The following is a 72,089-nucleotide window of genomic DNA, read 5'->3' as shown; positions in this document are numbered from 1 at the left end:
TGGTTTGGATACAACCACGTACAGGCCCACGTCTGTTCTCTGTCATGTTATGTTTCTCACTGGTTTGGATACAACCACGTACAGGCCCACGTCTGTTCTCTGTCATGTTATGTTTCTCACTGGTTTGGATACAACCACGTACAGGCCCACGTCTGTTCTCTGTCATGTTATGTTTCTCACTGGTTTGGATACAACCACGTACAGGCCCACGTCTGTTCTCTGTCATGTTATGTTTCTCACTGGTTTGGATACAACCACGTACAGGCCCACGTCTGTTCTCTGTCATGTTATGTTTCTCACTGGTTTGGATACAACCACGTACAGGCCCACGTCTGTTCTCTGTCATGTTATGTTTCTCACTGGTTTGGATACAACCACGTACAGGCCCACGTCTGTTCTCTGTTCTCTGTCATGTTATGTTTCTCACTGGTTTGGATACAACCACGTACAGGCCCACGTCTGTTCTCTGTCATGTTATGTTTCTCACTGGTTTGGATACAACCACGTACAGGCCCACGTCTGTTCTCTGTTCTCTGTCATGTTATGTTTCTCACTGGTTTGGATACAACCACGTACAGGCCCACGTCTGTTCTCTGTCATGTTATGTTTCTCACTGGTTTGGATACAACCACGTACAGGCCCACGTCTGTTCTCTGTCATGTTATGTTTCTCACTGGTTTGGATACAACCACGTACAGGCCCACGTCTGTTCTCTGTTCTCTGTCATGTTATGTTTCTCACTGGTTTGGATACAACCACGTACAGGCCCGTCTGTTCTCTGTCATGTTATGTTTCTCACTGTTCTCTGTTCTCTGTCATGTTATGTTTCTCACTGGTTTGGATACAACCACGTACAGGCCCACGTCTGTTCTCTGTCATGTTATGTTTCTCACTGGTTTGGATACAACCACGTACAGGCCCACTGTTCTCTGTCATGTTATGTTTCTCATCTGTTCTCTGTTCTCTGTCATGTTATGTTTCTCACTGGTTTGGATACAACCACGTACAGGCCGTCTGTTCGTCTGTTCTCTGTCATGTTATGTTTCTCACTGGTTTGGATACAACCACGTACAGGCCCACGTCTGTTCTCTGTCATGTTATGTTTCTCACTGGTTTGGATACAACCACGTACAGGCCCACGTCTGTTCTCTGTCATGTTATGTTTCTCACTGGTTTGGATACAACCACGTACAGGCCCACGTCTGTTCTCTGTCATGTTATGTTTCTCACTGGTTTGGATACAACCACGTACAGGCCCACGTCTGTTCTCTGTTCTCTGTCATGTTATGTTTCTCACTGGTTTGGATACAACCACGTACAGGCCCACGTCTGTTCTCTGTTCTCTGTCATGTTATGTTTCTCACTGGTTTGGATACAACCACGTACAGGCCCACGTCTGTTCTCTGTCATGTTATGTTTCTCACTGGTTTGGATACAACCACGTACAGGCCCACGTCTGTTCTCTGTCATGTTATGTTTCTCACTGGTTTGGATACAACCACGTACAGGCCCACGTCTGTTCTCTGTCTGTTCTCTGTCATGTTATGTTTTCTCTGTTCTCTGTCATGTTATGTTTCTCACTGGTTTGGATACAACCACGTACAGGCCCACGTCTGTCTGTTCTCTGTCATGTTATGTTTCTCACTGGTTTGGATACAACCACGTACAGGCCCACGTCTGTTCTCTGTCATGTTATGTTTCTCACTGGTTTGGATACAACCACGTACAGGCCCACGTCTGTTCTCTGTCATGTTATGTTTCTCACTGGTTTGGATACAACCACGTACAGGCCCACGTCTGTTTCTCTGTCATGTTATGTTTCTCACTGGTTTGGATACAACCACGTACAGGCCCACGTCTGTTCTCTGTCATGTTATGTTTCTCACTGGTTTGGATACAACCACGTACAGGCCCACGTCTGTTCTCTGTCATGTTATGTTTCTCACTGGTTTGGATACAACCACGTACAGGCCCACGTCTGTTCTCTGTCATGTTATGTTTCTCACTGGTTTGGATACAACCACGTACAGGCCCACGTCTGTTCTCTGTCATGTTATGTTTCTCACTGGTTTGGATACAACCACGTACAGGCCCACTGTCTGTTCTCTGTCATGTTATGTTTCTCACTGGTTTGGATACAACCACGTACAGGCCCACGTCTGTTCTCTGTCATGTTATGTTTCTCACTGGTTTGGATACAACCACGTACAGGCCCACGTCTGTTCTCTGTCATGTTATGTTTCTCACTGGTTTGGATACAACCACGTACAGGCCCACGTCTGTTCTCTGTCATGTTATGTTTCTCACTGGTTTGGATACAACCACGTACAGGCCCACGTCTGTTCTCTGTCATGTTATGTTTCTCACTGGTTTGGATACAACCACGTACAGGCCCACGTCTGTTCTCTGTCATGTTATGTTTCTCACTGGTTTGGATACAACCACGTACAGGCCCACTGTCTGTTCTCTGTCATGTTATGTTTCTCACTGGTCTGGATACAACCACGTACAGGCCCACGTCTGTTCTCTGTCATGTTATGTTTCTCACTGGTCTGGATACAACCACGTACAGGCCCACGTCTGTTCTCTGTTCTCTGTCATGTTATGTTTCTCACTGGTCTGGATACAACCACGTACAGGCCCACGTCTGTTCTCTGTCATGTTATGTTTCTCACTGGTCTGGATACAACCACGTACAGGCCCACGTCTGTTCTCTGTCATGTTATGTTTCTCACTGGTCTGGATACAACCACGTACAGGCCCACGTCTGTTCTCTGTCATGTTATGTTTCTCACTGGTCTGGATACAACCACGTACAGGCCCTACACAACCTACCCGAACCGAGCGACGGACCGTCATATACGGCCCATTTCCAAACTTCAGCCGCACAAAAGCACGTCGAACTACGTAGAAAAAGACTCTCTGTTTGGGTAAAAGCATGTAGCGACCTTTACACTGTTGGCCATTCAGTGGCATGGAGGATGTTCAGCTTCATCCCTACCACCTCATTCTTTTACCACACACACGCCACCTCACACCTCTACACCCCCGCAAATCCCCCTCTCACTCACTCACAACTGGCATATTTTCTGAGCTGTCTACTCCAGACAACACAGACTATAATTATTCTTATATTGAAAACAAATATTACTCTAATTGTGTCACGCAAGTCTTTATGTTTCGGTCTTGCAACAATATTTCCCCCTGTCATTCACTAACTGAATTCCCCTTTAGAGTTCAAGCTTTTGTCGTTCCCCCCCCCAGCTACCTGTAGCAGGTATTAAGATGGATTATAGACCCCATGCCAGTCACACACTCGCCTCACCCCTCTGCAGGGTGAGGAACTGCTTTATAATGACAGGGGTTTCTCTGTATAATTCTACACAGATATTTATTCACCTCTGTCTGTGTTGTCTGTAGACAGATAAGACATTCAGAGTAGTCCTTTGAAGTAATCGTTGTCTTTAAGCATGAGATTGATTGTGCACACAACTGACCAAAAAAACAGAGCTCCTTCTGAAAAATATGGACTTTCATAAGTCTTTGTTTGTCGAAGGTGTCGAGAAGAACTAAGACTTGTCTTTTCCGCCTGTCGATTCTCCGCCGGATTGAACCCAGTGAATTAGCTAGAGCTGCAGAGAGCCCTTTTCTCCAGGTCTTTAGCAAACAAAAGGTCACATGTACAACTGGACACAGTGCAGCATCTGCCCCGCGGTTAAAAAAAAAATAGATGTGCGTTTCTGAACCTGGCCACTTGGAAGATGACAAGGAAAAGCACAGGGGAGCGTTTTAAGCGGCCGGGTGGTTTGAGAGGCCCAAGGTTCCATAATGATGCATGGCCTTGCTTCTTGACCATCTGACCACTGGTCCGGAAGAGCCTTCTCAGATAAATGAAGACTGATAAAGACTGTCTGTCTCCACGTTGAAACCGATCTATAACCATCTATACCGCTGTGGTGGATGATGAGCGGTAAGAGCCGAGATGCATGACGGAGCCAGGAATTAGTATCTGGGGGTGGTGGTAATACAGGGGACTAATTGTGTGGAACCAGAGTGGTGGAACCACCGTACTCATCTCCCCCTGACCGAACACAAGAGTCCTCTTCACACAACCTGTCTTCCTAAATGGCCCGAGGGACCAAATACACCCACGGACTGGAGTGTTGCTCATCTGTGGGGCCTCTCACACGCAGGCTGAGGTGGACGGGTACAACACACGACATAGAGAACCTTTTGTTTCATACGGACTCAAATGCTTTGCTTCAACTCGCGTGCGCTATGGGACGGGGCCGTGCTGTATTCCAGTAGACAAGGGTAGAGTTGAGCTCATTGTCCTGAATTGGTTGATCTCAATTTTAGAGCGCTGACCGCACCACAACCTCTCGTTGACGGACATCTGACCAGCAGTTTGTCAACCTTGTTTGAGTATTAAATGTTTCAATGTGTTTCCTGCTCTCTGGGTTTTGATGTCAGGTTGGAAAATGTAGTGAGTGATTGTGTCGATCACAGTTTCCAGACCCATTGCCCATGACTGGGTTTGGCAAAGCAGGATGTAATCACGAACTCATTCTAATGTCCCAACTCTTCACCATTGGGGAAACCGATTGTTTGGATTACGAAGCCATTGCAATGTACATGAGCAATTCTGAGCCTGAATTTTGTTTGGTCTCTAGTTTCTGTATACGAGTGTCTATTTGTGGTAGTGCTTTCATCCTTAGATTTAGCCAGTCCCATTTCTAAGTTTAGCTTTTGTTCCTGTTTCAAATGTAGACTCGGGTAATTGCTGATTTGCTCATTTGCATGTATAATTAGCATCTTCTCAACAAAGGACCAGCTCCCTAATTAGCGCTGATCAATTATGAATGAAATCTCCATCACAACCAATCCCCCACTGGCTATCTGGGATTCTGTGTCTACAGTTTTTCTCCCAGGATGTGATGTGAATCTTTATTGGGGATCTTACCAGCATGCAGTTTACAGAAATAAACACACTCCCTGAAGTACTGGAGCTTAGACTCCCAGCATGTTGAAATCCATCAATTATTGCTGCTTCTGAGTTATTAGGATTTAGGGAGAGACTCAGATTTTGCGATATCAGAAAGGATACAAGTGTGGACGGGAATATAGAAAAGATAGAGTCCTGGGTGGGAATACTGAAACCAAACAATCAGGCAATAGTTTGTAATGGCGGCGCATTTAATGTGACGAAATAGAAGCACCAAAACTCAGATGAAGAGTAGGGAATGAAACGGAGACTGATAGATAGACGCCAAGTCTGTTTGAGTGTAAACAGGGTTGTGGTCTGTGGTCAGAGAGTCTTTGTGTTCCTCTCCTTGAACCGCATCCTGAGTAGAGCGAAAGGGGGTGGGACAAACAACACAACTGCTGCGCCTGTGGTTACGGTGATGAATCAACAAATCTGCACTGACCATAACAACACCTTCTCTTACAGCTAAACATTTCCTAATTTCAGCCTAATTTCTTTCTTTCTCTCTCTACCTCTCTCTCTCTCTCTCTCTCTCTCTGACAGAAGATTTCATTTCACAGCCTCCTCCCTGTTCTCTCAGGATTACTCTGCCTTAAAGCAACAATAAGCCCAAGGCAACGGGGAGCCTGAGAATTGGTTCAATAAAAAAAACAAGCAGAAGCAGAGGAAGAGGAAGAGAGCATTATGGGTTTGACGTGGCTCGGTCACAAAAATACAGTTGTAGAAGCCACGCTTTCATGCATTCATGCATTCATGCTTTGCAAATACACAATTAGATGCAAATCCGATGAGAGCAGATCTCATTGGTTTCCTTTCCTCATCATCTCTGTGGACTTTGCTTCATGAACATAGTAGAAACATTCCTCAGCGGAATTCTGACTTACAGCTTTAGAGACTAGCAAAGAACCTGGGAGGCAAGATATGGTATGACCTGCCTGACCCAAGTTTACAGTGCCCTCTGGAGTTTTCTTCAGACCTACAGATAGCCGGACATGAACCCATATTACGCTATAGCTATTGGTTGCAGTCTCAGAGAGGTTTTTCAGTGCTACTGTGTGTGTGTGTGTGTCTCTTGTGGTTAGGGACTCTTCAGCCTGTTTCATTGTATTCATTTCTGCTATGTTGCAGGGTATAAATAATACCTGTGTGTTCATCCTGGCAGTGTAAATGGTAGGAAAGGGTGATAACTAGTCAACTGTACAACTGAATGCCTTCAACGGAAATGTTCTGCATTTAACCCAACCCCTCTGAATCAGAGTGGTGCAGGGGGCTGCCATTACAAAACATCCTCGTCTTAGGTGCCTGGGGAACAGTGGGTTAACTGCCTTTCTCAGGGGCAGAACGAAAGATTTTTACCCTGATTATTATTATTTGACCATGCGGTTAATTTATGAACATTTGAACATCTTGGCCATGTTCTGTTATAATCTCCACCCGGCACAGCCAGAAGAGGACTGACCACCCCTCATAGCCTGGTTCCTCTCTAGGTTTCTTTGTAGGTTTAGGCCTTTCTAGGGAGTTTTTCCGAGCCACCGTGCTTCTACACCTGCATTGCTTGCTGTTTGGGGATTTAGGCTGGGTTTCTGTACAGCAGTTTGAGATATCAGCTGTTGTAAGAAGGGCTATATAAATACGTTTAATTTGATTTGATTTTGATGAGAAAAGTGCAAATCAATCCCAGAACAACAGCAAAGGACCTTGTGAAGATGCTGGAGGAAACAGGTACAAAAGTATCTATATCCACAGTAAAACGAGTCCTATATTGACATAACCTGACAGGCCCCTCAGCAAGGAAGAAGCCACTGCTCCAAAACTGCCATAAAAAAATCCAGACTACGGTTTGCAACTGCACATGTGGACAAAGATCGCACTTTTTGGAGAAATATCCTCTGGTCTGATGAAACAAAAATAGAACTGTTTGGCCATAATGACCATCGTTATGTTTGGACGAAAAAGGGGGAGGCTTGCAAGCTGAAGAACACCATCCCAACCGTGAAGCACGGGGGTGGCAGCATCATGTTGCGGGGGTGCTTTGCTGCAGGAGGGACTGGACCACTTCACAAAAGAGATGGCATCATGAGGTCGGAAAATGATATGGATATATTGAAGCAACATCTCAAGACATCAGTCAGGAAGTTAAAGCTTGGTCGCAAATGGGTCTTCCAAATGAACAATGACCCCAAGCATACTTCCAAAGTTGTGGTAAAATGGTAAGATTGGTGGACAGAACTGAAAAAGCGTGTGCGAGCAAGGAGGCCTACAAACCTGACTCAGTTACACCAGCTCTGTCAGGGGGAATGGGCCAAAATTCACCCAACTTATTGTGGGAAGCTTGTGGAAGGCTACCTGACACGTTTGACCCAAGTTAAACAATTTAAAAGCAATGCCAATCAAATACTAATTGAGTGTATGTGAACTTCTGACCCACTGGGAATGTGATGAAAGAAATAAAAGCTGAATAAATTAATTCTCTCTACTATTATTCTGACATTTCACATTCTTAAAATAAAGTGGGGATCCTAACTGACCTTTAGTCAGGGCATTTGTACTAGGATTAAATGGCAGGAATTGTGAAAAACTGAGTTTAAATGTATTTGGTTACGGTAAACTTCCAACTTCAACTGTATCTACCTTTGAACACTATCTAGGTCAGGGTGATCGCTCCGCCTGGAAACCATGGAAATACAAGACCAACACGTTTTTGTCAGTGGGACCATCTCTCATTCACTCCATTCAATGCTCACCTTTCTAATCTATATCTCTACCACCTCTGCTACCCATTTCCTCCCCTACTGTACTTTTCCTGTAAGCAACTGGTTGCCTCTTGTAAACCCTCTCTTGGCAGGGCATCCTATTGGATACATTTGGAAAGTCATTAGTGTTGCCTTAAGTCATTAGTGTTGCCTTAATTCTTAAGATTCTAAGCCATTGGGGAGTGTGAGGGGGGGGGGGGTCTAAACTGACATGGAATTGTTTTAAGATTATATATATATATTTTTTTAAACATTTGATCAAATTTCACATTTACTACTGTAGCCCATAGAAATGCATTGAATAACATATTCATAAATGGCAAAAATAATAATGTTTTGAAGTGTCTGTCATATATCTAGGTTACATAAGAAAGCACAAGAAATATAAATGTTGTACACATATTTAACTCCTTTATTTGGGTAGGCACAAAACTACCTCCATACTTCCATTCACGTTTTTACTGGGTACCGGTTACCCTCAGACGGGTCCCAGTTACCCTCAGACAGGTCTCGTGGGGGTTGTAGAGCACAACCGAGATTCTTGAGAATCTCCCCTTTCTACAGTGGGGTCAGCTTAGTTTGTAGCCCGAACGCTACAAACGGAAGCTGGCACATCGACCGTACGGTTCAGACACGACAGATGTTTTTCGTGAGAAGACCGATTTTCACTAGATATCTCTAGCTTAAACTGAATGATTATGACGGGGATTTTTGCATGATGTTAATCAGGTCTGTTTATGGAAACTTGACGAGAGAGGGCGTGGTGCTGCTTCATCCTGGAGTGGATTGTTATTAAGTGTCCAAGCTGACCCTACCACACAATAAAGGTCACAGCGCTCTGATACGGCCAGGGGAGAGGAAGAGGAGACTTTCCATTTTCACTGGCTGATCCTTTTGGCCACACTTCCTCACCTACATGAAGTGACTAAACAGTGTATTTGTCAGACACATTACAGACATTATTACAGGCATTGTGACCGTAAACAACAACAGGATGCCCAACAGTAATGACGCTATGCTACTCCGACAGTCGATACCATGCCCTGTGCTAGGGGCTATAAACAGTGTGGTCTGTGGTATACCACTGAAATGCAGATTACATGGGCCAGGTTTCTGTCTTTCTGGAACTTTGTGTTGTACGCTATTTATTAACAGACCTTGATGGACTGACAACATGTACTTCTCATTTCAAAAATTAGATATCCCTTTTTCTGAATATTCCATCATACATGATAGTCTGAGCTGTGTTAATAGCCTACTACAACACAGTTGCCTGTACCAAATGAATTATTTGTGTGTATAATAGCCTAGCTCATTGATTCCTAACCCTTACCCTAAATTATGTGTGTATAATAGCCTAGCTAATTAATTCCTAACCCTAATCCTAACCCTAAATGATGTGTGTGTATAATAGCCTAGCTCATTGATTCCTAACCCTAACCCTAAATTGTGTGTATAATAGCCTAGCTCATTGATTCCTAACTCTAAATTATGTGTGTATAATAGCCTAGCTCATGAATTCCTAACCCTAACCCTAAATTATGTGTGTGTATAATAGCCTAGCTCATGAATTCCTAACCCTAACCCTAAATTATGTGTGTGTATAATAGCCTAGCTCATTAATTCCTACTGGATAGCCTTAAAACAAAACTATTGTATAACTATTGAACATTAACATGAGAAAGTCGTCAAAATGAAAAGCCCTCAAGCTTATTTAGAAGACTTTTGCCAATGAGTTTTGCAGTCCAAAAGCAATTTACAGACTAATGTGACATGTTTAACCTACTCAACTAATGTCTCCTGCCCAGTGGTGGAAAAAGTACCCAATTGTCATGCTTGAGTAAAAGTAAAGAAACCTTAATAGAAAATTACTCAAGTAAAAGTCACCCAGTAAAATACTATTAAAAGTTTAAAAGTATTTGATTTAAAATATACTTAAGTATCAAAAGTAAAAGTATAAATAATTTCAAATGACTTATATTAAGCAAACCAGGCGAGATGGCACAATGCTTTTTTTGATAGCCTGGGGGACACTCCAACACTCAGACATCATTCACAAACCAAGCATTTGTGTTTAGTGAGTCCGCCAGGTCAATAGGCAGTAGGGTTGACCAGGTTGGTTTTCTTGATAAGTGCAGTGGATTGGACCATTTTCCTATCCTGCTAAGCATTCAAAATACTTTTGGGTGCCAGGGAATATGTATGGAGTAAAAAGTACATTATTTTCTTTAGGGATGTAGTGAAGTAAAAGTAATCAAAAAAATATAAATAGGAAAGTAAAGTACAGATACCACAGAAAAACACTACTTAAGTAGTACTTTAAAGTATTTTTAAGTACTTTACACCACTGCTCCTGCTTCTACGCCTGGTCCTAGGCGGGTCGGGCTGAGGAGCTGCGTTTTCTGGGCATTTTGATGATCGGTTGTCCACGCTATGTTGATTAGGTGGTAGGTAGGTGATAGGTTAGGTAGGTAGGTAGGTAGGACTGGAGCCTGATTGGATATCTCAGAGCTTCTGCTCTTTTCTAACCATGCATGTCATCTCATGGGATGAGAGGAGGAGGCAATGCAGATAGGGGGAAGGAGGAGGGCGTGGTTAACTCCAGGCTTGTGATTGCGTGGCTAGCGCAGTTTTTATAGTTTCGCGCAAGTGACGTCATTAATCATTTACTTGACGAAATCATCCGTGCTTGACTTGGGCAGGAGCTCACCGGAGCTGAGTAGCGGCACCTCAAATGTTCCAGAACCATTGACCACAATGTACCCGAGTCACTAATGAATTAACCACAAGAGGTCCCTGTTGGCTCATATACCAGTCTTCCAAGGGTTACAAACTGAGAAAGTCGAATTGAACAGAGGGAAATGTACAATGATACTGTACACTGTAGTACTGTATAACATTTAGTTTGATTATTTCATATATATATATTTTCAATCATGGAATTCAAACATCACATCAGTGCACCTTTCAATATTGAAGTAGGCTTCTGGTCAATTTTGTGATATTTGGTAACATTTCTGTACCTTGGGATACGACCACATGAACTCTGAGAGGAAAATACTGTCTGCTTAATACTTGCACACATTTTACATTGATAAGAGTTCATGAAATACGAGTTAACACAACGCAGCATGCTGGGTAATAGATACTGAGGGTATGGATTGTAGGGTTCTGGAGGGAAATGGTTTTGTGTTAGATCATCACTCAGTGCCAAGGAAAGTGGTGTGAGGCTTGAGGACGAGTACAGCAGATTTCCTGGGAATGCAGAGTTCCAGAGTGGATCCTGGCTCCAGGTAATGGACACCTGTGGGAGAAACACCAGGAACATCGGCACTGGGTATAGTAGTGCAGTAATTGTGTTACGTATTATAAGTCATTCATTTGAATGTCGTTTGCAACACACACTGGCTGGGGTGGGGAAGACTCACCGGCTGTGTAGCAGGTGTTTTGGGCCACAGCGATGTTGCTGGGCATGCTCTGTATGCACGTCATCAAGCTGGTCTCGATACCATGTAGACGCTTCTTGATCACATGACCCATAGTTCATGTGGTGTCTATACAGCACCTGAACACAAACAAAGTGATGGTATAGAGGGGATCTTGATATTCTCTCAGGAGATGACAATATGTCTATGTTTCAATAGGCTACCTGACTGTAGATGAACTAAGTCCCTTCAGTTACCACGGTGACCATTTCTCCAAAGACCTGCAGACCCTCACCTAGACTCTGATGTCATAAGGTGAATGCACCAATTTGTAAGTCGCTCTGGATAAGAGCGTCTGCTAAATGACTTAAATGTAATGTAAATGTAGACTCTGTCCTAAAGCCCATCCCACCAGAGACCTGCAGCCCCTCCCCTAGACTCTGTCCTAAAGCCCATTTCACCAGAGACCTGCAGCCCCTCCCCTAGACTCTGTCCTAAAGCCCATTTCACCAGAGACCTGCAGCCCCTCCCCTAGACTCTGTCCTAAAGCCCATTTCACCAGAGACCTGCAGCCCCTCCCCTAGACTCTGTCCTAAAGCCCATTTCACCAGAGACCTGCAGCCCCTCCCCTAGACTCTGTCCTAAAGCCCATTTCACCAGAGACCTGCAGCCCCTCCCCTAGACTCTGTCCTAAAGCCCATTTCACCAGAGACCTGCAGCCCCTCCCCTAGACTCTGTCCTAAAGCCCATTTCACCAGAGTGTAATCATCTTCATCTGAGATAACAAACACAAACATGAAGTGTACGTGTGTGTTAGAGACAAAAGAATGTCGGAAAGTATTGTAGTCAGTGCCAACTTACTGAGTGTGTGTGTTACAAGAGACTGACCAGTGCACCCACTCCCTCCTTCCTCTAATTCCATCCCATATATCTGTACCAAATATCAGATGTGAACCTCAGAGGAATCAGATGGTTCAGATATGTGGTGAACAATCAACTAGCCTAATTGTCATCCTTTTTTCCCAGACTTCAACTCCATTGAAAAGAGTGGGGGATAATAGCCCTGTTTTTTTAAGCATTAGGCTAATAATAAGCATGTTGAATGATTTCTTAGTTCAAAATCAGAAATAGACTAGTGAGTAGAGCCTAAGAATATCGATTAATTGACTTCTCAAAAACCCCCTTTACAAACCAAGCAGAGTTTTACAGCTGCGTTTTCTTTTTCCCATAGCCGATAACCTATGGAGTAGGCCTAAATGTGTGCACTCACCTACCCCGCAGCGCGAGATATCATCCTCTAGGCCCCCGCCCACCAAACTGGTCCGCTGACGCAGCTCCCGCAGTTCGATCTGCATCTCCCTGATGCGGTTGGACTGCAGGACCATCATGCAGCCAAGAACACCGACGCCGCGTACAGGAGATATGTGCCATGAACATTTACTGTTCAACTGTTTGTCTTTATGTCACACAGGCGATCGCAACTGCTGCAGGGATGAGGGGTTGGCCGTCCCTTGTCAATGAAGGCTTTGTAAGGGCTGTAATGATCCTGTTATATGTTAGGCTACCTTCATTTTCTGAACGTCATCATGACAGAATGGGCTCGAGGAATTATTGATCCCATCATTTGGGAAACAATGACTCAGGGATTCTATAATTACAAAATAACTTACATGAAGACTTGGAGGACGTGTGAAAAAAAAGTGATAGACGACAGTGGGCCTATAAAATGCCCTTGGGACAATCCTCCATTGAAGTCTAAAGCAACGTTTCATGCTCATTTTTAAATTAAATGTGCATAATACAATTTGTTTTGAGAAAGACAGTGACCAAGAAAGGCAAGTTGCTGATAAAAACAACTGATTTTAATAACTGAACACAGTTCAGTGGGTGTGCAGCACTATACGTTATAATAAATGGATTTATATGCTTGGCTCTCGAGGGAAATGGCTTACCGCACAGCATATTCCCCTTGAAAGCCAAACATAAATAAAGATATAAATGTCTAGTCAGGTTGTCTGGGTTTGACAGAACAAGGTCAAAGTCCTTTAAGAGATAGACTCAGTTGAAGGCCGAGGCCGCTAGTCTCCCACTTCACTACCTCAAAAACTGCCTCGCCAGCCCTTCGAGAACTGAAAGCCTTCTCAAACAAGAGGAATGGTCTCGCTGTCAAAACAGCAGTGAAGTGAGCAGCCAAGGCAAATCACTTAGCGTTTGTTTTCTCTAATATATTTCCTCATATAAAGCTCCCCAGTTCAAGACCATACTAGTCACACTCACTTGGAATGCAAATGAAAATGTTAAGTTTTCTGTATTTATTTCCTCATTGTCTGGCTATCCGGTATAAAATGAACTGTCCAAGTGTTGTACATCGTTTTTAAGCTGTAAAATCTGAACAAATGTAATGTAACAACACAAAACATTTCCCTCAAACTCTTAATCTGATCAATACAAACTATTTCCCCTTTATACAATGTGAACTGCTTTGGATAAATAAATTAAAAATACAATTACTACTCTGCAGTGTGCCCATTGCCCCAGAATTCATTATGGGACAGACAAGGGCCAATGCCATCCCCCCTTGGCTTGTCGATCAGCAGTTGCAAGGACAAATGACATCATCGTACTCCCGCCAGGAGCAAGATGGGATGCTTGTTCAAGTCCTCCAAAGAGACTCTGCAAAGACATCACAGTAGAATAAGGGATATTCACACTTGCTGATCAATAGAGCTCTGTCTCCTGCAGAGGTCCCCAATGTGCTGCATCGCTGCTGCCACTCTGGCTTGCTCCCCCTGGTTGCCCTTTTGCTGCTCCCCTGTCCTCCCCTTCTTCTTCCGGCCCATCAGTTCAGCTGGAGGGTAGTTTCCCAAGACCCAGCCTTCCTCCTTTTGTTACCTCCCTATCCTGCTGGAGGTGCTTCTGCCATGACCACACCAACCTTCTGTGCACGCAATGAACAACAAACAAACTCTTTACCTCAATCATAGGGGGTTGTACCAATTAAACATAAGGCAGCCCCAGTGAAACGCATGTCTAGGCTACTAAGTCATAGGCTAATCGTCTGTGGTTTACTCACTAGAGGCCTTCAGGTTTGTTTTAGTACCTCGGCATCTGAAAAGGGCTGTAGGATGTGGCGGGCTCAGGAGACACTTCTTCATTAATGAAACAACAGATACAGACCTCTATCAGTAAGAGTGCTGGACTGGAGCATTTACAAACATTGATTGCATACTGTATGTGTTTATAATAGAGTGAGGTTGTTGGTGGTGAGTCATCTTGGTTGACATAGAATCCTGTGGCAGAAATCTTCTTTGCTCTGTGACAGGGAGCTAGACTGTGGGGGAGGAGGTCTGGGCTCAGTCTCAATCTCGGAACTCTGAAGCGGAACGACCTTGGACCTCCGGAGGGTGTGGAAAACACTTGAACATTGTCGAGCAACAACACAATGCAAGCTTCTTATTATCTGAAATAATGGCTTATCTTTTGAAATTATACATCCTGAGTTCTTGCAACTTAAGCAACTCACTTGGCAAAGGAGAGGAATCAAAGTGCCCTCTTCAAAAATGAAAGTTACAGACCGCACAAATATCATAACCACCCAAAATGCTAACCTCCCCTGTTATTGTAATGGTGAGAGGTTAGCTTGTCTTGGGGGTATGATATTTGTGCGTCTGTAACTTTCTCACTCATCATTATTCACGATTCATCTAAGACTGTCCGTAATCATGGTAGCATCCACATTAATGTAGAAGTGTTTAGAAACATATTCTATTCTTATTTACAAAAAGTGCTGTAATTTTTAAACGGTTCATCTGATATGGATGAAAATTCCCTCAAATTAAAGCTGACAGTCTGCACTCTTAGCCATTGTATCATTTCAAACCCAAAGTGCTGGAGTAAAGAGCCAAAACAACAACAAAAAATGTGTCACCGTCCCAATACCCCTGTATATGCCATTGAAGTAGCAGGCGCTTTTATCCAAAGTGCCAACAGAGAGTTCATGCATTTTCCTATGTGACCCCAGTGGGAGTCGAACCCACAACTCTGGTATTGCTTGGGCAATGCTCTTTCTAACTGAGCCACACAAGACCACTACAAAAATAAGTACAATACAATACTGTAAAATAAAATACAAGATTACAATACAGGTAGAAGGTGTATGATTGCCATGCCCAGAAACATGCCATCCTCCTCCAGGCCATGGATAAGGTATGCAATGACATGACATCAGTCCAGACTTACAGTGGGGCAAAAAAAGTATTTAGTCATCCACCAATTGTGCAAGTTCTCCCACTTAAAAATATGAGAGAGGTCTGTAATTGTCATCATAGGTACACTTCAACAATGACAGACAAAATTAGAAGAAAAAAATCCAGAAAATCACATTGTAGGATTTTTAATGAATTTATTTGCAAATTGTGGTGGAAAATAAGTATTTGGTCACCTACAAACAAGCAAGATTTTGTCTCTCACAGACTTGTAACTTCTTCTTTAAGAGGCTCCTCTGTCCTCCACTCATTACCTGTATTAATGGCACCTGTTTGAACTTGTTATCAGTATAAAAGACACCTGTCCACAACCTCAAACAGTCACCCTCCAAACTCCACTATGGCCAAGACCAAAGAGCTGTCAAAGGACACCAGAAACAAAATTGTAGACCTGCACCAGGCTGGGAAGACTGAATCTGCAATAGGTAAGCAGCTTGGTTTGAAGAAATCAACTGTGGGAGCAATTATTAGGAAACGGAAGACATACAAGACCACTGATACTCCCTCGATCTGGGGCTCCACGCAAGATCTCACCCCGTGGGGTCAAAATGATCACAAGAACGGTGAGCAAAAATCCCAGAACCACACGGGGGGACCTAGTGAATGATCTGCAGAGAGCTGGAACCAAAGTAACAAAGCCTACCATCAGTAACACACTAAGATGCCAGGGACTCAAATCCTGCAGTGCCAGACTAGTACCCCTGCTTAAGCCAGTACATGTCCAGGCCCATCTGAAGTTTGCTAGAGAGCATTTGGATGATCCAGAAGAAGATTGGGAGAATGTCATATGGTCAGATGAAACCAAAATATAACGTTTTGGTAAAAACTCAACTCGTTGTGTTTGGAGGATAAAGAATGCTGAGTTGCATCCAAAGAACACCATATCTACTGTGAAGCATGGGGGTGGAAACATCATGCTTTGGGGCTGTTTTTCTGCAAAGGGACCAGGACGACTGATCCGTGTAAAGGAAAGAATGAATGGGGCCATGTATCGTGAGATTTTGAGTGAAAACCTCCTTCCATCAGCAAGGGGATTGAAGATGAAACATGGCTGGGTCTTTCAGCATGAAAATAATCCCAAACACACCGCCCGGGCAACGAAGGAGTGGCTTCGTAAGAAGCATTTCAAGGTCCTGGAGTGGCCTAGCCAGTCTCCAGATCTCAACCCCATAGAAAATCTTTGGAGGGAGTTGAAAGTCTGTGTTGCCCAGCAACAGCCCCAAAACATCACTGCTCTGGAGGAGATCTGCATGGAGGAATGGGCAAAAATACCAGCAACAGTGTGTGAAAACCTTGTGAAGACTTACAGAAAATGTTTGACCTCTGTCATTGCCAACAAAGGGTATATAACAAAGTATTGAGATAAACTTTCATTATTTACCAAATACTTATTTTCCACCATAATTTGCAAATAAATTAATTAAAAATCCTACAATGTGATTTTCTGGATTTTTTTTCTCATTTTGTCTGTCATAGTTGAAGTGTACCTATGATGAAAATTACAGGCCTCTCATCTTTTTAAGTGGGAGAACTTGCACAATTGGTGGCTGACTAAATACTTTTTTGCCCCACTGTATGTCAGGCTTGGATTCAAAATGCCAAAAGATTTTCCCCCAGGCGCATGAACAAAGAAGACATTTGTCAACGAGAACCTATGGCCAAAAGCTCAAGGCAGACTTGATGCAAACTAGTGCCTGCTAAACGTAGTTTGCTTCATTCATTTAATTTGTTTTATTTAATTACCTTACTCCTATGTTGTAATTATATCTGATCAATATATGTATTTTTTAAATCAATAACCAGGTTTCCATCTACAGTTTATGCTTGTAAAGTCATACCGTACATATAAAAATAGCCGTGATGGAAACAGGTAGTTAAGGTACAATTTAATAAAATGCCGATAATTAATTTGTTCGACATGGTGGGATCTTTTTGTGTCTAACATTTATGCTATAAATGGTGGTGGAAATGCCTTTATTCTCAAATATTGATATAATAACCATCATTTCGAAGTAAACTTGGGAGTCACGCTATGATATGGTGTGTGTTTCTCCTACTATAAATGATGATTCACGTGGTGGTGAAAGTGAAAGGTGATCTTGATGCTCCTTTCCAATAAATAAAGATAATCCTATTCTGGTGACATGATCGATGCTTGACAAATAAAATTATTCTCGCCATTATCCATAATAATATAATTATGTAGACTAGCCTACCTCACTATCTGCGAGCTATTGGTTAGAGCGCAAGAACCAAGACAAGAGTAAGCACATTTGCTATTTAATGCATCAATTTGTGGCAAAACTATCCGTGGAGTTGAAAATGCGATTTTTATTCAGTACATGAATATTGAAGCAGAAAAATACATGTTTTTCACTACGTAGGCTACGTCACGCACTGACTTTTAGCCGCAAAAGTACGTTTGGAGGAAACACCACTGACGGGCAAATTAGCATATTTTCTTTACATACGTTTTTTAATATTTGCATGAAAATCTGTCACCAATTGGATGAAAACCTAGCTATGGACTATGAAAGATGTCTTCAATGATCACACATGGAAATGTGCTATTTTTTTGTGTACAAGTGTATGCCTAATGTGAATACAATGTAACCTTTCAGACATAGCTACCTTTCCGTTTATGTTTGTCTAATCTGCAATGTTCTTCTGACAAATTTTAGGTTAAATGGCAAAACATCCCATATTTGGACTGAATAAACTAGTTCCATTCCAGATGAATGCCCTTGTAGTGTGCTGGGGCGCTTTCTCTCAAGTCTCTTTTTTTTTTACTCTAACATGTACACACACACACACACACACACACACTTGCCTCCAGTATATTACAGTCCTTACTCATTTACTGACTCATTATTTCTCAAACATGCTCCAAGGTCAATTCTCAGTCTACTGATCCACTATCACCAAGAGAGTCCTCTGCCCAACTGTACTGTGTTAATCTGTACAGTCCGAGTTTTATCCCATATAAGAAACATTTTTCCTGTTATCCCTCATAGCATATCGTGTGAAGTTCCACTTAATTTCCAGGAAATAATATCAAATAGGGAACAGACATGAGAACAAATGTATTCACGTTTCAGTATTTTTTTAATTACAACCAGATCTGACTTTATAAAAACGACACCGGACTAGGTTTAAAGCTTATGTGAATGGACTTGAAGGGGGGGGGGGGAAATCGTCTGCACAGCAACTTCCCTCTGCTCCTTGTCTAGGTGTTGGAGAATTTGGGCAGCTGGTGTCCCAAAACAACTCGTCTCTCCAGGCCCTCCTCTGTGATGGCTGCCAGACGGGCCACTCCTCCACTAGAACCATCCCGCTCCATGGCAAGTGCCAGGGCTGTACGGAGAGGGATGTTAACAACACAGCCTGTGTCCCAACACGTCACATATTCTACTATGAAGTGGTCATGATTCATGAGTGAAAAGAGATTAGAAAAGCAGTAGCTGAAGGGATTTGAAACAACCGAATGACATTGTGAAGAGCAGAGGTGGGTTACAGGGGCTGCTGTGTGTGCAGGCATTTGTTCAAGCACAACTGACTCAAACGAATCAACTTGTCGTGTAATCAGGGTGTTCGATTTAAAACACCACCTAGTTGGCATATTTCAATCAGCTTTGTTACTGCAGGGCTTGAACAAAAGCCTGCACACACTGCGGCTCTCCAGGACCAGAATTACCCCCCACTATTGATAATTTTTAGCAGCTCCTCTTATCCAGACTTACAGTAGTGAGTCATTTCGTAGCTCCACTTATCCAGAGCGACTTGCAGTAGTGAGTCATTTAGCAGCTCCTCTTATCCAGACTTACAGTAGTGAGTCATTTCGCAGCTCCACTTATCCAGAGCGACTTGCAGTAGTGAGTCATTTAGCACCTCCACTTATCCAGAGCGACTTGCAGTAGTGAGTCATTTAGCACCTCCACTTATCCAGAGCGACCAGTAGTGAGTCATTTAGCACCTCCACTTATCCAGAGCGACTTGCAGTAGTGAGTCATTTAGCACCTCCACTTATCCAGAGCGACTTGCAGTAGTGAGTCATTTAGCACCTCCACTTATCCAGAGCGACTTGCAGTAGTGAGTCATTTAGCACCTCCACTTATCCAGAGCGACTTGCAGTAGTGAGTCATTTAGCACCTCCACTTATCCAGAGCGACTTGCAGTAGTGAGTCATTTAGCACCTCCAGCGACTTGCAGTAGTGAGTCATTTAGCACCTCCACTTATCCAGACTTGCAGTAGTGAGTCATTTAGCACCTCCACTTATCCAGAGCGACTTGCAGTAGTGAGTCATTTAGCACCTCCACTTATCCAGAGCGACTTGCAGTAGTGAGTCATTTAGCACCTCCACTCCACTTATCCAGAGCGACTTGCAGTAGTGAGTCATTTAGCGACAGCTCCACTTATCCAGAGCGACTTGCAGTAGTGAGTCATTTAGCAGCTCCACTTATCCAGAGCGACTTGCAGTAGTGAGTCATTTAGCAGCTCCACTTATCCAGAGCGACTTGCAGTAGTGAGTCATTTAGCAGCTCCACTTATCCAGAGCGACTTGCAGTAGTGAGTCATTTAGCAGCTCCACTTATCCAGAGCGACTTGCAGTAGTGAGTCATTTAGCACCTCCAGTCATTTAGCACCTCCACTTATCCAGAGTGACTTGCAGTAGTGAGTCATTTAGCACCTCCACTTATCCAGAGCGACTTGCAGTAGTGAGTCATTTAGCACCTCCACTTATCCAGAGCGACTTGCAGTAGTGAGTCATTTAGCAGCTCCACTTATCCAGAGCGACTTGCAGTAGTGAGTCATTTAGCAGCTCCACTTATCCCGACTTGCAGTAGTGAGTCATTTAGCACCTCCACTTATCCAGAGCGACTTGCAGTAGTGAGTCATTTAGCACCTCCACTTATCCAGAGCGACTTGCAGTAGTGAGTCATTTAGCACCTCCACTTATCCAGAGCGACTTGCAGTAGTGAGTCATTTAGCACCTCCACTTATCCAGAGCGACTTGCAGTAGTGAGTCATTTAGCAGCTCCACTTATCCAGAGCGACTTGCAGTAGTGAGTCATTTAGCAGCTCCACTTATCCAGAGTGACTTGCAGTAGTGAGTCATTTAGCAGCTCCACTTATCCAGAGCGACTTGCAGTAGTGAGTCATTTAGCAGCTCCACTTATCCAGAGCGACTTGCAGTAGTGAGTCATTTAGCACCTCCACTTATCCAGAGTGACTTGCAGTAGTGAGTCATTTAGCACCTCCACTTATCCAGAGCGACTTGCAGTAGTGAGTCATTTAGCAGCTCCACTTATCCAGAGCGACTTGCAGTAGTGAGTCATTTAGCAGCTCCACTTATCCAGAGTGACTTGCAGTAGTGAGTCATTTAGCAGCTCCACTTATCCAGAGCGACTTGCAGTAGTGAGTCATTTAGCAGCTCCACTTATCCAGAGCGACTTGCAGTAGTGAGTCATTTAGCAGCTCCACTTATCCAGAGCGACTTGCAGTAGTGAGTCATTTAGCAGCTCCACTTATCCAGAGCGACTTGCAGTAGTGAGTCATTTAGCAGCTCCACTTATCCAGAGTGACTTGCAGTAGTGAGTGCATACTTTAATATTTTTTTTTGTACTGGTTCATTGCGGGAATCGAACCCACAACCCTGGCGCTGCATGCTCTACCAACTGAACTACACGGGACTGTCAAACACTGGCCGTACTCACCCTGGGTACAGAAGTGAAGGCACTCTTCCTTGGTCATTCCAGGCTTGTAGTTAGAATCCATGAAGCCATAGATGTAGGAGCTACCAGAACCCCCTACTGACACTGGTTGCCTCACTATCATCCCTCCCATTGGGACTGTGTACACCTGGGGAAGAGGGAAGGGTCACAACAATTCTTTGAGAGTAGGGGAAAGTGGTTAGAGTATATGATCCAAATACAGATGCTGGGAACTCACCTGTCCACCCCTTCTTTTGTCCCAGCCAGCCACAATGATGCCAGCCATCATCTCCTCTCTGTATCTGTAGCACATCTGCTGGAAGAGGTTGGCTGCCGTTTGCACAAGTGGAGGCTCATCCAGCTCAATACTGCAGCAGGTCCAGAGAAGTTATATTTAATGGTGAATAAATGTAGGATCAGACACGCTTGAGACAATATTTTTGAGTGGTATCGAGAGACACACTATTGCTGTGTGCTGAGGAGTTATTTTAGTGTAGAGGTATTTGTCAATGTTGAAGTAACCAATTATTTTAAAAAAATATATATATATATTTTTTTTAAAGTCATACAACCTAGGCCCTACGGTGTTACCTGTGAAAGCCCAGCTGGTAGGTGACTGCATCAGCAACAGCCTGTGTGTCAGCTGCAGACCCAGAGCGGCAGCAGAAGATGTGGTCGTGAATGGGAGTCAACTTGTCAGTAACTCGATTGGCAATGTAAGCGCTAACAAACAGATGCAAAAGAGAAGGATTGTGACTTTTAGGTTGTACTGGCCGTAAAGGCACATTACGATTTTTTTGCGTGGGAAAGAGGCCAACTTATTAATCAGTCAGCTAGTATTGCGATTACCTAGATCAGGAAGCAAGCAAGAGACCAACATTTAGCTACTTGATATAAAGTAACTCACCCGGTTGTTGTTCGGGAGTCAGCACCAATCACAACCCCTCCATCAAACTCCACTGCCATTATGGTTGTCTGCAAATAGACATGAATAATCAGTACTCTATCGCTTTATTTAGGGGGAAATCATCTCAGTGACATTAGCTATGTAGAAGAGAACAATGACTAACTGGCTAGCAACTTCATGATCTAGCATTGCCTGGAAACCAGACGTTGAATTGACATGTAATTCTACTTTCCCGTGGATGCATTGTCTCACATTCCTACCACACAGACAACCGGCAATGTACGTTAACATGCCATTGTATTCAACCTTCTGGCTTGTTGAGGTCGTGAGCGCAAACTACCCGGATTCAAACGCTAATTTCTTCCCGACAATTAAATTCAACGTCGGGTTTCCAGGCAAGATCTGTAAAATGCTGTGACCAGCTAACTAACTTTACATAGACGAGCGCTTCTGCGGTCTCATTGTTATCTAAGATAGCTAGCTAGCCACGTAAACGGCGTTCAGCTTGGGCAACTCACTTAAACATAAGTAAGATGAACGGTGCTATATTCAATATCCTCACCCCAGTGCTAACTTCTTCTTGTGCCCATTCTGGTACAAAATCATGTGTACGAAAAGCATTTTCTGAACGTCCCGCTGACATGTACGCAGCCATCTTGAACAGCTCAATAATGCTCTTCTTTGTTGGTGGACAGGTTTAGTTTAACATATTCTGTTGTGCTGAATATCGCCACCTTCTGAATTGCATGAGTAACGTTACGTAAACTCCAGGGGTAGGGGGTTCTAGGTGATAGACACTGATAGATAATGATTGGACTATCTATGACAAGGTCAAATGCCAGACTTACTAGAAGTATTATTTTAGGCTTTAATAACATGATACGAAGGGAATTGTCAAAACAATATTCTCAGTAAGAATGTTTCAAACAGAAGCGCTCTTTGGTAGGATCTGCTTTACGTTATTCCTTAGGGGGGAGGTTTTGCTCCAGTACTTTTGCTATTGATTGGGTTGGTGGTTAAAAACATGTAGTGGGATTCATGTGGGACCAGGGAAAAGCTTTGCAACAAATCAAATCAAATTCTATTGTCCACGTCCACAGATTTGCAGATGTTATCGCATATATATATTCCAGACTCAGACATTGCTCATTCTGATATTTCTTTCTTTTTACTTTTCCAATTATCTGTGTATTGTTTTGTATTGCTGGGTATTACTGCACTGTTGGCACTAGAAACACAAGCATTTCGCTGTATACACAGAACCAGTCAAAGGTTTGGACACACCTTTTCTTTATTTTTTACTATTTTATATATTGCAGAATAATAGTGAAGACATCAAAACTATGAAATAACACATATGGAATAATGTTGTAGACAAAAAAGTGTTAAACAAATCTAAATATATTTTAGATTTGAAATTCTTCAAAGTAGCCACCCTTTGCCTTGATGACAGCTTTGCAGACTCTTGGCATTCTCTCAACCAGCTTCACCTGGAATGATTTTCCAACAGTCTTGAAGGAGTTCCCACATATTCTGAGCACTTGTTGGCTGCCTTTCCTTCTCTCTGCGGTCATCTCAATTGGGTTGAGTTCGGTTGATTGTGGAGGCCAAGTCATCTTATGGCAGGACTCCATTACTCTCCTTCTTGGTCAAATAGCCCTTACACAGCCTGGAGATGTGTTGGGTCATTGTCCTTTTGAAAAACAAATGATAGTCCCACTAAGCGCAACCAGATGGGATGGCATATCACTGCAGAATGCTGGTTAAGTGTGCCTTGAATTCTAAATTAATTACTGACAGTGTCACCAGCAAAGCACCCCCACACCATCACACCTCCTCATCCATGCTTCATGGTGGTAACCACACATTCGGAGATCATCCGTTCACCTACTCCATTCACCGTCTCACAAAGACACGGCGGATGAGAAAAAATAAGGCAAAGGGTGGCTATTTGAAGAATCTAAAATCTAAAATATATTTTGATTTGTTTAACACTTTTTTGTGTCGACAACATCATTCCATATGTGTTATTTCATAGTTTTGATGTCTTCACTATTATTCTACAATGTAGAAAATAGTAAAAAATTAAGAGAAAACATTGAATGAGTAGATGTGTCCAAACTTTTGACTGGTACTATATATATATATATATATATATAAACCAGGAGTAACACAGCATAGACCAGGAGTAACACAGCATAAACCAGGAGTAACACAGCATAAACCAGGAGTAACACAGCATAGACCGGGAGTAACACAGCATAGACCAGGAGTAACACAGCATAGACCAGGAGTAACACAGCATAAACCAGGAGAAACACAGCATAGACCAGGAGTAACACAGCATAAACCAGGAGTAACACAGCATAGACCAGGAGTAACACAGCAGAGAAATAGTCCCTACTGCCGCCTCCACAAGACAAACTGATGAAAGTAGACCTACTGATAAATCCACTACAACAACTGAATGGGTTCTTGGGGAGTCAATGAGCTTTCAGGGAATCCATGAGTTTATCTGCACCGATGTCTGCTCATTCATTCATGCATCCAAAAGCTGTCATCAGTCAGACCCCCTGTTTTATTCAATCAGAGTTCCAGATTCCTTATGACCATGACTACATCAAGATTCAACTTTGACAGTCAATTGCTGTGTCACCATATAGGTGGAGAATGGATTTTTCAAACCGCATGTACATTAGGAGTAAACGTGTTTTCTTTAGTTTAGAATAGCAAAATATATCAAGTAAAAGTCAGGCTGTTTTGCTGTGGAAATTTGTTCTGTAAAACTTGAGCGTTCTACGAGGGCTCCGGACTAGGGGTCCACAAATGTCTCCTAGGACAGTGGGCGGGGGGTTGTAGCCTTGACAGGCTGATTGAGATGAGTCATCACTTTCTGTCATTACTTACAGTCTGGTTTCTCAGAAACGAATTTGGTTAAGGCCCCATTCTTCGAGACCTAGCGGTCCTACTGTGTGTTGCTCTGAATGTTCATGAGCCGCACGCATTTTTCTCTTTCTACTTCTTTACATATGTCTCTTACTTTTATCCTCTTCCACTTTTCTCTCACTCCTTCCCAAATAGTCTCTGGGAGATGGACAGACAGAGGAGCCCACTTCATTACATAGCAGATGCGCCCAGATGTTCCTGTACTATACTGTCCTACTTAAGCAGTGAGAGATGGAGTGGCAGCCCATAAGAGGCTTTTCTCCAATGAGGAGAGGAGATGTTCTCTCATAGAGCTCTCCTAAAGGGATCGTGTGAAAAACCAGAGCGGGCTGGGGCTCAGCCAGAACACTAGCCCAGCAGCTGCCAATAACACTCACCGCTGGACAGACGCCTGTGCCAGCTGCTGGCTTGAAGCCACCCTTTCGCTCTAGAAGCCAATGGAAGCCGGAGAGCATGTACCTCGGTTGTTATAACACATCTGCTATTCACAAGGTGGATAATATCTGAAATGATTTTGGAATCAATTGACTGTTTTTTTATACTTAGTGAAAGAGTCTGAGGTTGTCAATGCCCCAGGAAAAGGTCAGAGAACAGATCTTTAGACTCCTTGGCTGAGCTGCTATTGACTTGGCTGTAATCTCCAGAGCTGGAGATAAAGATTTGACCTCAAAATGGGACTACAGCTGATTGATGTGTAAGTAGAGGGGTTTGGTCTCCCTGTCTCCTGGTCCTCTCTTATTTTTCTTCATCTGGGTCTCCTGCTAATCTGGGCAACTGTAAACTGGTGGGTCTTCAACATAAATCCCCCTCTGTCCCTCATCTGAGAGGGAGATGAAGATTCAGATGGCTGTTTCTGTCCATCTTCAGCAAAATAAGCAATGCTCATCAGTCCATCTCTCTTGGATCTGTTTTCCCAGTGTTTGGATGTTGTTGTCACTTTAGGATTTATTTCGCTGGATTCTGGATTGTTACGTACGCCTCTTGGAGGAGGGAATGCAACACCCTGCTACATCTCAACTCCCCGTGGAGCGAAAGACATGAGAAAAGAGAAGTCAAGACTTGTTGACGTTTCACAGGTGTTTTGAATACGCGGGACCAGTGAATACTTCTTTTTTGATTGATTCTGTCTTCAATCATATCCTACTTTGTAAACCTTGCATGTGAAGGATCAGATCTGTAACAGTGACACTGGTTTACGTACAAACTTTTTGTTGTTATTCTTTGCATTAATAACACATCTGTATCATCAAGGATTCAGTCTCCAGTCTACTTTTTGGTCACATGAATGCAAAAGAAAGAGGACTTGCAAGGCAACAAGTAAGAAAGTCAGATTTGCTAAGTCAATTTCACCTCAGTCAAAATACTTTTATCAGTCATGCTTGCTGGAGGCAGAGGTGGCGGTGGCAAGGGTGGGAAGTTTTCGGTGGAGGACCTGTATGGCATCAGCAAGAAGCCCAAATCTTCGTCATCCGCTGGGGGCACAACAGCCAAGAGAGGGTCCAGGAGAGCCCAGCAGAGGAGTGAGTCAGAGATGGCCACCCAGATCCTGGAGGCCGCTCACAGGCTGGTGGAGAAACGCAGACTGGAACTGTACCTCAGAGAATGTGCAATCTCCCTGACTGACTGTGAGGCTGAACGCAGTGCCATGATATACAGGTGAGTGAGAGGGAGGAGAGAGAGAGAGAGAGAGAGAGAGAGAGAGAGAGAGAGAGAGAGAGAGAGAGAGAGAGAGAGAGAGAGAGAGAGAGAGAGAGAGAGAGAGAGAGAGAATGAAAGAAAGAAACTGCATTGAGTGATACATAGTCAAATGTTTAATGGTACAAAACATAGTCATATCCTTTCAACACCTTGCATGTCCTGTCCTGATTTAGGAGTGCACTTTCTCAGATTCAATCACTCCGTTAACTATGAGAATAGATTTCTTTAGAAATGTGTTTTAAATCTGATTTCCTAGTGTAGTGGAAGCTTTCTGATTTCACACACACATAATCAAATGAATTCTGAGAAAGATGGGATGGGATTATGTTCTTATAAGATAGAAGAGGGCATAGGGTGTAGGTTGAGACAAATCAAAACATCAGGCTTTGGGAGAGAGACAGAGAGGGGCACAGTCTGACCTCATTACTCCTGCCATCTGTGTATAATCCACTGGCTGTTTTAAAATGACATTTTGGGCATGGAGTTGTCACTTTGAATGGCCTATTGTTGGTGTGTGTGTTGTTTTTCTATTCCAGAACCAAGGTGTTTATCATCACTAGGAGATTATTTGTATGACCTAAAATATGGTGACAGATGAGCTGCTTTTGAGTAATGGTCACCTTGCAGTTACACATTTCCCCCACTAGAGACCAACAGAATGCCGGCGTGTCCTGCACAACAGGATTTTACACACAGATGGTGTAAATTATGGTTGTATGCAGAATATTTCTGGCTGTAAAATTGTATGTTTGTGCATGACAGTCTAATCATGTTACTGTTAGTAGGATGAGAGCCACCTGTCACATTTTCTGTCATCCTCTTTTTAGCCAACAACTACCGATGTCTAGCCTATTATACCCTCAGCTTGACAGGGTCCATTGAAAACTGCGGGCCTTACTGGTTAGTCGTGATTTTACAGCCATTTAAATGTATTTTTAATTTACCTTTATTTAACTAGGCAAGTCAGTTAAGACGACCTAGTTAGTTAACTGCCTGTTCAGATTTGTACCTTGTCAGCTCGGGGGTTTGAACTTGCAACATTCCGGTTACTAGTCCAACGCTCTAACCACTAGGCTGCCCTGCCGCCCCATTGTGTAATGAAACAGGCAGGGAGCAGGTCTCGAACCCTTACTTTGAAAGAGCGCGTCCTCGCGCTATCTTGCGAATCTACGTTTTACAGGAACGCGCTCACCGGACAAGCACACGCACTGTCGTGGATGCAAGGTCCGATCACTTCTGACACCGATGTAATGAAACAGGTAGGGAGCAGGTCTCGAACCCTCGACGTTCTAGCCCGAGGTCCGGCGCGCTATTGACTGAGCCTCACGAGCATGCTCGTCGATTGCCTTGTAAACCCAGGGTCGTTACAGTATACAAATGATAGGGTTATGGGTCAAAGCTTGTGGTTAAGGTCTGGGTTATGAGCACTATTAAGTAGTGTCTATTTTCAGTATCCGCAGTAGTGGTGTGAATGTTGGAACGTTTAAACGACATTGTTAATTCACGTTTAGAAAAAAAATGACAGCAGTAAGGTGAGCGCCGTCTGGTAGGGGTTTCCACTAGTTACCACAGCCACAAAGTTGATGGCTAAACTCGAGTCACACCGCATTATTTCTGCCTCATGCACAAATTCATGTTGTTACTGCTATGACCAGAGAAAGTGAAATATTCATCGATTTAAAAAAGACACAGCCGCTAATAATAACAACGCAAGCCTATCGATACACAAATGTCAGTTTTGGTAGTAGGCCTACAGTAACCGGAAAAGTTTGGGAACCACTGATTAGGGGTGGAAAAAATGACCCAATTGACCCAATTGTCATACTTGAGTAAAAGTACAAATACCTTAAGAGAAAATGACTCAAATAATAGTGAAAGTCACCCAGTAAATAACTACTTTAGTAAAAGTCTAAAAGTATATATTTGAAATATTCTTAAGTATCAAAAGTAAATGTAATTACTTAAATATACTTAAGTGTTAGAAGTAAAATTCTAAACCATTTTACATTCCTTATATTAAGCCAACCAGATGGCACCATTTTCTTGTTTTTTAAATTGGATAGCCAGGGGCCCTCTCCAACTCTCACACATCATTTAAAAACGAAGCATGTGTTTAGTGAGTCCGACAGATCAGAGGCAGTAGGGATGACCAGGAATGTTGTCTTGATAAGTGTGAATTAGACCCTTTTCATGACCTGCTAAGCATTCAAAATGTAACGAGTACATACATGTCAAAAAATATATAAATAGTCAAGTAAAGTACAGATACCCCCAAAAACTATTAAAGTAGAATTTTCAAGTATTTTTACTGAAGTACTTTACACAACTGAATACACTTTGCTACTCATTCAAAACAAGTGTTGAATAAAAAGTGTTGACAGTGCTGGCAAGAACTCACTCATAAAAACAGCAGCTTTATGTTGTTTTCGTTGACAGTCTCTCTCTATTCGTAGTTTTAAACGTTTTGAAATAACAGTATCAATTTAGGCTACTTTTCTGTGCGCTCTGGTTTTCACTAGTTACCACGAACACAAAGTCAAAATTGTCTATAAGCATATTGTAAAAATTAATAAATACAAAACTTATCTTGTTGGTCTTAATTTAATTTTACGGTTAGGCATGAGGTTAGCAGTGTGGTTAAGTTTAGGTTTAAAATCATTTGAAGAGATATTGTAGAAATTTGGCCATGCGGGCTTTATGGCTGTGGTAACTCGTGACGACCGGTACATAGCCAGGGCAGTCCTGATTTAGAATGAACTGAATTTCCCCCTAGCGGTCGCAGAACCATATCTGAATTATGAATTCACTTCATTTTATGTTTTTTTTTTTTTTTTAAGATTTAACGTTTTTTTAAATATAAAAACACACAAACATTTGTTACATCCCTAATACGAAAGGGATCTGGCCATGGTGCTGAAATGAGTACAGTTATGCTCTCCCAGTGTAAACCCTCACATAATCACTGGTCCTGAAAAACCAATAGGCTACATCAAACACTCTGCAGTACACCAAAAAAAGATATTGGAAAAAAGCAGACATTTACTTATTCCTTTACCTTTACGAACTCTCCAATGCATATTTATTCTTTATTTTGTTATTGTTATTGTTATTATTTGTAATTATTCACCTACCTCCTCGTGCCTTTTGCACACAATGTATATAGACTCTTTCTTTTTTTTCTCTACTGTGTTATTGACTTGTTTATTGTTTACTCCACGTGTAACTCTGTGTTGTTGTCTGGTCACACTGCTATGCCTTATCTTGGCCAGGTCGCAGTTGTAAATGAGAACTTGTTCTCAACTAGCCTACCTGGTTAAATAAAGGTGAAATTTAAAAAAATAATAATAATTAAAAAATCAGTTTCATTCTATAGTTACACATCATCATCCCAACTCCTCTCCTGCTTAAAGATTCCACAATATGATGTAAAATGTCATTGTGCAGCTATGAAAGGCTGTGCGATTCAGTTTCTTGGCGCTGAGATAGCTCTCTAGTGTATTAGCAGGTTACATTCATGCATCTGCTTCAACCTCATCTCTGAGCAATGAACAGATTATCTCCTCTCACTGCACATATGCACTGCTCATTGATTGGCTCGCTGAACCGAGCTATCCCTGTGTGATTGGTTGTCGCTGGTCAGTGGGCACCCGTAGACAGTCGTCTGGTGTTATCAATTGAACACGGGTTCATCCCTGTAGTTTGGGGACACTTGCTCATTTGCACGCAATGCCAGAAGGCCACCGTCATGCACTCCCATGCACAACAGCTTTACAATTATGTTATTATACACAATTCTGCAAACACAATTGAGCAGTGAAAAAGAAGCATGTATTTCACACAACTGTATATTAAATGTTGTTTCTTATGGGATATTGTGATGGCACATTTTATTTCATGAACTAAATGTGAGTACATCTCACAGGTAAATGCAAGAGAGATCAATGCTTTAGGTTTTCTTGTCACGCCCTGATTTGTTATACCTGTCCTTATGCTTGTCTCCACCCCCCCTCCAGGTGTCGCTCATCTTCCCCATTATCCCCTGTGGATTTATACCTGCGTTCTCTGTTTTTCTGTTGCCAATTTGTCTTGTTTGTCAAGTCAACCAGCATTTTGTCTCAGCTCCTGCTTTTCCTCAGTCTCTCTTCTTCTCACCCTCCTGGTTTTGACTCTTGCCTGTCCTGACTCTGAGCCCACCTGCCTGTCCTGACTCTGAGCCCACCTGCCTGTCCTGACTCTGAGCCCACCTGCCTGTCCTGACTCTGAGCCCACCTGCCTGACCTGATCCTGAGCCTGCCTGCCATCCTGTACCCTTGCCCCACTACTCTGGATTATCGACCTCTGCCTGTCTTGACCTGTCGTTTGTCTGCCCCTGTTGCTGTAATAAACATTGTTACTTCAACACCGTCTGCATTTGAGTCTTACCTGAAATGTGATATTGCTTTTAGAATCACTGATTTGTTTTGATCTCCCAGAGCACGCCAGCCATCTCGCCCATATACCCAGTGACTTATGTCATGATTCCTTCAAAAGCCAATTAGGCAGAATGAGAGCTGTCACCACCATTCACTGATTGCACTGTATATCCTCATCCCCACATTCACTCATATCTGCCAAAAGTATTAGGCTGCATAATATACAGTACCACTTCCTCATAAACTGTGGAAGTAATTAAGAGATCCTTCGACTGCATGCCTGTGTTTCAGTATGGAGAAGGGACAAGCAGGAGATAGGGTGACAGACAGAGATACCATGACGAATGGGGGGAAGGGGGATCCTCAGTCAATATGCTTGAGTGTGAGTAGGGTTTATATTATAAACGGGGTGGCTTAACAGACCTGCATGTGCGTGTTTCTTGAGTATCGAATTTAAGGCTGCCATGCAGTTCAGGTTTATCGATGTGTATGCGTATGCACCAGTGAAAGGGATTTGAGATGTTTTTCATGCGACCCCCCACCCTGAATTGTGCTATAGATTCATGCAGAATAATGTATGTTATATGCATGTGTTAGAAAGCACCCATTCTGTTTAATGCGTAAACTACACACACACACACACACACACACACACACACACACACACACACACACACACACACACACACACACACACACACACACACACACACACACACACACACACACAGAGAGAGAGAGAGAGAGAGAGAGAGAGAGGCGCCTCTCCCAATAATCGATTTTACGTGTCGTGATTAACACTTTGGGAGCCTCTGCAATGAGAACCAGGGATTGGAATTATAATCCTGAAGAGAATTAGCCATCATCATCATCATCAACAGCTCAAATGAGACCGCTGGACACAATAACATAGTAGCGTCGCTTTATGCATTTGATTATATAGTCTCAATGCTGCCCACCAATTATGCTGTGAAATGGTAACCTAATGCCACGGGGATCCTGTTTTGATGAGGAAAATGAATAGCCTGACGGATATCCGACAGAGATTATAGCAGTTATGAAATTGACAATATTCAAAGTGGATGAAATTAGCACGCCATTTGGCAGTGCTGATGTTGCCTTTTCTGCACCAGTTCGATGTCGTTGCGTGAGGCTGGGCACTACATATAGGAAAGACATTGGATGTGTGCATGCGAAGACCATGGTGTTTTTGCGCGTGTTGAATTCTGTGAGCCTGTGAGATGTAGCACATCCCCGGTTTTTATTCGCTGCATTTGCGTCGAAACATGCAATGCGACCCGAGGTGTGAGAAAAATGCCTGTAGCTCATGTCGTTGTTGCGCCGCACCCCGGGTCTCTAGCTGGGCTCGACAACGATTGACTAACCTCAGTTTGTAGCTGAAGAGGAGACAAGCAAGTTGACGAATGCTTTACCACCCTACCTTTTTAATTTGTAGCAAAAACATATAGCAAGCATCTTCCTCGCCTCCAGGATCTTTCCGGATGTCTCTGCAAGACTAGGCAAATCAGCCGGTTTGTTTTAAGTGAGGAATCTGTTGCGCTCCTGTGCCGTGGAGAGCGCGGCTGGAGAGGTAGCCTACCCCAGCCCGTGGAACTGCTTGATCAGCCTCCGACTACGAGCCGAGGACCACACTGTATACCAGCTCCCCGCTGATGATGAGAGGAATGTTCTCACTAGAAACCTCTTGAGACTGAGCAACACCAGACAGGAGAGGAGAGACGGAGACAGACCAGACGCTGACTCTGCGTGCCAGGTTAGGGCCTGGAATCTTGCCGGCGCCTGTGGATCTGGCTCAAAAATACAAAACTTCCCTGTTTGGGCATTTGTCTGGACAGGGACATCCTCACTGTACAAGCAGCTTGACTTTGTAGCAGCAATTTTGCAGACATTAGTAGTTTGCGGTCAGACCCTAAGCAGCATCCCAAAGAGCCTCTCCAGGGGCCAATTTAGTGAACCAGAGACTAGGCAGTGGTCACTATGCAGGTTTCTTTCGCCTGCACTGAGCACAACCTGAAGAGCCGCAGTGAGGACCGACTATGTGGCCTTCGCACCGCGCCACCCCCTGGGGGAGGTGGTGGAGGGAGCAACCAAGGGGGTAATGGCAACTACAACACCCATGGCTCAGCCAAGCCCAGGGAGCAGTTGGGGTCCCGCCCGGTTCCCCAGGGCCATGCCCACATGAAGGAAGCCATAGGGCGCCACAGCAGTATGAAATACAGGTGAGCATGGGGGAGGGAGGGGTACGGGGAGGGTTGCTGAATATTTGGGGTGGAGAGTGAAAGGGCATGCCAACAGAGGTGGCACAGACAGACTGGGAGGGTATCTGATTCAATGAGTGAATGAGAGTTTTCATGTTGTGTCTGAAGAGCGATGAAGTCTCATTGACCTCCACTTAAATGATGGATCATTATGATGAAGGACTCAGACACAGCCCTCTCTCTGGAACATGACGGCAACTCAGGTTACCCCACTTTCACTTACCATGAAGGGCCTCTCAGACAGCCGGCTATTGCATTTCAATTGACACCTGAGTTGTAGTGGACGGGGAACAACTATGTTAGGATTACATCATTTACGTGGCTGGGAGTGTTTGTTCTTAGTGTTTCTCGTGTCTATTTTTACATATGTGTGTAAGCTACTGTGTGAAATCACAACAGCCTCAACCATATATAAGCATAGAATTCATCCAGCTGTGAGCGTCATAGTGGAAATTCAGTCATATTCATTCATTTGATAGGATAAGCGTCACCAGATAAGAACAACAATGGGACTGTTTCAAATGTCACATATTGTCATATTGAAATACTACAGACAGATCTGTATTCCCTTTTAGCCTGTTCCAGAATAAGATGGAGTGTGATAGAGCAGTGAGTAGTCGTTAAACAGATTGACAGCTGCCTACGTCAGAGGAGAGAATCATTCCCGATCCACGGTCCCCCCGTGTTATTCTGGATAGGCAATGAAAATGCCCCTTAGCTCAATCGTGACACCATTCTCTTCACTCAATTAGGTTTTCATTTAAGAGGCCATTTAAATAGGGAATGAAGCAGAAGAGGAAATGGGATGCCAGGACGTGGTGTTTTATGTCATTTGTGCATACTGCATATTGATATAATTGGATAGGGAATAACAACCTGATTAGTGGGTTTCTGTCATTGGGTTGGTTTTGAAATGAGCACGCAGCCCATAAGGCCATTGTGTCTAGTGCCTAGTGCCCACAGTGTGCGTGTGTGTTATTTTCAAAGCTGCAGACATCCCTGGTCCTTACCAGACTCCCTCTGCCGGAGAACTCATCCCCAAATTCACCCTGCTGCCACCACCATCGCCTCCAGGGAACAGTGTCACTAAGCCCCACATGCAACGGTTACTTATCAGAGAGAACTTTTTTTTTTTTTTTTTTACGTTTTTTTATTACTCGTCTGAAACATTCATTTGACATTAAAATGAACTTAGACTAGGAAATCCCTTTCCCTCGCTAACTACAATGGACAGCGAAGACTATGCCAGTCTGGCCCAAAACAAGCTTAATCAGCATCAGTGTCACTGTCCCACCATCATAACATGGCGTTACCGCACACAAATATCTGCTAGGGTCATTTCAGTTCTCGTAGGGAAAACAGCAGACAGTGGTGATAGTGATTGGAGTGAGCTCCCCTGTGTTGACTGTGTGAGCCTTTCTCGTTCCGCATGTCGTCATCCACTCTGAGGGAAACAGCTGAGAAAGGGGAGTGGAGGTGGAGGTTGGAGAACTCACTTCCTCCCTCCTCCCGCCGTCTCCCTTTTCTCTGCATGTTCCCTAATTGCATATACTAACTCATTAGCCAGATCATTCATCGGAGCTGAGAGGGACTCCTCTTTGGCAGGTCGCAAAATAACACTGACCACCACTCCCATTAACTCTGTCGGTCTGTCTTGTCTTTTTCTTTCTCTCTATAATGTTGTCTCTCACTCTCTCTCTCACTCTTACTCTCACTCCTGTCTTCCTGTCTCCTCTCTAATTCTCTCGTCCTCTCTCTCCACCATTCCACCCCTCCCGTGATCTGTCTCCCCTCTCTCTTTTTCCTCTCGTACACTCCCTTCAGCTCCTCTTCTTAGTCAACACTTGCGGTGCATTGCAGCATTCTCTGCACAGGAGCTGGGAGAAGCTGTTATGTGTAGCCTAGCGGTTAAGAGCATTGGGCCAGTAACCGAAAGGTCCCTGGTTCAAATCCCAAGCCAACTAGGTGAAGAATCAGTCAATGTTCCCTGGAGCAAGGCCCTTAACCCTAGTTGCCCCTGTAAGTTGCTCTGGATAAGAGTGTCTGCTAAATGACTCATAAGAGCATCTGCTAAATGACTCAAATGTATGTTTAATGTTGACTTTCAAATATAATGTCAGTTGTAAAAGACTGTGCATGCCTTAGTATGTATGTATGGGCATGTTTCTTTGGTGTTGTGTGATGCGTTAAAGCATTCCTTTGGGTGCTGCTTACGTGATACGGTATGTACAAATATTACATGTATGTTGTTCCAGTTTGAGATGAAACTCCTCTGTCTAGTTGTATGTTCCAGTTGTGTGAGTGTGCTGATCTGAGTTGGAGCAGATCCATCACTGATTGTTCATCAAAACAGCCATCTCATATATAAGAGATTCCAGGATTAGAAGAGCCACTGATGGAAGTGTGACAGGGGAACAGGGTTATTGATGACGTTAAGGTTGTTAGTAGAAGTTGGTGGGAGTAGAGTAGAGGGTGTATTTGTGGTAGGAGGGCAGAGGGCGTGTGCCTGTGAGCATGCATGCTAGTGCCTGTGTGTGTGTTATTGTCATCGTTGGTGTGTATGTGCGTGTGCGTATGTGTGTGGGTGATATGCCCTAGTGAACTGCACGCTCAGTGTGTGTCTGTATTGTGACAGTTTGTCACAGCTGTATTTGGAAGAAGCCATCGCCCTGAGGAGCTGTGCACTTGCACTGAATCCACATTAAAAATATATACTACAGTTTACTATAGAATACTACAGCCCTTACTATAAATTCTGCAAACTGTAGTATACTGTAGAATAATATACTACATACTGTAGTATCCCTCGATCATGTGTAGGACTTACTATAGAATGTTGTAGTATACTGTAGAATACTATAGTAAATACCACAGTATTATCATAAAAAAGTCACTAGTACAGTTTACATACACTTAGGTTGGAGTCATTAAAACTTGTTCTTCAACCACTTCACACATTTCTTGTTAACAAACTATAGTTTTGGCAAGTCGGTTGGGACAAAAAATAGAACGCAAGTATGAACACCATGGGACCACGCAGACATCATACCACTCAGGAAGGAGGCGCGTTCTGTCTCCTAGAAATGAACGTACTTTGGTGTGAAAGGTGCAAGTTGATCCCAGAACAACAGCAAAGGACCTTGTGAAGATGCTGGAGGAAACAGGTACAAAAGTATCTATATCCACAGTAAAACACGTCCTATATTGACATAACCTGAAAGGCCGCTCAGCAAGGAAGAAGCCACTGCTGCAACTCCATAAAAAAGCCAGACTACGGTTTGCAACTGCATGTGGGGACAAAGATTGTACTTTTTGGAGAAATGTCCTCTGGTCTGATGAAACAAAAGTAGAACTGTTAGGCCATATTAACCATCGATATGTTTGGAGGAAAAAGGGGGAGGCTTGTAAGCCAAAGAACACCATCCCAACCGTGAAGCACGGGGGTGGCAGCATCATGTTGTGGGGGTGCTTTGCTGCAGGAGGGACTGGTGCACTTCACAAAATTGATGTGCTTTGCTGCAGGAGGGACTGGTGCACTTCACAAAATTGATGGCTTCTTGAGGAAGGAAAATTATGAGGATATATTGAAGTACCATCTCAAGACATCAGTTAAAGCTTAAGTTAAAGCTTGGTCGCAAATGGGGCTTCCAAATAGACAATGACCCCAAGCATACTTCCAAAGTTGTGGCAAAATGGCTTAAGGACAACAAAGTCAATGTATTGGAGTGGCCATCACAAAGCCCTGACCTCAATCCCATAGAAATGTAAAGGCAATGCTACCAAATACTAATTGAGTGTATGCAAAAACACCACAGAGAATACAACAATAAAGACAGCAAAAGCACAGTGAATACAATATTATTTATTTATTATTATTAAACCTTTGTTTTAACCACGAAGGGCTCATTGAGATTTAATCTCTTTTTCAAGAGCGTCCTGGCCAAGATAGGCAGCACCAAGTCATTACAAAAATGATGACTTACGGCCTCACGGGTGGCACAGTCGCGACCGGGAGGTCCGTGGGGTTAGGGAGGGATTGGTCTGTAGGGATGTCTTTGTGTCATCGTGCACCAGCGACTCCTGTGGTTGGGTGGGCGCAGTGTGCGCTAACCAAGGTTGCCAGGTGCACAGTGTTTCCTCCGACACATTGGTGCGGCTGGCTTCCGGGTTGGATGCGCGGTCTGTTAAGAAGCAGTTGGTTGGGTTGGGTTGTGTATCGGAGAAAGCATGACTTTCAACCTTCGTCTCTCCCAAGCCTGTACGGGAGTTGTAGCGATGAGACAAGATAGTAGCTACTACAACAATTGGGTAGCATGAAATTGGGGAGAAAAAGGGGTTAAAAAAATAAAAAATTATGACTTACATTCTGATATCTTGCTCTTATTTCTCTTCCTGAGGGTGCCAGTGATCAAATGAAGTGCCGTTTTTAAAAATAAAATCAATTTTTATAGCCTAAATCGAAACATTTTGTAAACCGTGAATTCCATTTCTATCAACTTTTTACGGAGCATTCGACGTAATTACACACAGTAAACAATCATTTATCTAGTCATGTTTGGTTTCAGTGCAATCCTCTGGATGTTTGTAACACAGCCAAACTTGATTGTTTTTTTTTGCGGGGAGTATTGACCGAAGTGAACTGATTTGAAGACAACGAGCAATGACTTCATTGCGCACCAATAATTTTAGCGAAGCTTCGTTGATTGACTGTATTTCTGCCCAATGACCACTGATCTTCTTGAAATCTAGCTGGGTAGATAGCCAATGAGTTGAGGTAAACGCCAGTATGTAATGGTTATGGGTTGAACCACCGTTCCTTGTTTGTAAACGCACACGTAACAAACACCATTCTCGCCTTGACCATCAGAGTAGTTGCAGTCACGCTTGTTACGCACAGCAATGTTTTGGAAAGTAGTATTTTGGAAAGTGTTTTTGCAACGATTTCATAGAAGACATCATCGTGAATAGGAATCAGGAAAAGCGAAGTCCAAGTCTAAGTATATAGATTTGCACCAGATTATAGAAGAGATTTATTGGGAAAGTGAGACAGATTTTTTGTTTGAGGAATATTTGAGTGTTATGATTCAAACAGGAGCTGTGGAGCTGTTTCTGCAAGGACAGGACGTACTTCTGGACGGGTAAGTGCTAATGCCGTTTTATGAAATATAAATATATATATATATTTTTTTGCAATTTGCAATGAAATGTGTGATGCAATGTGTAAAGTACACATTGGCTATAGTGTGTGTGTATGTATGTGTACGACCCATAACCTGTGTGTGTGTGTGTGTTTGTTGGTTTGTTTGGGTGTGTGTGTGTGTGTGTGTGTGTGTGTGTGTGTGTGTGTGTGTGTGTGTGTGTGTGTGTGTGTGTGTGTGTGTGTGTGTGTGTGTGTGTGTGTGTGTGTGTGTGTGTGTGTGTGTGTGTGTGTGTGTGTGTGTGTGTGTGTGTGTGATGGAGTAGAACAGCAAACACACACATGGCCACTGCGCCTGCTACTCCTCTCCATTTCCATATGAAATAGCCATTGGGTGCTGTTTGGGGGAGGGCAGGCCCACAACAATGGCCGGAGTTGAATGGAACAGCACTTCACCTTAGTGACTGTTCCCTCTGCTCTATACAATACATATCTGTTTATTTTATGTGATGATAAAAGGCTCATACAATACAAATATTTTTAAATGTTTTCTTTCACAGTGATAGCGACTCCGACTGGGAGCCCCCGGGGCCAAGCTGCCCGCTCTACCTCTGCCCCCTCTACTCCTGCATCCAGTGGTGTTCATATGCCACAGTTCACTACTGCAGGCATGACTGTGCCTCAGGGCCAAAAGGGCACAGCATGGAGGCGTCGTTGTGTTCTGTGTCGCATGACCTGCACCACTTGTTCAGTTTGCCTCTGCTTTACATCAGAAAGAGACTGCTATGGGACATGGCACAGGCAGCAAAATATTGTGTAGAGGACTTCCAAAGGGTCTACAGTTTAAAAACAATAATAATAATTCTAATATTTAAAAAAATATATATATAAAAAAATTGTGTGTTAGAATTGCTTTTTGATATGTTGTATATAGTTATTTGTACTGTTGTATATAGTTATAGGTCATTTCACCACTTGGGTACATTTGGGCAACTTGTGTGGGACACCTGGGTGACTTCATGGTAAATGTCATGTAGCTCAAGTTATCAGTCTGAAACTTTGCACACCTACAGTTGCCCTCTAGTGTTATCCATCAAAATTATCTCCAGCATCCTATCTGACTGTGTGGTTATTCTAGTACATGTTAAAGATGATGCTACAACAATAAAAAAAAACATTAAATGTGTGCTCTTTCTTTCTCTTTTTTTCCAACAGATCTACTGTGTTATATTCTCCTACATTCAATTAACATTTCCACAAACTTCAGAATGTTTCCATTCAAATGATACCAAGAATATGCATGTCCTTGCCTCTGGGGCTGAGCTACAGGCAGTTAGATTAGGGTATGTCTTCAGGTGGAAATTGAGACCAAGGGATGTAGCCATAAGAGGTTACTAGAGAAGGCCAGCCAACCCTGGTATACAAAGTGCAGTGGTGCGTAAGGGTTTTGCAGTTTAAAATAAATCTCAAAGTGCCATGGTAAAGGGTGTCAATTGATCTCAAACACTGAGAGGAAGCATTCATTTATAAAACATCCCCATAGTCTAAAGGCATAAATATAGCTGATACTAGCCTCCTTCTGGCTTCACAAGAAAAACAGGCCTTATTCCTAAAATAAAATCCCAATTTCAACTTCAATTTTTTTGTAAGTTGTTGAATATGAAATTTAAAAGAGAGGCCATCATCAATTAAAATGTCAAGATATTTATATGAGGTTACAGTCTCAATCTCAATGCCCTGACAGGTAATAATAGGTGAAAAGTTCAGAGGTCTATTTCTTACTTTAGAATACACCATTAGTTTAGTTTTGTCAGTATTGAGGATAAGCTTCAATTGACACAAGGTATGTTGAACAGTATAAAAAACATTTAGCAAGTTCTGGATTGCTTTTATAAGAGACAAGGCACAACAGTAAATAACAGTATCATCAGCATAAAAATCAATTTGTGCATTTTGGACATTTTTGTCTAAATTATTTATATAAATAGTGAATAAGAGAGGACCAAGTACAGAGCCTTGGAGCACACCATTACAGACAGACAATTTAACAGACATGAGCCCATCAAATTGAGTTCACTGAGTTCTATCAGACAGATAGTTAGCAAACCATGCAATTGCATGCTCCGAAAGATCTACACTCGACAATCTCTGCCTTAGTATAGCATGATCAACTGTATCAAAAGCCTTAGAGAGATCAATAAAAAGTGAGACACAATGCTGTTTTTTTGGAAAGGGCTTCAGTGATACCATAGTATTTTTTCATGTGGGAACCATCTGTATATCTCTGCTTGTCTCAGGTGAAACCTAATTGTAGGCGTCAGCAAAGACTATAATGCTGACTTTACTATAACAGATCAACCTGTGTGCTTCCGGTGTGCTTGTTTAATGATGTAACGAATGTCCAGACCCCTAAAATCACCTAGCATGGCTCCGTGAGTTATGGCAGGAGAGAAAATAGATGAGAACTTAGTGTAGGAACAGAAAGCATCTGTGCCTCTGTGTGTGTTCACTCTGTATGAGTGCAGGCGTACATGACTGTTCAGTATGTAGATTTGTGTGCATCTGCTCATCAAGTGTGAATATTCATATGAGCACACAGACCAGCAACCAGCCAGCTCATATGTAAGTAGGCTATGTGAGTTTATGTTTGTGTACTGTGTTTCTTTTATATGTCTTCATATAGTCCCCCACAGACTGACAGACAGACAGCAGCTCTGCAGATTGCAGCACCAAAAGCAGTGTATATTGCATATCTACCAGCAGCAGCTGTAATTCGTACATTCCCCTCTGTTTGTATGTTTGTCTCTCTGATTGTCACAGGGCCAGATCCTAACTTGATTTCAACTATTGAAGTGACATCGATGCATGATTTATGCTAAAGGCCTAGCCTCCGTTTGTGTTCTCCAAATAAATTAGAGGATATAATTAGGCAAGCATATTGAGCTATAGACATAAGCTACTACGCCCACATGACAAAAATACTATAGCATACTACAGTATTTACTATAGAACTCTGTAGTAAACTGTAGTGTAGTACTACACACCAGTATCCCTCAATCACGTGTAGTACTTCCTATAGCATATACCATATGCTGTGTACTACTTACTACTTTTGTAGTAAACTGGAGAGGTCCACGGAGGTACTGCAGGAGGTCCGCGAATATATATATACACAGTTGAGGTCGGAGGTTTACATACACTTAGGTTTGAGTGCTTAAAACTCGTTTTTCAACCACTCCACAAATGTCTTGTTAACAAACTATATTTTTGGCAAGTCAGTTAGGACATCTACTTTGTGCATGACACAAGTCATTTTTCCAACGATTATTTACAGACAGATTATTTCACTTATAATTCACTGTATCACAATTCCAGTGGGTCAGAAGTTTACATACACTAAGTTGACTGTGCCTTGAAACAGCTTGGAAAATTCCAGAAAATTATGTCATGGCTTTAGAAGCTTCTGATAGGCTTATTGACATAATTTGAGTCAATTGGAGGTGCACCTGTGGATGTATTTCAAGGCCTACCTTCGAACTCTTGTAGACCTCCACAAGTCTGGTTCATCCCTGGGAGATATTTCCAAATTCCTGAAGGTACCACGTTCATCTGCACAAACAATAGTACGCAAGTATAAACACCATGGGACAACGCAGCCGTCATACTGCTCAGGAAGGAGACACGTTCTGTCTCCTAGAGATGAACGTACTTTGGTGCGAAAAGTGCAAATCAATCCCAGAACAACAGCAAAGGACCTTGTGAAGATGCTGGAGGAAACAGGTACAAAAGTATCTATATCCACAGTAAAACGAGTCCTATATCGACATAACCCGATAGGCCGCTCATCAAGGAAGAAGCCACTGCTCCAAAACTGCCATAAAAAAGCTAGACTACGGTTTGCAACTGCACATGGGGACAAAGGTCGTACTTTTTGGAGAAATGTCCTCTGGTCTGATAAAACTAAAATATAACTGTTTGGCCATAATGACCATAGTTATGTTTGGAGAAAAAAGGGGGAGGCTTGCAAGCCGAAGAACACCATCCCAACCGTGAAACACAGGGGTGGCAGCATCATGTTGTGGGGGTGCTTTGCTGACTGGTCCACTTCACAAAATAGATGGCATCATGAGGGAGGAACATTTTGTGGATATGTTGAAGCAACATCTCAAGACATCAGTCAGGAAATTAAAGCTTGGGTCTTCCAAATGGACAATGACCCCAAGCATACTTCCAAAGTTGTGGCAAAATGGCTTAAGGACAACAAAGTCAATGTATTGGAGTGGCCATCACAAAGCCCTGACCTCAATCCCATAGAAAATTTGTGGGCAGAGCTGAAAAAGTGTGTCGAGCAAGGAGGCCTACAAACCTGACTCAGTTACACCAGCTCTGTCAGGAGAAATGGGCCAAAATTCACCCAACTTATTGTGGGAAGCTTGTGGAAGGCAACCCGAAACGTTTGACCCAAGTTAAACAACTTAATGGCCATACTACCAAATACTAATTGTCACACTCTGACCATTATTTGCGTTGTTTGTTTCTATGTTTTGTTTGGTCAGGGTGTGATATGAGTGGGCATTCTATGTTGCATGTCTAGTTAGTCTGTTTCTATGTGTTTTGGCCTGATATGGTTCTCAATCAGTGGCAGGTGTTTGTCGTTGTCTCTGATTGGGAACCATATTTAAGTAGCCTGTATTGTATTGTGGTTCGTGGGTTATTGTCTATGTGATGTTGCATGTTAGCACAGTGTTTCATTCGCAGTCACGTTCATCTTATTATTTTGTATAGTTTGTTCAGTGTACTTTGTGTTTTTTTTGTCTATCATTAAATCATGCATTCACACCACGCTGCGCTTTGGTCTCCCCTTTACGACGATTGTGACAGAATAACCCACCAACAATGGACCAAGCAGCGTGGCAGCGGCAAAGAACGCAGGACTCGTGAACTTGGGAGGAGATTCTGGACGGTGAAGGACCCTGGGCACAGCCTGGGGAATATCGCCGCTCCAAAGCAGAGCTGGAGGCAGCAAAAGCAGAGCGGCGCCGGTATGAGGAGGCAGCACGGCAGCGTGGCTGGAAGCCCGAGAGGCAGCCCCAAAAATTTATTGGGGAGGCACACAGGGAGTGTGGCGAAGCCAGGTAGGAGACCTGCGCCAACCTGTGCTTACCGGAGAGAGAGAGGAACCGGGCAGGCACCGTGTTCCCACTGCGTGTGCATAGCCCAGCCCGGTTCGGTACATTCCAGCTCCTCGTATCGGCCGGGCTAGAGTGTGTATCGAGCCAGGTGCCGTGAAGCCGGCTCTGCGCATCTGGTCTCCAGTGCGTCTCCTCGGGCCGGCATACATGGCACCAGCCTTATGCATGGTGTCCCCGGTTCGCCAGCACAGCTCAGTGTGGGCTATTCCACCTCGCCGCACTGGCCTGGCTACGGGGAGCATTCAACCAGGTAAGGTTGGGCAGGCTCGGTGCTCAAGATCTCAAGTGCGCCTTCACAGTCCGGTCTATCCGATTCCACCTCAATGCACCAGCCCCCCGCACCAGGCTGTCTCTCCGTCTCATCCCTACAGGTGTATGGATGAGACGCCTGTCCAACGCTGCCAGAGCATTCCTCCTGCCTAGCGCTGCCAGAGTCTCCCGTCTGTCCTGAGCTGCTAGAGTCTCCCGTCTGTCCTGAGCTGCTAGAGTCTCCCGTCTGTCCTGAGCTTGCTAGAGTCTCCCGTCTGTCCTGAGCTGCTAGAGTCTCCCATCTGTCCTGAGCTGTCAGAGCCACCAGTCTGTCCTGAGCCGTCAGAGCCGCCAATCTGTCCTGAGCCGTCAGTCAGCCAGGAGCTGCCAGAGCCATCAGTCAGCCAGGACCTGCCAGTAGCCGTCAGCCAGTCAGGAGCTGCCAGTCAGCCAGGAGCTGCCAGAGTCGCCAGTCAGCCAGGAACCGCCAGTCAGCCAGGAGCCGCCAGAGCCGCCAGTCAGCCAGGAGCCGCCAGAGCCGTCAGCCAGCCAGGAGCCGTCAGCCAGCCAGGAGCCGCCAGAGCCGTCAGCCAGCCAGGAGCCGCCAGAGCCATCTGCCAGCCAGGTTCCGCCAGAGCCGTTAGCCAGCCAGGAGCTGCCAGAGCCGCCAATCAGTCCAGAGCTGCCCGTCTATCATTAAATCATGCATTCACAACACAATGCACTTTGGTCTCCCCTTTACGACGATCGTGACACTAATTGAGTGTATGTAAACTTCTGACCCACTGGGAATGTGATGAAAGAAATAAAAGCTGAAATAAATAATTCTCTCTACTATTATTCTGACATTTCACATTGTTAGAATAAAGTGGTGATCCTAACTGACCTAAGACAGGGAATTTTTACTCTGATTAAATGTCAGGAATTGTGAAAACTTAGTTTATATATATGGTACCATTCAAAAGTTTGGGCACACCTACTATTTCAAGGGTTTTTATTTATCTGTTACTATTTTCGACATTGTAGAATACAATTGAAAACGTCAAAACTACGAAATAGCACATATGGCATCATGTAGTAACCAAAAAAGTGTTTAAAAAATCCAAATATATTTTATATTTGAAATTCTTCAAAGTATACACCCTTTGCCTTGATGACAGCTTTGCACACTCTTGGCATTCTCTCAACCAGCTTCATGAGGGATGCTTTTCCAACAGTCTTGAAGGAGTTCCCACATATGCTGAGCAATTTGTGGCTGCTTTTCCTGCACTCTGTGGTCAAAGTCATCACAAACCATCTCAATTGGGTTGAGGTCAGGTGATTGTGGAGGCCAGGTCATCTAATGCAACGACATAGCGATTGGAACCAAAAGTCGCAAATTTGGACTCATCAGACCAAAGGACAGATTCCCACAGGTTTAAAGTACATTGCTTGTGTTTCTTGGCCTAAGCAGGTCTCTTCTTATTATTGGTGTCCATTAGGACAACTAAGGAGAACAAAGGCAAGTGTGTTTCTTTGCAGCAATTCGACCATGAACGCCTGATTCACGTAGTCTTCTCTGAACAGATTTTGAGGTGTGTGTTACTTGAATTGGGAAGCATTTCTTTGGGCTGCAATCTGAGGTGCAGTTAACTAACTTATTCTCTGCAGCAGAGGTAACTCTGGGTCTTCCTTTCCTGTGATGGTCTTCATGAGAGCCAGTTTCATCATAGAGCTTGATGGTTTTTGCGACTGCACTTGAAGAAACTTTCAAAGTTTTTGAAATATTCTGGATTGACTGACCTTCATGTCTTAAAGTAATGATTGACTGTCATTTTCTTTGCTTATTTGAGCTGTTCTTGCCATAATACGGACTCAGTCTTTTACCAAATAGGGCTATGTTCTGTATACCACCCCTACCTTGTCAAAACACAACTGATTGGCTCAAACGCATTAAGAAGGAAATAAATTCCACAAATGAGCTTTTAAGGCACACCTGTTAATTGAAATGCATTCCAGGCGATTACCTCATGAAGCTGGTTGAGAGAATGCCAAGAGTGTGCAAAGATGTCAAGGCAAAGGGTGGCTACTTTGAAGAGTCTCAAATATAAAATATATTTGGATTTGTTTAACACATGTTTGGTTATTACATGATCTCATATGTGTTATTTCATAGTTTTGATGTCTTCACTATTACTCTACAATGTATAAAATAGTACAAATAAAGAAATGCTGTTGTGAATGAGTAGGTGTGTCCAAACTTTTGACTCTTACTGTTTATATTGAAAGTTATTTTTTAAATTTTATTTTAACTCCGAATATTGAGCAAATGACAACCATTGTAGCCAATTACACTCACTGGAGTATCTGACGTAGGCTTTGAAAAAGCATCCATGAATAGGCTACCAGTGGGGCAATTGCGTCTGACTGCTAGTAAGTTTTCTTGACATGGACTTAATTTTTTGCCAACACATGGCTGACCTTTGTTTAACCAGCAAAACAGCTGCTAACTGAGAAAATGTGTTTGGAGTTACCTGTTAAGAGTTCACACTTCCTCTTCCAATTATAATATCAGGAGGTCAAAATAATGAAAAACACTATCTACCAAATCTATTCACTTTAAAATGTTGATTACTTCTCTTAGTCATTATCATTCACCTGGTGATAAGACAAGACGTGGGGAAAACAACGTTTCGTTAGAGTATATTGTGTGTCCCTGGGTCGCCTGTTTTCCTGGTAAGAAGTTCCTGGGCAACAAAAGGTTGAAGACCCCTGCTGTAGAATACTATACTACACACTGTAGTATCCCTTGATCATGTGTAGTACTTACCATAGAATTGTGTAGTAAACTGAAGTAAACAGCAGTATACTGTAGAATACAGTTTATTGAAAATGTGCTCCTTTATCATTTTTCCAGTAGGTTTCCTCAAGGAGAAAGTCCACACTTCTATGTCAAAGATAATAAAACAAAAACACTACAGTAAATACTACAGTATACTACAGGCCGCAAAATCACCACAGTACATACTACGTGTCATGCTGGTGAATGAGGACCCAAAAGCGACTTGGCGAAAACAGAGTATTTAATCCAGAATAAACTTTACAAAACAAAAAGCATAATACTACACGTAAAGACAAGAACAGACTGGAGACTTGATCGAGAACTGCAGGTTGCCTCGGGAAGGCACTTGAACCTAGCAGACTCAGACACCTGCTCACCACGCAGCATCTGAGGGAAACACGACACGACAGGGCAAAACATAGACACAGCACGGTGAATTATAAATGAGGATCCGACAGGGCATCGGGAAACAAGGAGTGAAATAGGGACTCTAATCAGGGAAAAGGATCGGGAACAGGTGTGGGAAGACTAAATGATGATTAGGGGAATAGGAACAGCTGGGAGCAGGAACGGAACGATAGAGAGAAGAGAGAGCGAGAGAGTGAGAGAGGGAGGGGGAGAGAGAGGGATAGAAAGAGGGAAAGAACCTAATAAGACCAGCAGAGGGAAACGAATAGAATGGGAAGCACAGGGACAAGACATGATAATAAATGACAAAACATGACACTACGTGTAGTTTTTAAAATAATATCGGCAAAAAACAGTATAGTAAATGCTACAGTATACTACAGTAATATCCGCAAAAAGAAAAACAACTATAGTAAATACCACAGCAATGTCCGCTAAAACACTACACTACAAAAACACTATAGTAATACTACAGTATTCTATAGTAAACTATAGTATTTTTCTCAAATGTGGGTGGGAGTGGTGAAAACATGGGCGTTAAGGAAAGGCTTGCCATTTTTTTTGTAGTTATCAGCTAAAGTGTCATATCTGTGTTGATATGGTCAGTATGCTGTGATTTGAATCCCTGTCAGTATTGAAAGTGAGAGTTAGTGTGTCTTGCCCAGAGGCTAGTTTGTGGGGGATAAAGAATGACTCATGCGATATATTATAAAGTGCTCCATCCTCCCTCTCCCTTCACATACAGGATCATGCACAATTATTTGAGTACATGTGACTGACACAGAAACACACACAACACGTATGTATGTGTTGTATTCACGCCCACAATGGCACACAAACGCACACATATGCATACGTCTAAAAATAGCTGCCAGGGCAAGTAATAAAAGAGCAGGGAAAATAAAGCGGGTCCCGTCTGCCAGGATCTAAACGCTCTGACAGTCTGTCTCTTTCCATCAGGCTATTTGTGGCGAACACAGGCAGGCAGACAGGCAGAGGGGCGAGGCGCTGGAGATAAAAAGATGGCGAGCAGCAATGAGTTCCGCTGCAGTTCTGCTGCCTTTCCAGCCGGCTTATTAGAGTGGAGGAGAGCATGCGTGGAGGAGAGGAGGAGGGCGAGGACGAAACCCACAGAATTTCCAGTGGCACACACTTGCATGACCAGAACTCACTGCAGCTCTCTGATCCCACTTCTATCCTGCCCTTCAAACACTCAGCTCTCTGGATAATCAGATGTGGCAGGCCCAGCACTGGGCTCTAGCACCATATAAACCATTTCAATCAGCTCCATGTTATTACTTATATGCAGAGTATATACAGCTTCATCTGGAGTAGGGTTGAACCCACCCAGTGCCCTCCCATTGCTAAAGCCTATGCACTATATTACACTGAACTGTTGTTGTGAGAAGGGTAAAGGTCAACTGTTCAACATCGGCCGTCTGGGCACTCAGGCAATGGCGATCATTTTATCACAGCCAGAAATACACTCACTTATCCAGATTTCCAAGCAGATACAAAATAAATGTATTGGCCTTACCCAAAGTTATTTAGACTTTGTATCTGCAGATTGTGTTGAAAAATCTAGTGGAGAGGTGTAGGCATTGACCCTTGTAATTGAGGAAACTGAACTATATTCTGTGAATGTACCTACTGTGCTGGAAGCACTAGAAGTGCTAATGTAGGTAGCTTTTGAGGTGACGGTATACAGCATCTTTTTCATGTCCCTAACAAATGTTCATACCTCTTATTTTCTCTTCCCAACCCATGTCTTTCTTTGTCTCAGGAACCTGGGGAAGTCTGGTCTGCGTGTGTCCTGCTTGGGGCTGGGTTAGTACAAAACAAAATGGACCAGAACAATATGCATTATAGACTCCCTGAGGAATGTAACAGAACTGATTCTCTCTGTCTCTCTCCGTATGTCTGTCTCTGTCTGTCTGACGGTAGGCACCTGGGTGACATTTGGATCGCAGATCTCTGACGAGGTGAGTTTTGTAGTATGTAACAATTGTTTGGGACACCATGTTTAACCCAGTCTGAGGATGCTGAGGGTGCTGAGACTCTCTCTCTCTCTCTCTCTCTCTCTCTCTCTCTCTCTCTCTCTCTCTCTCTCTCTCTCTCTCTCTCTCTCTCTCTCTCTCTCTCTCTCTCTCTCTCTCTCTCTCTCTCTCTCTCTCTCTCTCTCTCTCTCTCTCTCTCTCTCTCTCTCTCTATCAATTTAATTCAAAGGGCTTTTATTGACATGGGAAACATATGTTTACATTGCCAAAGCAAGTGAAATAGACAGGAAATAAACAAGGTAAATAAACAATCAAAAACGAACGGTAAACATTACACTCACCGTTTAAAAAAAAGAATATAGACATTTCAAATGTTATATTATTGGCTATGTACGAAAGTGAAAATAAATAAACGGATAGATATAGTGTGATAACGTGCGTCTCGGTGAGAGGTGTAGGAGTCAGGCGCAGGAGAGCAGAGGGATGTCTGAGAAGATTGTTTATTCATATAGTCCACCAATACAAGAATGGCACAGACGAAAATCCAAAAATCCCGAACAGGGAGAGGAGTCACCTTTGGTCGAAGTCGTGACATATAGGTTGTATTTATAATGGTGTTTGTGCTCCACTGGTGTTTGTGCTCCACTGGTGTTTGTGCTCCACTGGTGTTTGTGCTCCACTGGTGTTTGTGCTCCACTGGTGTTTGTGCTCCACTGGTGTTTGTGCTCCACTGGTATTTGTGCTCCACTGGTGTTTGTGCTCCACTGGTGTTTGTGCTCCACTGGTGTTTGTGCTCCACTGGTGTTTGTGCTCCACTGGTATTTGTGCTCCACTGGTGTTTGTGCTCCACTGGTGTTTGTGCTCCACTGGTGTTTGTGCTCCACTGGTGTTTGTGCTCCACTGGTGTTTGTGCTCCACTGGTGTTTGTGCTCCACTGGTATTTGTGCTCCCACTGGTGTTTGTGCTCCACTGGTGTTTGTGCTCCACTGGTGTTTGTGCTCCACTGGTGTTTGTGCTCCACTGGTGTTTGTGCTCCACTGGTATTTGTGCTCCACTGGTGTTTGTGCTCCACTGGTGTTTGTGCTCCACCGGTGTTTGTGCTCCACTGGTGTTTGTGCTCCACTGGTGTTTGTGCTCCACTGGTATTTGTGCTCCACTGGTGTTTGTGCTCCACTGGTGTTTGTGCTCCACTGGTGTTTGTGCTCCACTGGTTACTTTTGTAACGACAGATCGCGGATCTTGCTGCTGTGGTGGCACACTATGGTATTTCACCTAATAGATATGGGAGTTTATCAACTTCTTTGTAATCTGAGGGAAATATGTGTCTCTGATATGGTCATACAGTTGGCAGGGGGTTAGGAGGTGCAGCTTGGTTTCCACCTGTCTTCTCTTGAGAGCCACGTCTGCCAAAGGCGGCCTCTCTCAATAGCAAGGCGATGCTCACTGAGTCTGTACATGGTCAAGGATTTTCTTCATTTTGGGTCAGTCACAGTGGTGCCTCTGCTACTGTGAACTCTCTGTTTAGGGCCAAATAACATTCCTGTTTGCTCAGTTTTTTTGTTGGTTCTTTCCAACGTGTCAATGATTTATCTTTTTGTTTTGTCATGATTTGGTTGGGTCTAATTGTGTTGCTGTCCTGGGGCTCTGTTTATGTTTGTGAGCAGAGTCCTCGTACGAGCTGGCAGAAGGGACTCTTCTCCAGGTTCACCTCTCTGTAGGTGAGGGCTTTGCTATGGAAGCTTTGAGAATCACTTATTTTTAGGTGGTTGTAGAATTTAATACATATTTTCTGGATTTCTGGGAATCATCCTAATTCTGCTCTTTATGCATTGTTTGGTGTTTTTTGTTGTACACTGAGGATATTTTTGCAGAATTCTGCATGTAGAGTCTCATTTTGGTGTTTGTCCCATTTTGTGAATTGTTGGTTAGTGAATGGGACCTCAGACCTCACAGCCATAAAGGGCAATGGGTTCTATATCTGATTCAAATATTTTAAGTCAGATCCTAATTGGGATGTCAAATTTTATGTTCTTTTTGATGGTGTAGAAGGCCCTTCTTGCCTTGTCTCTCAGATCATTCACAGCTTTGTGGAAGTTACATGTGGTGCTGATGTTTAGGCAGAGGTAGGTATAGTTTTTTGTGTGCTCTAGGGCAACAGTGTCTAGGTGGAATTTGTATTTATGATCTTACTGAAATTAACTGTCAGGACCCAAGTTTGACAGAATCTGTGCAGAAGATATAGGTGCTGCTGTAGGCCCTCCTTGGTTGGGGACAGAAGCACCAGATCTCCTGCAAACAGTAAACATTGACTTCAGAGTCTAGTATGGTGAGGCCGGGTGCTGTCGACTGTTCTAGTGTGCTCACCAATTCATTGATATATATGTTGAAGAGGGTGGGGCTCAAGCTGCATCCTTGTCTCACCCTGAGGAAATGAATCAATGTGTGTTTTTTGCCAATTTTAACCGCACTGTTGTTTGTGTACATGGATTTCATAATGTCGTATGTTTTACCCCCAACACCGCTTTTCTTCATTTATACAACAAATCAACAAAGCATGAGAAGACTGCTTTTGTTTTGTTTTGTTTGTTTGTCAATTAGGGTGTGCAGGGTGAATACGTGGTCTGTCATATGGTAATTTGGTAAAAAGCCAATTTGACATTTGGTCAGGACATTGTTTTCATTGAGGAAATGTAGGAGTCTGCTGTTAATGATAATGCAGAATATTTTCCAAAGGTTGCTGTCGATGAATATACCACGGTAGTTATTGGGGTTGAATCTGTCTCCACTTTTGTGGATTGGGGTGATCAGTCATTGGTTCCAAGTATTGGGTAAGATGCCAGAGCTGAGGAGGATGTTAGAGAGTTTAAGTATAGCCAATTTAAATTTATGTTCTGTATATTTTATCATTTCATTTAGGATACCATGTATATGTTCTTGCTGTTTGTTATTTGTTATAGAGCCAAAAAGATTGGAGAAGAGGTTTATCCACACATCTCCATTTTAGGTAGACAGCTCTTCATGTTGTTGTTTGTTTAGTGTGTTCCAATTTTCCCAGAAGTGGTTAGATTCTATGGATTCTTCAATTAAATTGAGCTGATTTCTGACGTGCTGTTCTTGTTTTTATGTACTGCTTCACCATGTTTAGATTTGATAGGGAAGCTGAGAGGTCAAATGTATTGTTTAGGCTTTGTACTGGCAAGTTTACACCTTCACTATATCAGTGAAACGTTTTGCCCAGGAAGTTGTCTAAAAGAGATTGAATTTGTTGTTGGGTAATTGTTTTCTGGTAGGTTTCCACACTACTTTCCTTCCATCTATAGCGTGTCTTAATACTATTCAGTTTGTTTGGCTTTCATGTCTCATGATTGAGTATTACTCTGTTAAAGTAGACTGTGACTTTGCTGTGATCTGAGAGACTCTGGGTTGAGGTCGGTAGTAGTCTACAGTACTGTGACCAAGAGATGAGCTGTAGGTGTACTTACTGTAGGAGTCCCCTAGAAAGCCTAACATTGTCTATGTACAGACCCAGCGTGCGACAGAGCTGCTGGAGTTATGCCCTGTTTCGTTGTTGGTTGTTTTGTCGCAGCGGTGTATAGCAGGGCATATTGGGTAGGAAATGTTGTCACCTCCAGGTAGGTGTTTGTCCCCCTATGTGCTGAGGGTGTCAGGTTCTTGTCCCGTTCTGGCGTTTAGGTCATCAAGGACTAGTACATGTCCCTGGGTCTGGAACAGTGGCGCTCGGTGCTGTTTAAGAATAGGGAAGACGATTTTTACTTTTCATGAGCATAGCCTTATTTCTATTACAGTATATTGGATGACTCTCATTCATATTCCATTCACCCAGTTCACTGTAACAGTGATGGGTTTAGGCTACAACATGTGGTCCTTCTGTAGCTCAGTTGGTAGAGCATGGCGCTTGTAACGCCAGGGTAGTGGGTTCGATCCCCGGGACCACCCATACTTAGAATGTATGCACACATGACTGTAAGTTGCTTTGGATAAAAGCATCTGCTAAATGGCATATATATATACAACATGATTCAAACATTTTCTCTATAGCTATCATGAGGTTGCTACAACCTAGCCTATGAATGAAAGATTACCACGTAGGTGCACACAGGTCGAGAGAAAATGTTGAGGTGACAGAGAGTTATACACTCAGAGTGTAATCATCAGTCCAACAGTTGCAAATGAGAGTTGCTATTGGACAAATTAATGTATGTTTATCCCCGTTTCTTTCAGTTTGCTTACGTTTAAGAAACGTTGTTCTACAGAATCGGCGGAATGAATACACCCCTGATCATGCGTAAACACGATGCACTTTCATAGCAGCCACATTGTATTCCTTCTCGCATCTATGCGCTCTCCTCCTCTCACCTTTTCCCTTCGCTTGTGGACTTCAATGCACAACACATCAGCTGTATGTGACAAGGCAAAAAAAAACTTTCCAAGCCAAACCATATCATAACCACTACACACAGCTTACATCATTGTCACCATATTAGCTAAAGTAACGTCACAGTCAACATAGCTAATAGAACTAATGCGTTAGTAAAACCTGTTACAATCATGCAGTAACATGACAGTGTACAGTCAGTAAGTAATTTAGTACTTACACCGGCGTGCCCCTGTGACAACAAATTAGTTCAACCAAAAGCTTGCCTTGACTTGGAAGAGTTTCAGTGTTGTGTTGGATAGTCATAGCCAGCTAGCTAACATATACTTTTTTTGAAACTCACTGAGTAGGATGGTCCTCCCCTTCCTCCTCTGAGGAGCCTCCCCTGGTCTGGAAATGATTGATCTGCCCCTTTATGATGGAGAAGCTGTCTTCATTAAAGTATGGGAGATTCTAGTGGGGGGATATAGGTAGCACACAGGAGAACATTTTGTTTCTGTGGAGATACTTTTCTTATACATTTCTAGTCAGATGTCAAATGCTCCTGTTTTTATGAATTCAATAGGGTAGGTTAGGCCTGCTCTATAAGAAACTAGCATAACTCCTGAGACACTTCCTTGTTTCACCCCTGGTAGTTTGGTGGCTGGAACTACCAGATCTCTGTAACCTAGAGGGCAACCAGTGGGTCCGTCTCCTCTACAACATGTTTCTTGTATGATGACAATGTCTGTTTTTCATAATTTCTTTGGTGAAGTCTGGTAAAGTCTCTCTCTCTCTCTCTCTCTCTCTCTCTCTCTCTCTCTCTCTCTCTCTCTCTCTCTCTCTCTCTCCCTCTCTCTCTCTCTCTATCTCTCTCTCATTCTCAGTCCCAGTCTCTATCTCCCAGTCTCTATCTCTCTGTCTGTCCCAAATGTTCTCTGTCTCAGTCTCTCTCTCTCTTTGTCCCCTCAGATGGCTGAGAACCTGATGACCATTGCCTATGAGGCCGGGGTGAACCTCTTTGACACAGCAGAGGTCTATGCCTCCGGCAGGTCAGCTTTGTACACCATCCTCCACTGCTCTCTCCTGTTCTTTCTCTTTGTCTCGATACACTCTGCCTGCCTCTATCTACCACTCCCTCTATTTCTGTCCATCGTTCAGTCTCCCCACTCTTTATTGCCGTTTGTTCATATTGTCATTCCATCACGTCTTCTCCTCTCCACAGGGCTGAAATCACCCTAGGGAACATCATCAAGAAGAAAGGATGGAGGTGATATTAACCGTATTTCTAGTAGCTGCCTGTCTAATTATATTACATCGTAAATATTTTTCTGTGAACTTTGCTTTTCAAATTTCATAAGAACAGACAGACATTGTTTTTTTTTTTTTTAACATAGATTGTTTTAAAAAAAATAGACGCTTTATCACCGCCGGATCTTTTTTCAAATGCTTTTGGCTTCTCCGTGGTTGACATCGTGTCACTGTGTCGGGAAAGGATACATTCTATTTCATTCTTGTGCTCTCTAACCTCTCCACCCATTTCACTGGCAGGCGTTCTAGTTATGTCGTGACAACCAAGATCTACTGGGGAGGGCAGTAAGTAACAGTTATTATTTCTCCATTGCTCTGACAAAGTGACTCTGTATTGTTGCTATTCATCCCCTGACTATACTGGAACTCCATCACTCTACAGGGCGGAGACAGAAAGGGGACTCTCCAGAAAGCACATCATTGAAGGTACAGTCAAATGAAGGATACAGAGTGGCGATGATGATGACGCTGACGACGGTGGTGAGAATGACAATAAGGGCGATGATGACGATGATGCCCATTACGTTGCAGGTTTGAGAGGATCCTTGTCCAGACTCCAGTTGGATTATGTGGACATGGTCTTTGCCAACCGTAATGATGTCAACAGCCCTATGGAAGGTCAGTCACACCAACCCTTTATGGTGTCTAATATGCACTCGGAAAAGTGTCTTGAGGTTTGCATTCTAAGCATGTAATATCTGTGTTGTTACAGTATGTTTATTACCAGCGTGTAACAAGTTGGTTCATGTCATTTGCAGAGATAGTCCGGGCCATGACCTTTGTAATAAATCAGGGCATGGCAATGTACTGGGGCACCTCTCGCTGGAGTCCCATGGAGATCATGGTGAGTCCCCTGTTATCTCTCCCTGTTATCTAAGACATTCCAGTCAACACCTGCTCCTGTTCGTCAATGGCTCTGTGGTGATGGTGTTACTCTGTTTCCCTGCCACCAGGAGGCGTACTCAGTGGCGCGTCAGTTTAACCTGATCCCACCAGTATGTGAGCAGGCTGAGTATCACTACTTCAAGAGGGACAAGGTGGAGGTGCAGCTCCCTGAGCTCTACCACAAGATAGGTCAGTCGTCCAGCGAACCACAATGCTGCTTGCAGAGAACTCATAAAACATTGTCATTTCTCTCTCTCTCTCTCTCTCTCTCTCTCTCTCTCTCTCTCTCTCTCTCTCTCTCTCTCTCTCTCTCTCTCTCTCTCTCTCTCTCTCTCTCTCGCTTTCTCGCTTTCTCTCTCTCTCTCTCTCTCTCTCTCTCTCTCTTTCTCTCTCTTTCTCCCTCTCTCGCTCTCTCTTTCTCTCTCTCTCTCTCTCTTTCTCTCTCTTTCTCTCTCTCTATTTCTCTCTCTTTCTCTCTCTCTATTTTCTCTCTCTCCCTCTCTTGTCTAGGTGTAGGGGCAATGACCTGGTCTCCCCTTGCGTGTGGACTGATCACAGGGAAGTACAATGAGGGTGTACCTGACATCTCCAGGGCTAACATAAAAGTGAGTTCTCCAGACAAAATACAATTCATTCAATAGTGGATTTTCTCCTGTGTTTTCTACTTGATTGGATTTATTTAGTTCCTATACCACTTTTTGCCCATTAGGCCTACAACTGTGGATGACACAATTCAATATTTCTTTGTTTGTTCTGTCTAATATTGGTGCAGGGTTACCAGTGGCTGAAGGAGCGGGTCAACAGCGAGGAGGGACGCAAGCAGCTGGCCAAGATCAAAGAGCTCCGCCTAATGGCTGACAGACTAGGCTGCACCTCCGCACAGCTGGCCATCGGTATGGACGACGTGTGTGTGTGTCTGTACATGCGTCTCTGTTTTTTTTGTCCATCTCTGTTATCTAATGTCTCTGTCTGACACTCTAACATACTGTTTCCAATTGAAACGCAGACTTAAATAGAAAGCGTCAATCTGCCACATCAACTCAGCCTCCATCTCTGATCCCTCTCGGTGTTCTCTCCTTGTTCTCTGTCCTCCTGTAGCCTGGTGTCTGCGCAGTGAGGGAGTGAGCTCAGTGCTGCTCGGTGTCTCCAATACTGACCAGCTGATGGAAAACCTGGGTGCCCTTAGGGTAACCACCCTCCCCTCAACGTCATACCACTCTGATTTTACACGTTTCACTGAACACTCAATCAAAGCTCGTCAAACGGAATGTCATTGTCATAAGCATGAAATGTAACAAATAATTATATAATATACAAAAAAGATCTGTATTTTTAGGCATCTGCAATGTCACTTAAGATTCCATTTTAGATTAAGCAAGCAAGCAAGCAAACACAAAATTATTTTGGGCTAGTCCTAAACTGATGTTCCATGTTATGCCTGCAGCTTATTTCACAGATGACTCCTCAGACCGTGGCTGAGATTGACTCACTCTTGGGAAACAAGCCCCACTCCAAGAAAGAGTCACGAGCATGAAGAGGAACCGATGGAGTAAAGGAGTCAGAGAAAGATGACGAAAAGGTGATGGCGTCGAGGAACATCGCTCTTTCACCCTCCAGTATAATCAACAACCTGCATGTCCTCAACAACATTGTGCTTCCAGTATTTGCGCATATCCATTCGGCGCATTGCATTGTATCATGTATGAGAAAAAAAATCTATATTTTAATGTGCAAAAACAATGATTAGATCAGATATATTACAGATCCCTCACTGACTGATAATGTCCACAAACAGAAGGTGAGGCAGGTAGCCTAGCGGTTAAGAGTGTTGGGCCAGTAACCGAAAGGTTGCTGGTTTGAATCCCTGAACCGACTAGGTGAAAATCTGTTCGATATGCCCTTGAGCAAGGCACTTAACCCCGTAAGTCACTCTGCATAAAAGTCTCTGCTAAATGACGTAAATGTGAGGCCAAAATCATGGAGCGTTTGGTTTCTTCCAGAAAGACCAATGAGGGTAAAGTTATAGGAGGTAGTTAAGTTATGGGAGATAGGAGGTAGTTAAATGAGGGCCCTCAGTATCGTCAAGCAAACTGCACTCTGCTTTATCAACAATGAGATGAGAACTTTTTGATGCCATGAAGCAACTTGAGACACAGCTCTGCACTCTCCCACTGACTGTGTGACCAGTGCTGTCATAAGACACTCTTTCTCCACAGTTAGTGAGTCGCTATGACGTTTAGTACCCAGCAGAGAGCCAAAGGTTAGCAGCACATAGGTGTCTGGCTTGTCATCTCCTTATGTGACTGGCCCGTTACTCTGTGTCCTTTAACAGCAGTGTCTTCCTAGGTGTCTTCTCTGTGTATAAACTGTGTGCATGTCCCTTTAAGAGAGACCAGCCCAAGCAGGGTGTAAATGTGGCATGGCTTTTGTGGTTTGTGTAGATTTGCAGTGCCCCTCTAAGCAGTCTTTTTGCACTAGCAGGTGGGACGGGCTGATCTAGGCTCTGCACTGGCGGGCACATTGTGGAGATTTACTTTAATTACTCTCTGCAAGCCCGCTGACAGGGTCTGTGTCTGTGCGACGTGTGCATTGTCCTCCACGTCGAAAACTATTTCTGCGTCAATAACAATGACAACTAAGGCTTTTCCTGCTTGTTTTGGAAGAGCCTATTTACTCATCCACTAAAGACTGTGGAGAGTGGACCCCCTAATGAAAGGTACTGTAGGTCATTCTTCCTCAGCCTTAGACAGCGGGTACAACCCACTGTGGTGAACTAGCAGTCGTTCAATGTGGTTTTTTTTTTGCTTTGTTTTAACATTTTAAATGAGCCCACATAACATGCAAATCATGACCTTTACATGAAGAATTCTTCAAAGTGCAACGTGCAATCGCCCCGTAATGTTCTGTGTGTTCTATCTCACTGGGAATGAGTCAGACCGAGAGAGGTAGCCGAGTGAACTCAAGTGTGTCTGAATTGAGAAATGATTGGCACCCTTGATAAAGATGAGCATAGAAGACTGTATAAAATAGTAAGACAAATACTGAGCTGTATTGTACGCAAAACACATGGGGAAATTATATCATTTCATACAAATACAATTTCTCATAAAATAGATTTTGTTTAACAAGTCATCATTTTGTAAAAAGTATGGGGGTCAAAATGATTGTAATCTGTTTTCAATACTCCTGCAACCTCCCATTCCAAGGAACACAGCATTGAGCCTTTTTCTAAAATGTTTTATGGAGATTGGAGAAAACATTGGGAGGGATCTTAGACCATTCCTCCGTACAGAATCTTTCCGGATCCTGTTATCCTTTGTCTGTGTTTATCGACTGCCCTCTTCAATTCAAACCACACGTTTTCAATGGCGTTCGACTCCAGAGACAGAGATGGCTAGAAACTGTCTGGACTTGAACCTCATTGCATTGCAAAATGTTGATTTTGTGGGCAATTAACCGTTGTTTATTTTTATGTGTGATTGGGGTTATTGTCTTGCTGGAAGATCCCCTTGTGGTCAAGTTTCAACCTCCTGGCAAAGGCAACCAGGTTTTGGCTACAATATCCTGGTACTAATTAAAGTTCATGATGCCGTTGACCTTAACAAAGGCCCCAGGACCAGTGGAAGCAAAATAGCCCCAAAACATGAAAGATCCACCACCATATTTTACAGTAGGTATGAGGTACTTTTCACAGATGCATCTTTCTTTCAACACCAAACCCACCACTGGGGTGTGTGGCCGAAGAGCTCAATTTTCATGTAATCTGACCATAGCACCGGTTCCAATCCAATTGCCAATGTTGTTAAGCAAACTCCAGGCGTTTACACTTGTTGGATGACGTGAAATTAGAGGTATTTGGCCAAGAGAGTATTGAAAACAGGGATGCCCCTATCTTTTTCATGTTTGTTTTTTTACTTGATAGACAATGTCCTTCTCTGGCCAATTGTATTAGTATAAAATAACGATTTTTGAGTATACAATATACATGTTAGTTCAGTAGTTTTATAGTCTTTTTTGCTCATCTTAATCAAGGATGCCAATAATTCTGGGGGTGACTGTAAAATAATCATTTGGACTTTGATTAAATGCAATGTGCTTTTTTGCACTTCTCTGGGGATGAGATTTAGACAGTGTTGTGTTGGAAGCAGATTATATTGGGTGTTTCATTGGGCAAGCCTGAACCCAGCTGCTTGGCCTATTTCTGTAGTTCATTATAGTTTTTCCTTACCAAATGTTATTATTCTTTCCCAATTGTATTGTAACTTTCAGTCCATTTTTGTCTCTATTTAACTTCTGTCAATTACATGTAGATATTACTCCCAGTAGCAGGACGTACTCCTGCTATGTGAACCTTTCATGTTTGTGAACCTTGGTTTGTGGTCAGGCTCAGGAAACGCTCCAGGGCACTAGTGAATTTGGAATGAGAGAGATTTGTCCCACACTTGTTATCCCCCTGTCATTACTGATGGGTGTTTTCTGTGCTTTTTGATACTGGTTTGTTTGTGTTCTAACCACTGGTGTATGTAAATACTAGAATATGGAATATTGGAATATGACAAAATGTTGGATTCTGAAGTGAGCAAACGACAAATCTAACCAGATTGACGTGTTGTTTTGTTCTGTGTTTATGTATTTTATTAGCAGGCTCTAAGTTGAACTGAAAAGCATCCACCTAATGTACATAAATGCCTAGATCGCTCCTTAAGACTAGCTTTGCCTGCATAACTTATATTTTACTGTCTTGAAACAAAAACCTGAAAAAAGAGAAGCCTTGAATGTATTACTGTATGCTTGCCCTTAAAATATCAGAAGAAAATTATACCTCATATGTCATTAGGTGGTCATGCAACCAGATCTACCGGCAGCTTGGCAGGGCCACACACACACACACACACACACAGACACACACACACACACACACAGTAGTTATCATGGTCTGCCTGCCTTTTGGCAAAGCAGAAACAAATCAAGTAAAGATTATGCATTGATTTAAAATTATATCAAGCTTCTGTATATCCATGTTCCCCCAAGAACCATTAAATGGCTAAAAAAGTGTTTGGTAATATTGCGCAGTATTTCATTGGCATGCTACGAGCAGGTTAGAGAAAATCTTTCAGTGGTTTTCTATTGAATGCATCTCTTATATGCATTATTTGATGTTAATTACTTGGCTCATCTCACACAGTCACTCATTAAGGGTTCTGCTCATCCTTTTTTGTGTAGGCAGAGAAAAAAATACAAGACGTTTTGCATTTTGCTGACAACCTTGGGTGAAGGGAACCTCAAGAGAATCATTACCATGGCAGCAACGGACAGGGATATTTTGGAGATGACCAGACATTCATCATTGCCACCTTGTGCCAGTGTGATGGACTGGTCACCACCTGCTCACCACTAACCCTCATCACCACCTCCATGCCCCTGGACATTGTCAAGACCACAAAACATGATCCAGGCGCCTGTCCCCCCCTTGTTCTATGCCTTCCTTCTTTTTCTATCTCTCTTCCCTCTTTGCAAGTCTCAGTTCATTCAGCCTGTGGTTTCTGTTGAAACCATAGTAACAATTATCTTAATGAATTTCTTCCCACTGCAGTTTGAAATGTATTGGGATGAATCTTGTCCTGGAGGCAAAAGCTGAGCGGTTTCCACTAGATGTGTCATGCGGGTGAAAGAGGACCCAAACGCGACTTAACAGAAACAGAGTTTATTAATGTTCAAAACGGAATAACTGAAATCCTCTAGATTTGTAGAGGGGAAAACAACTGGAGAAGCGGCCACAGACTGCAGGTCGCTTCGGGTAGGCGCAGGCCGTAGTCGACTGAGACACCTGCTCACACGCAGCCTGATGAAGGCACAAAACACGACAGGACAGGGTGATACACAATCACGGCAAAAACACGACAGGACAGGGCGAAACGCAATCACAGCATGGTGAATACAAAACAAGGAACCGACGGCACAGGAACGGAACACAAAGGAATAAATAGGGACTCTAATCAGGGGAAAGGATCGGGAACAGGTGTGGGAAGACTAAATGATGATTAGGGAATAGGAACAGCTGGGAGCAGGAACGGAACGATAGAGAGAAGAGAGAGCGAGAGAGTGAGAGAGGGAGGGGGAGAGAGAGGGCTAGAAGGAGGGAAAGAACCAAATAAGACCAGCAGAGGGAAACGAATAGAATGGGAAGCACAGGGACAAGACAAGATAATAAATGACAAACATGACAGTACCCCCCCACTCACCGAGCGCCTCCTGGCGCTCTCGAGGAGGAACACTGGCGGCAACGGAGGAAATCATAGATCAAACGGTCCAGCACGTCCCGAGAAAGAACCCAACTCCTCTCCTCAGGACCGTAACGAAAAACGATAAAAAGGGAAACTAGGGTACTACTCTAAAAAAAAAATGAGAACTAGGGACAGACTGAGACACAGCAAGGGCAGGGACAAGAACAGGAGAGATGCGATGGCAGGGAACAGACTGAGACCCAGCAAGACCAGGAGCAGAAGCAGAAAAAAAATTACCAGACTTCTTCTGCGCGCAGTCTGAACACGCAGCCACGAAACGGCGCGTGTCACGCTCCTGAGTCGGCCACCAAAAGCGCTGGCGAATAGACGCAAGAGTGCCTCGAACACCGGGATGACCAGCTAACTTGGCAGAGTGAGCCCACTGAAGAACAGCCAGACGAGTGGAAACAGGAACGAAAAGGAGGTTACTAGGACAAGCGCGCGGCGACGCAGTGTGCGTGAGTGCTTGCTTAACCTGTCTTTCAATTCCCCAGACTGTCAACCCGACAACACGCCCATAAGGAAGAATCCCCTCGGGATCAGTAGAAGCCACAGAAGAACTAAACAGACGGGATAAGGCATCAGGCTTGGTGTTCTTGCTACCCGGACGGTAAGAAATCACAAACTCGAAACGAGCGAAAAACAACGCCCAACGAGCTTGACGGGCATTAAGTCGTTTGGCAGAACGGATGTACTCAAGGTTCTTATGGTCTGTCCAAACGACAAAAGGAACGGTCGCCCTCCAACCACTGTCGCCATTCGCCTAGGCTAAGCGGATGGCGAGCAGTTCACGGTTACCCACATCATAGTTGCGCTCAGATGGCGACAGGCGATGAGAAAATAAGCGCACGGATGAACCTTATCGTCAGACTGGAAGCGCTGGGATAGAATGGCTCCCACGCCTACCTCTGAAGGGCCAACCTCGACAATGAATTGTCTAGTGACGTCAGGAGTAACGAGGATAGGAGCGGACGTAAAACGTTCTTTTAGAAGATCAAAAGCTCCCTGGGCGGAACCGGACCACTTAAAACACGTCTTGACAGAAGTAAGAGCTGTGAGAGGGGCAGCAACTTGACCGAAATTACGAATGAAACGCCGATAGAAATTAGCGAAACCTAAAAAGCGCTGCAACTCGACACGTGACCTTGGAACGGGCCAATCACTGACAGCTTGACCTTAGCGGAATCCATCTGAATGCCTTCAGCGGAAATAACGGAACCGAGAAAAGTAACGGAGGAGACATGAAAAGAGCACTTCTCAGCCTTTACGTAGAGACAATTCTCTAAAAGGCGCTGTAGAACACGTCGAACGTGCTGAACATGAATCTCGAGTGACGGAGAAAAAATCAGGATATCGTCAAGATAGACAAAAACAAAAATGTTCAGCATGTCTCTCAGAACATCATTAACTAATGCCTGAAAAACAGCTGGCGCATTGGCGAGACCGAACGGCAGAACCCGGTACTCAAAATGCCCTAACGGAGTGTTAAACGCCGTTTTCCACTCGTCCCCTCTCTGATGCGCACGAGATGGTAAGCGTTACGAAGGTCCAACTTAGTAAAGCACCTGGCTCCCTGCAGAATCTCGAAGGCTGATGACATAAGGGGAAGCGGATAACGATTCTTAACCGTTATGTCATTCAGCCCTCGATAATCCACGCAGGGGCGCAGAGTACCGTCCTTCTTCTTAACAAAAAGAACCCCGCCCCGGCCGGAGAAGAAGAAGGCACTATGGTACCGGCGTCAAGAGACACAGACAAATAATCCTCGAGAGCCTTACGTTCGGGAGCCGACAGAGAGTATAGTCTACCTCGAGGAGGCGTGGTCCCTGGAAGGAGATCAATACTACAATCATACGACCGGTGAGGAGGAAGGGAGTTGGCTCGGGACCGACTGAAGACCGTGCGCAGATCATGATATTCCTCCGGCACTCCTGTCAAATCGCCAGGTTCCTCCTGAGAAGTAGGGAGAGAAGAAACGGGAGGGATGGCAGACATTAAACACTTCACATGACAAGAAACGTTCCAGGATAGGATAGAATTACTAGACCAATTAATAGAAGGATTATGACATACTAGCCAGGGATGACCCAAAACAACAGGTGTAAACGGTGAACGGAAAATCAAAAAAGAAATAGTCTCACTGTGGTTACCAGATACTGTGAGAGTTAAAGGTAGTGTCTCAAATTTGATACTGGGAAGATGACTACCATCTAAGGCAAACATGGGCGTAGGCTTGTCTAACGGTCTGAAAGGAATGTTATGTTTCCGAACCCATGCTTCGTCCATGAAACAACCCTCAGCCCCAGAGTCAATCAAGGCACTGCATGTAGCACCCGAACCGGTCCAGCGTAGATGGACCGACATAGTAGTACAAGATCTAGATGAAGGGACCTGAGTAGTAGCGCTCACCAGTAGCCCTCCGCTTACTGATGGGCTCTGGCCTCTTACTGGACATGAATTAACAAAATGTCCAGCAACTCCGCAATAGAGGCACAGGCGGTTGGTGATCCTCCGTTCCCTCTCCTTAGTCGAGATGCGAATCCCTCCCAGCTGCATGGGCTCAGTCTCAAAGCCAGAGGAGGGAGATGGTTGCGATGCGGAGCAGGGAAACACCGTTGATGCGAGCTCTCTTCCACGAGCCCGGTGACGAAGATCTACCCGTCGTTCTATGCGGATGGCGAGAGCAATCAAAGAGTCCACATCTGAAGGAACCTCCCGGGAGAGAATCTCATCCTTAACCACTGCGTGGAGTCCCTCCAGAAAACGAGCGAGCAGCGCCGGCTCGTTCCACTCACTAGAGGCAGCAAGAGTGCGAAACTCAATGGAATAATCCGTTATGGACCGTTCACCTTGGCATAAGGAAGCCAGGACCCTAGAAGCCTCCCCACCAAAACTGAACGGTCAAAAACCCGAATCATCTCCTCTTTAAAGTTCTGGAATTTGTTAGAGCAATCAGCCCTTGCCTCCCAGATAGCTGTGCCCCATTCTCGAGCCCGGCCAGTAAGGAGTGAAATGACGTAAGCAACTCGAGCTCTCTCTCTAGAGTATGTGTTGGGTTGGAGAGAGAACACAATCTCACACTGCGTGAGAAAGGAGCGGCACTCAGTGGGCTGCCCGGAGTAGCAAGGTGGGTTATTAACCCTAGGTTCTGGAGGCTCGGCAGGCCAGGAAGTAACAGGTGGCACGAGACGTAGACTCTGGAACTGTCCAGAGAGGTCGGAAACCTGAGCGGCCAGGTTCTCCACGGCATGGCGAGCAGCAGACAATTCCTGCTCGTGTCTGCCGAGCATGGCTCCTTGGATCTTGACGGCAGTGTAAACAGCGTCTGAAGTCGCTGGGTCCATTCCTTGGTCGGTTCCTTCTGTCATGCGGGTGAAAGAGGACCCAAACGCGACTTAACAGAAACAGAGTTTATTAATGTTCAAAACGGAATAACTGAAATCCTCTAGATTTGTAGAGGGGAAAACAACTGGAGAAGCGGCCACAGACTGCAGGTCGCTTCGGGTAGGCGCAGGCCGTAGTCGACTGAGACACCTGCTCACACGCAGCGTCTGATGAAGGCACAAAACACGACAGGACAGGGTGATACACAATCACGGCAAAAAAACACGACAGGACAGGGCGAAACGCAATCACAGCATGGTGAATACAAAACAAGGAACCGACGGCACAGGAACGGAACACAAAGGAATAAATAGGGACTCTAATCAGGGGAAAGGATCGGGAACAGGTGTGGGAAGACTAAATGATGATTAGGGGAATAGGAACAGCTGGGAGCAGGAACGGAACGATAGAGAGAAGAGAGAGCGAGAGAGTGAGAGAGGGAGGGGGAGAGAGAGGGCTAGAAGGAGGGAAAGAACCAAATAAGACCAGCAGAGGGAAACGAATAGAATGGGAAGCACAGGGACAAGACAAGATAATAAATGACAAACATGACAAGATGAGCCACCCACAAAGTCAAAATCATCTACATCGTTGAAAAAGATCATGAAAACAAAAATGTGCTTTATGGTCTTATTTCAATGTTAGGGGTTAGCCTCCCAATCCAGTAGTCGTTGTTTTTGTTCAAATGTAAAAAGCCACACTTTCATGGAGCCACACCCTTTTCCCCAATGCATTTACAGGCTCTTCTCGACCTTATGGAATTGATTGTTTTCCACAGGACGCAAGACATAATGTGAGTGACTAACGGCCAGCAATAGTGCAGATGTGGCCTGGTGAATCTGCCTGCTCTCTCACTGCACGTCACATCACCTCTATGCGCTCTGTCTATTTCCCCATCTTCCCCTTTCAGTCTGTTCTCTGTCACCAGTCTGTCAACCCTACTCCTCTCTGCTGTCTCTCCTTCTGCTCAGTTCCTCTGTGTTGAAGTAAACACTCTGAGACAGCTGAATGTCTGACCTTTACAGAGTAAAAGTGAGAAGTGGGGAGGGAGAGACATCAAGGTAACAGACCAGTAGGCTCAGTTGTGTTTCAGATGATGACAGCTTTTTGTGTTAGGACTCTGAAAAACATGCACTGCACAGACTGGAAAACCAGCATTTCTGTCTGATTCCATCGTCCAAGCACCTTCAAGTTCCACCAGGTCTTTTTTTAGACAGAACAGACTGATCTAAACTGACAGATCAGATATGTGTCTGACTCCCAGACAAGGGGGCTTGTCCAGCTCTTCACCTGCTGCTCCTTCCATTTGCTTGACAGAGAAATCACATTGACTGATACAATGTCAATAAAGCATCCGTATACACACAGCATGGTAAACTAGACTTCTGGCCTCCACAACTGTTTACACATTTCCTCTTTTCATACGTAGTTTAACCTGTACTGTAGGACATCATCCTCCCTTCAACTGATCAATCGCTTAGTTTATTTATTCATGAAAAGTAAAGGGATAGTAATGCTTTCAAATGTAATTCATGTTTTAATATTTATTTATTTAATGGAAAAAAAACATGTTCTCATTGATACAAGCTATTTAACATGAATATTGCCATTTATTGTCTGTTTTTTTTGTGTGTGTAGATTGACCATCAGACAACAGCAAAAATGCACAGAAAATAAACTCAAGAAACAAAACTAAAAAGATGATTCAACATATATTATTTCAGTACATTCACTACCAACAATTTGTCCAGACATAGATGGCTATAGTAAATAGCCTGTTATGTTGATTATTCTAAGAAAGAATTGGCTAGCTCTTAGATCATTTTTCAGTATCTTTTTTTGTTTTCTTGTTGTGTTATTTCTTACATTATTTGCTTAAAACGTTTCTTGTATTAGTACCTACAGCCGGACACATCATTATATGTATATATACTGTATTTACATTCAGGTCTCTGACATTGCTGGTTCTAATATTTCTTCATTTCTATTTATTTTCTGGATTATGTGTGTATAGTTTATTTTATTTTTGCTATGTATTAGCTACTGCACTGATGGAGCTAGAAACACACGCATTTCGCTGCACCTGCGAAAGCATCTTCAAATCTGTATACATGACCAATATGCGCATGCGTATTACCCCCCACGAATGTTTTCAAACAACGTGCTTCTGGTAATGATCATCCAGTCCAAGATGGCGGACCTCTTAGGCTTAATCTTAAAATCAATGGAAAACCCTCCAACAGTGGGCGACAAAGAGAGCTGACGAAGGGACCGAGGTATCAGCAATATCAATCTATAGTCATTTTTCCTCAATTCGTTTGTAACTAGTTGATTGTAATGAAAAGTTACAGGATCCCTTACGTGGTATTCCCAACCTCTTTATAATCTGTACAGAAAGGTATCCAGTCACATACGAGTATTTGCACTTGTGGTGAATTGCATCCTTGTTCAATAAAATGTCTCTGATTGGTAAAAAAAAATACAAATCTGTTATTGTATTGCACTCATTGGCTAAAATTATCCTTCATTCAAGTGCTGCGTGGGAAGCTGTTTGTTCATGCAAAGCAGCTCCGCCTCTTTTACAGTCTGCTTTAGTTGATAATAATTAATATTATATGATACAGTTCATATGTAAATCACATGCAGGCTATACTAGTAGTCCCTAATCGGGAAATGATATGTGAATTACACCTAAGCAACTATAGCATATGATCCTTTTATTTACTCAACCATACTAAATCAAAAACCATATCATATCAACCCAATCAAAATGATATCTAGTCAATAAAAGTCAGTGGTATAGGAGATATATTCATATATATTCCACTCGTATGAACGTTAATAGGCCTACATTTTCAGTATGGAAACAATTGAATCATATAACCTTGTTTTCTATCCCACAACAGACCCGGCAGCAAGAATGAAGAAGATGCAGCAGGATGAGAAGGAAAATGAACGCCGAGTTCAGGAGAAGGGTGAGAGGCTCTGCCTGCAGGCGGAGGATTATGTTCTGTCTACGGGGTTATTTTCTGCTCACCCAGATCAATGTCCAGTCAGTAACTTGGACAACTCAGCTCCAAACCCCTACTTTGTTTCCAATTCTTCAATGGTTGTGGTCTTTTGTGGGTAAAGATCAACCTAGCTTTTACCGCCAGCTCTTTTTTCAGATGGAGAAAGAGGTTCCCGAATTCATTCAAGCCAGTAGGCAACCGAAGAGGAAGTTCAATTCCATGGGAAAGATTGAAAGGAGCATATTGTAAGTGACGACAGAGCATGATCTATGCAATAAAACATCATATGGAACAGTTGCACATCTTTCTTTACCTGTAAACTTTTACTGACGTCCTATCTTGTTAGAGGCATGATGTTGCAGAGGACGCTGGTCTAACATCGGTTTTCTCTCGGAGAGGATTAGGAGAGCAGATACATCAGGATTTTTTAGAACGTCAGTCCTCTTTGGGTATTCTTTATGTTCAAGTTTCAAGTGTCACTAGATTTACAGTGCATTCGGAAAGTGTTCTGGCAAATTGACATTTACACATTTTGTTATGTTACAGCATTATTCAAAAAATAAAAATGAAATATGACATTTACATACAGTAAGTATTCAGAGCCTTTACTCATTACTTTGTTGAAGCACCTTTGGCAGACATGACAGTGTCGACTCTTCTTTGGTATGACGCTACAAGCTGGGCACACTTGTATTTGGGGAGTTTCTCCCATTCCTCTCCGCAGATCCTCTCAAGCATTGTCAAGTTGGATGGGGAGCGTCGCTGCACAGCTATTTTCAGGTCTCTCCAGAGATGTTCGATCTGGTTCAAGTCTGGGCTCTGGCTGCGCCATTCAAGGACATTCAGACTTGTCCCGAAGCCACTCCTGCATTGTCTTGCCTGTGTGCTTAGGATCGTTGTCTCGTTAGAAGTTGAATCTTCGCCCCAGTCTGAGGTCCTGGGCATTCTGGAGCAGGTTTTCATCAGGGTCTCTCTGTACTTTTCTCTGTTCTTCTTTCTCTCAATTCTGACTAGTCTCCCAGACCCTGCCACTGAAAAACATCCCCACAGCATGATGCAACCACCACCATGCTTCACAGTAGGTATGGTGCCAGGTTTCCTCCAGACATGACGCTTGGCATTCAGGCCAAAGAGTTCAATCTTGGTTTCATCAGACCAGAGAATCTTGTTTCTCATGGTCTGAGAGTCCTTTAGGTGCCTTTTGGCAAACTCCAAGTGGGCTGTCATGTGCCTTTTACTAAGGAGTGGCTTCTGTCTGGCCACTCTAACATAAAAGCCTGATTGGTGGAGTGCTGCAGAGATGGTTGTCCTTCTGGAAGGTTCTCCCTTCTCCACAGAGGAACTCTGGAGCTCTGTCACAGTGACCATCAGGTTCTTGGTCACCTCCCTAACCAAGGTCCTTCTCCCCCGATTGACCGGGTGGCCAGTTCTAGGAAGAGTCTTGGTGATTCCAAATTTCTTCCATTTAAGAATGATGGAGGACACTGTTCTTGGGGACCTTCAATGCTGCAGAAAGGTCTTGGTACCCTTCCCCAGATATGTGCCTCAATACAATCCTGTTTCGGAGCTCTACGGACAATTCATTCGACAACATGGCTTGGTTTTTGCTCTGACATGCACTGTCAACTGTGGGACCTTATATAGATACAGTGGGGGGGGAGTATTTGATACAGTGCTGATTTTGCAGGTTTTTCTACTTACATAGCATGTAGAGGTCTGTAATTTTTTATCATAGGTACACTTCAACTGTGAGAGACAAAATATAAAACAAAAATCCAAGTAATTAATTTGCATTTTATTGCATGACATACGTTTTTGATACATTAGAAAAGCAGAACTTAATGTTTGGTACAGAAGCCTTTGTTTGAAATTACAGAGATCATATGTTTCCTGTAGTTCTTGACCAGGTTTGCACACACTGCAGCAGGGATTTTGGCCCACTCCTCCATACAGACCTCCTTCAGGTTTCGGTGCTGTTGCTGGGCAATACGGACTTTCAGCTTCCTCCAAAGATTTTCCATTGGGTTCAGGTCTGGACACTGGCTAGGCCACTCCAGGACTTTGAGAAGCTTTTTATGGAGCCACTCCTTAGTTGCCCTGGCTGTGTGTTTCGGGTCGTTGTCATGCTGGAAGACCCAGCCACGACCCATCTTCAATGCTCTTACTGAGGGAAGGAGGTTGTTGGCCAAGATCTCGTGATACATGGCCCCATCCATCCTCCCCTCAATACGGTGCAGTCGTCCTGTCCCTTTTGCAGAAAAGCATCCCCAAAGAATGATGTTTCCACCTCCATGCTTCACGGTTGGGATGGTGTTCTTGGGGTTGTACTCATCCTTCTTCTTTCTCCAAACCCCGCGAGTGGAGTTTAGACTCAAAAGCTCTATTTTTGTCTCATCAGACCACATCAGACTCCCATTCCTCTCTGGATCATTCAGATGGTCATTGGCAAACTTCACACGGGCCTGGCATGCGCTGGCTTGAGCAGGGGGACCTTGTGTGTGCTGCAGGATTTTAATCCATGACCGCGTAATGTGTTACTAATGGTTTTCTTTGAGAATGTAGATCCAGGTCTCTTCAGGTCATTGACAAGGTCCTGCTGTGTAGTTCTGGGATGATCCCTCACTTTCCTCATGATCATTGATGCCCCACGAGGTGAGATCTTGCATGGAGCCCCAGACCGAGGGTGATTGACCGTCCTCTTGAACTTCTTCCATTTTCTAATAATTGCGCCAACAGTTGTGACCTTCTCACCAAGCTGCATGCCTATTGTCCTGTAGCCCATCCCAGCCTTTTGCAGGTCGATAATTTTATCCCTGATGTCCTTACACAGCTCTCTGGTCTTGGCCATTGTGGAGAGGTTGGAGTATGTTGGATTGAGTGTGTGGACAGGTGTCTTTTATACAGGTAACGAGTTCAAGCAGGTGCAGTTAATACAGGTAATGAGTGGAGAACAGGAGGGCTTCTTAAAGAAAAACTAACAGGTCTGTGAGAGCCGGAATTCTTACTGGTTGGTAGATGATCAAATACTTATGTCATGCAATAAAATGCAAATTAATTACTTAATCATACAATGTGATTTTCTGGATTTTTGTTTTAGATTCTGTCTCTCACAGTTGAAGACCTCTACCTGCTTTGTAAGTAGTAAAACCTGCAAAATCGGCAGTGTATCAAATACTTGTTCTCCCCACTGTAGGTGTGCATTGGTGATGTACCCACAGCGTCTATTAAAACATTCCTCAAACAGTAACCGTGGATTGATGGCAGCATTCGCGCAAAACTGAAAGTGCAAACCATTGCTTTTAATCAGGGCAAGGTGACCGGAAACATGACTAAATACAAACAGTGTAACTATTCCCTCCGCAAGGCAATCAAACAAGATAAGCGTCAGTATAGAGACAAATTAGAGTCGCAATTCAACGGCTCAGACACGAGAGGTATGTGGCAGGATCTACAGTCAATCACGGACTACAAAAGGAAAACCAGCCCCGTCGCGGACCACGATGTCTTGCTCCCAGACAAACTAAACAACTTCTTTACTCTCTTTGAGGACTTCACAGTGCCACTGACACGGCCCGCTACCAAAACCTGCGGGCTCTCCTTCACTGCAGCCAACGTGAGTAAAACATTTAAACGTGTCAACCCTCGCACGGA

At 43.6% G+C, this 72,089-nt stretch overlaps 2 protein-coding genes across 10 annotated transcripts; one reads left to right on the top strand and one right to left on the bottom strand.

Moving 5' to 3' along the window:
* Positions 1-18,516: 18,516 nt before the first annotated feature.
* LOC124007117 (proteasome subunit beta type-6-like) lies at positions 18,517-32,700 on the bottom strand. 3 transcript variants are annotated; one of them, XM_046317455.1, is made up of 6 exons: positions 32,547-32,700; positions 22,050-22,117; positions 21,734-21,865; positions 21,381-21,510; positions 21,146-21,290; positions 18,517-18,784 (listed from the first exon to the last, which is right to left on the bottom strand). In XM_046317455.1, the coding sequence occupies exons 1-6, from the start codon at positions 32,568-32,570 to the stop codon at positions 18,657-18,659; spliced, it is 627 nt and encodes a 208-aa protein (XP_046173411.1). In that variant the 5' UTR covers positions 32,571-32,700; the 3' UTR covers positions 18,517-18,656. The 3 variants fall into 3 exon arrangements, with proteins under 3 accessions (XP_046173411.1, XP_046173401.1, XP_046173394.1); XM_046317445.1 differs by lacking the exon at positions 32,547-32,700 and adding an exon at positions 26,346-26,387; XM_046317438.1 differs by lacking the exon at positions 32,547-32,700 and adding an exon at positions 22,612-22,751.
* Positions 25,343-69,014, top strand: LOC124007086 (voltage-gated potassium channel subunit beta-3-like). 7 transcript variants are annotated; one of them, XM_046317377.1, is made up of 16 exons: positions 25,344-26,651; positions 48,975-49,018; positions 49,136-49,173; positions 54,536-54,615; positions 54,789-54,833; positions 55,115-55,159; positions 55,257-55,300; positions 55,406-55,492; positions 55,633-55,718; positions 55,828-55,948; positions 56,270-56,364; positions 56,526-56,652; positions 56,858-56,946; positions 57,204-58,475; positions 68,334-68,402; positions 68,595-69,014. In XM_046317377.1, exons 1-14 carry the CDS (start codon positions 26,371-26,373, stop codon positions 57,291-57,293), a joined length of 1,272 nt encoding a protein of 423 aa, XP_046173333.1. In that variant the 5' UTR covers positions 25,344-26,370; the 3' UTR covers positions 57,294-58,475; positions 68,334-68,402; positions 68,595-69,014. The 7 variants fall into 7 exon arrangements, with proteins under 7 accessions (XP_046173358.1, XP_046173333.1, XP_046173349.1 ...); XM_046317409.1 differs by having other exon boundaries at positions 25,345-26,651; positions 56,532-56,652; XM_046317427.1 differs by lacking the exon at positions 25,344-26,651 and adding an exon at positions 31,845-33,345 and having other exon boundaries at positions 56,532-56,652.
* The last annotated feature ends 3,075 nt before the right edge of the window (positions 69,015-72,089 follow it).

The sequence above is a fragment of the Oncorhynchus gorbuscha genome, linkage group LG02, assembly GCF_021184085.1.
Source record: "Oncorhynchus gorbuscha isolate QuinsamMale2020 ecotype Even-year linkage group LG02, OgorEven_v1.0, whole genome shotgun sequence".
Classification (NCBI taxonomy): domain Eukaryota; kingdom Metazoa; phylum Chordata; class Actinopteri; order Salmoniformes; family Salmonidae; genus Oncorhynchus; species Oncorhynchus gorbuscha.
Note: the sequence above shows the minus strand (reverse complement) of the source record. Positions and strands in the feature narration are given on the sequence as shown.

What these genes read in the sequence shown, in the direction of transcription:
- LOC124007117 (XM_046317438.1), bottom strand. Translation starts at nt 22,704, where the DNA reads ATGGCTGCGTACATGTCAGCGGGACGTTCAGAAAATGCTTTTCGTACA. An exon ending in AAGAAGAAGTTAGCACTGGG is followed by an intron (nt 22,118 to 22,611) that starts GTGAGGATATTG and finishes GTCTATTTGCAG; the next exon opens with ACAACCATAATGGCAGTGGA. An exon ending in ACAAAAGAAGGGGTGGACAG is followed by an intron (nt 21,291 to 21,380) that starts GTGAGTTCCCAG and finishes CCTCTTCCCCAG; the next exon opens with GTGTACACAGTCCCAATGGG.
- LOC124007086 (XM_046317377.1), top strand. Translation starts at nt 26,371, where the DNA reads ATGCTTGCTGGAGGCAGAGGTGGCGGTGGCAAGGGTGGGAAGTTTTCG. An exon ending in CAGAAAGCACATCATTGAAG is followed by an intron (nt 55,301 to 55,405) that starts GTACAGTCAAAT and finishes ATTACGTTGCAG; the next exon opens with GTTTGAGAGGATCCTTGTCC. An exon ending in TGAGCTCTACCACAAGATAG is followed by an intron (nt 55,949 to 56,269) that starts GTCAGTCGTCCA and finishes TCTCTTGTCTAG; the next exon opens with GTGTAGGGGCAATGACCTGG.